The 64,086-nt window shown below is 23.2% G+C and overlaps 2 protein-coding genes across 2 annotated transcripts; one reads left to right on the top strand and one right to left on the bottom strand.

Annotated features, from left to right (window-relative positions):
* Positions 1 to 4,445: 4,445 nt before the first annotated feature.
* Positions 4,446 to 7,086, bottom strand: LOC124912089 (ferredoxin--NADP reductase, root-type isozyme, chloroplastic-like). Its single transcript, XM_047452648.1, has 5 exons — positions 6,930 to 7,086; positions 6,797 to 6,856; positions 5,881 to 6,216; positions 5,315 to 5,534; positions 4,446 to 5,099 (listed from the first exon to the last, which is right to left on the bottom strand). Exons 1-5 carry the CDS (start codon positions 6,951 to 6,953, stop codon positions 4,600 to 4,602), a joined length of 1,140 nt encoding a protein of 379 aa, XP_047308604.1. The 5' UTR covers positions 6,954 to 7,086; the 3' UTR covers positions 4,446 to 4,599.
* Positions 7,087 to 11,140: 4,054 nt separating this feature from the next.
* Positions 11,141 to 11,987, top strand: LOC124912939 (protein BZR1 homolog 4-like). Its single transcript, XM_047453572.1, has 2 exons — positions 11,141 to 11,548; positions 11,613 to 11,987. Exons 1-2 carry the CDS (start codon positions 11,141 to 11,143, stop codon positions 11,985 to 11,987), a joined length of 783 nt encoding a protein of 260 aa, XP_047309528.1.
* Positions 11,988 to 64,086: the final 52,099 nt, after the last annotated feature.

Raw genomic sequence — 64,086 nt, 5'->3', positions numbered from 1 at the left:
AAAAAATATATATTTTAATTTAATGATATAATACAATTTAATACTGAAAAACTTGAATAAAAAATTAAAAATATATAAAAGTATTTCTCATTTAAAAAAAAAATACTTATTCAACTACATCAAAACTCAAGTGACTTTAACATATAAAATAATAATTATATTAAATAAATAAACACATTAACGATTCTTTGACATATGAGATAATGATCATTATTATTATATATATTTAATCTAAATAATGACTCCAAAAGAGATCTCGATAATATCTAAACTAAGAAATAAAGTATAATAATTACCTAAATATCTATATATATATATATATATATATATATATATATATATATATATATATATATATATATATATATATATATATATATATATAGCAACTCCTTTAATAAAATAGAAAATATTTATCCATAGTGGTGACTTTTCAAGAAAATTATCATTACTAGAATTTGGTTGAGATTAAATATGTTATTATAATTATTATTATATTTATATTTTATATTTAGAAATTAAAAGAGAACTAGCATCCCACTACATAATCATGATTTCGCTTAAACTCAAAACACTTTCAAATAAAATTAAACCATGATATTTTGGTTTCTTAAATATTTATATTTAATATGTAATTATGGAACTAAATGAAAAGTTTTGTAAGTAAAGGTAGTAGATGAATGAAAAAATGTGTTTTTGTAAGATTTGTGTATAATATTACATGATTTACATGAAAAAAAAAAGTTGTTTTAAAAAAGTTTTTACCTAATTGAAGTTTTTATAAATTTCTTACCATATTTGAAAAAAAACTAAATATATATTTAGCCTCCCCATTTACCATTCTTCCATTGTAGTCTCATTTTATTAGGCAATGTTGAAATCAGATTCCATATTGGTGTTGTTTTTACTACTATCTGCTATTTTCATCTCCAATTGGTCAGCTTCATGTATGCAATAAAATTTCTCATATTAATTCTACTAGAATTAGTTCATAATCTTGAATATGTTTGGATATTTTAATGATTGATTAAAATCGAAAATTTAATTTTATAGGTAAGGAAGAAGAAAAGGTGGTAAAAAATTCCACATGTCAACTTTCCGATATAAGAATCATTCAATTTCAATCGGGGTATGCAGGAGGTATACACATTCCGAAATACAACGTTGAAATAATTAATATGGCATATAATGCTCCCTATGGTGTACACGGGGTTCACATTTCCTGCGGTCAATTCGCTTCCGTTACTCTTGTGAATCCAAATAAGTTTAAGCGAGTTAAATTGGGAGATTGTATAGTAAATAATGGTAAACGAATTCGTTTTGGGGAAATCATTTCATTTTATTATTCTCAAATTCTTCCATATAATTTTTCGGTCTCTAGGGTTCATTGTTAGCTTTCTTTTAGAATTTGTAACATTCTTGTTGGAAATTGTGATTAATAAATAAAACTTTGATTTGAATCTTATAATTACTTTTGTTTATATGTATTTTCTTTATTAAAAATGAAATGATAATTATCAATTAGTGAGCATGACCCTATTAAGATTTGGATGAAGAAATTTAAATGGAGAAATTTATCTAGGTGCGAGTATTTAAAGATTAATTCGAAATTTAATTCGATTCGAATTCGTAATATTAATTTAACTAGTATGTATCTCGTGCATTTACACGGGTAATAATATAAAAAATCGTGAAAAAATATTACGGTAAAATTTTTATGGGCGGGTCAACCCACAATCCGACCCAAATATCCATTTACTCTCACATATATCCAAATTAACCACAACTCTCGACCCGGCAATCCGGACACTTTAAAAATTAACCATCATTATATATATATATATATATATATATAGATTAGTTAGTTAAAAAGTTGAACTTATATGGTTAAAATGTCACGCGTTTATCAAATTTTGGGTTGAATTTAAAATATAAGATGTTATTAACCTAGTTGGTTAAAAGGTTGTACTTGTTTTTGTTAGGTTGCAAGTTTGAACCATACCTATAGCATTTTTAATTTTATTGTTAACCGTTTTAAGTTTATGGGCGGGTCAACCCACAATTCGACCCAAGTATCCATTTACTCTCATATATATCCAAATTAACCACAGCTCTCGACCCGGCAATCCGGACACTTTATAAATTAAGCATCATTATATATATATATATATATATATATATATATATATATATATATATATATATATATATATATATATATATATATATATATATATATATATATATATATATATATATATATATTAGTTAGTTAAAATGTTGAACTTAAATTGTTAAAATGTCACGCGTTTATCAAATTTTGGGTTGAATTTAAAATATAAAGTGTTATTAGCCTAGTTGGTTAAAAGGTTGTACTTGTTTTGTTAGGTTATAAATTCGAACCATACTTATAGCATTTTAAATTTTATTTTTAATCGTTTTAAGTTTATGGGCGGGTCAACCCACAATCCCACCCAAGTATCCATTTACTCTCACATATATCCAAATTAACCACAGCTCTCGACCCGGCAATCAGGACACTTTAAAAATTAAGCATCATTATATATATATATATATATATATATATAGATTAGTTAGTTAAAATGTTGAACTTATATTGTTAAAATGTCACGCGTTTATCAAATTTTGGGTTGAATTTAAAATATAAAGTGTTATTAGCCTAGTTGGTTAAAAGGTTGTATTTATTTTGTTAGGTTGCAAATTCGAACCATACCTATAGCATTTTAAATTTTATTTTTAACCGTTTTAAGTTTATGGACGGGTCAACCCACAATCTGACCTAAGTATCCATTTATTCTCACATATATCCAAATTAACCACAGCTCTCGACCCGGCAATCCGGACACTTTAAAAATTAAGCATCATTATATATATATATATATAGATTAGTTAGTTAAAAGGTTAACTTATATTGTTAAAATGTCACGCGTTTATCAAATTTTGGGTTGAATTTAAAATATAAAGTGTTATTAGCCTAGTTGGTTAAAAGGTTGTACTTGTTTTGTTATGTTGTAAATTCGAACCATACTTATAGCATTTTAAATTTTATTTTTAACCGTTTTAAGTTTATGGGCGGGTCAACCCACAATCCGACCTAAGTATTCATTTACTCTCACATATATCCAAATTAACCACAGCTCTCGACCCGGCAATCCGGACACTTTAAAAATTAAGTATCATTATATATATATAGATTAGTTAGTTAAAAAGTTGAACTTATATTGTTAAAATGTCACGCGTTTATCAAATTTTGGGTTGAATTTAAAATATAAAGTGTTATTAGCCTAGTTGGTTAAAAGGTTGTACTTGTTTTGTTAGGTTGCAAATTCGAACCATACCTATAGCATTTTAAATTTTATTTTTAACCGTTTTAAGTTTATGGACGAGTCAACCCACAATCCGACCTAAGTATCCATTTACTCTCACATATATCCAAATTAACCACAGCTCTCGACCCGGCAATCTGGACACTTTAAAAATTAAGTATCATTATATATATATATAGATTAGTTAGTTAAAAAGTTGAACTTATATTGTTAAAATGTCACGCGTTTATCAAATTTTGGGTTGAATTTAAAATATAAAGTGTTATTAGCTTAGTTGGTTAAAAGATTGTACTTGTTTTGTTAGGTTGCAAGTTCGAACCATACCTATAGCATTTTTAATTTTATTTTTAACCGTTTTAAGTTTATGGACGGGTCAATCCACAATCCGACCCAAGTATCCATTTTACTCTCACATATATCCAAATTAACCACAACACTTCACTCGGCAATCCGGACACTTTAAAAAACCAAGAATCATTATATATATATATATATATATATATATATATATATATATTAGTTATTTCGGATGGATTTAATTCGGATTGAATTAAGTTCAAATTTTGAATTTGATTAAAATTATTCAAAATTTTCAAATAAAAATATATTATTTGAAAATATATTTTTCAATTATATTATTTTTTCCCGCATCATTTGAACAATAATTTATATATTTAATTTTTTTAATCATTAACTAAAATATTAGAGGCTTAGCAAAAAGAAAAATAAATAAAATATTATTATAAATAAACAAAATTAATTATAATTTAATGATAATTTATTTTTAATGATTTATAAAAAAAGATGTGAATTAAATTATTTAATAAAATAAATAAATTTATTAAATAAGTAGATAAAAAAATATTAAATTGAAAATATCCAAATTATATCAAATTAATCGTTTTAATTAAATATGAAGAAACTAAATAAATGATAAAAAGTAATAGATAAACATAAATGAAATTTTATTGAAAAGAGTGAATCACAAAATTCAACCCTTTGTTAGAAAATTGAAATATGTGCTTTGAAATAAGTCTATAGATATTTCCACAATTATTAAACAGAATTAATCTACTAATAACAAAATTATTTATCATGTCAAGAACACAATCCTCATCTTCATAACAACATTATTTGAAAATCAAAATCAAATCAAACTACAACAATCTTACCCTTGTCAAGTTTTCTCAACCCATTTGAGAAATCATAAAAAACAAGCTGATCATAATACAATAAGTAATCTTACAATAACTTAGTAAACTTCAACATGCCACTGTTTGTTCTTCTTCAACTGAGACAGTTTCGCCTCCCAGCTTTCTCCCCTTTCCTCGGCCACCTTCTTCAACGTATCTTGAATCCCAGGCATCATCCCTTTCAGCCCGCAAAAGTATATGTGTGCTCCCCCATCCAACAGTTTGAAAATCTCGTCGCTGTATTCCTCGATCTTGTCCTGGACATACATCTTTCCCCCGTTCTTGTTCTTTTGTTCTCGACTCAGAGCACGGTCAAACCTGAAGTTGTCTGGATAGTCTTGACGATATTTTTCGAATTCTTCGTCGTAAAGAAGACTGTCATTATTCGCTACCCCGAGAAACAGCCAAGCCAGACCTCCGAACTTGAAGTTGGGGACTGATTCCATGAACATACGTCTCAGATAGCCTCTGAATGGAGCCACACCCGTACCAGTAGCGATCATGATATGGGTCGCATTTGGGTCATCTTCGGGTAAAAGCATTATCTTACCAGAAGGACCTGTAAAATTGAATTTCATTTGTTATGAGAAAAACTTGGATGATAGGTCTAAGGGTTGGATGTGTATAGTTGCAAAATTCTTATTGAGTGGATCAAGTTTTCGTGTGATTCATCATTTTACGAGTTTGATCCAGATAAGAAGCTAATAATAGTTGTTATGTTTATGCAGTTTGAAGCAAATTTCCAGGGTAACCTATAGAGTTAAAAGGGCTCACCAGTTAGTTGAATTTTGTCGCCAGGCTTTGAATCACAAAGGAAATTGCTGCATATTCCTTTCTTTGAGGGGTCTTCCTTCCCGGTCTCAGGATCATAGTAAACAGCTCTTCTCACACACAAACTTGCTGTCTTTCCATCAAAGAAATCCCCGTACCTAGTCGATGCGATTGAGTAAAGCCTGACAGCATTGGGAGCTCCCGGTTTTTTGGGGTTTTCGCCCTGTAAACACGAGGGAATAAGTAATATGTCAAACCTCCAAGCTCAAGAACACATTTTTTTATATACACAAAAGTTTGAATCAAATAGAATTTGTCTATATCAAGTCTTAGGAGTCACATGACGTGGGTTACAATCCAATCAACAATCAACTCACCAATCATCGATATATCATTCAAATCGTCATCATCCAAAATATCATGGTGTTAAATAAGGTTATATGGAAATTGCAATTGGTTTTCAAATAACCCAGGCCTAAAATACGTGAGTTGTTAATTGAACAACTACAAACCATTCAATTAGCAGAAAAATTGTTATGCAATCCCACTTAAAGTCAATAATAACTTACAGGAGGAATAACACCATAGCTCTGTCCTTCCCAGTATGGGGCATTGCCACCATGATCAATGATAACATGGCAAGTTTCACCAGGAGCGTTTTGGCCTACAACTCTCTCAACAGAGACAATGGTTGCTGTGTATGGTTCCTTTGGCTTATGTGTGTTCAATGGAGGCTCATTTGCATCTTCTAGTGATAAAGGTGAGACTGCAACCTTTGGTTTGCTGGCTTGTTGCACAGACATGCAAACTACTGAAGGATTCCTTGACCTGAATGTATATATGGAATTGGAATCCAATGATAATGCAGATCTCCTTGATCCATTGTTGAAGCTTATACTTTGTGTCTACAAAAGAAACAATCATATCTTAGGCGATAAATTTACTATAAAACAGACAGATGATGATGCAGTTCATCAAATGTACCATTTTTTCAATAAAACTCTACAATTAACACAAGAATCGTGCTATCCTAAAGTTAAAACAAGTAAATTGATCACACAAAACCGATGATTGAGTTCATCAACTCAAATGTACCATTGATATAAACAAAAATTTGTGTATAACCTAATTACAATTAGAGACTTTATGCATTCTGATAACTTTGGAAATGAACCTTAACATTATTAGCAGAGTTTAACATGGTGAGATTAAAGCATAAGTTTGACAATTCTTCAAGATTCAATCAAGAGTTTTAATCTAATGACCATGCATTCTGAATTACTTTCATGTCTAGCGCTAAACAACAAGTTAATTGATGGAAAACCACATGTTTCCAAAAAAATCATTGTTATTAGCTAAATTTCACATCGGAGCCTTAAAATCTCCGCCAGCTTCTAGATTCACAAACAGAAAACACGAAACATCACGAAACATCAATTCGAAATGAATAATAGATATAACGGAGAGATATAATCGATTAAGAACCTTAAACACGGATCTCCTGAGGAAAGAAGAATCTCCGTTGATAGGAACAGCTACGCCGATCTGAAGAAAATGAAATTCGAATCATATCAGCAAGAAACAATAAGAAATCTAGGAAGAATCGTGCGAAAATAACCTGAGAAACAGCTGATTGAGCCATGATCGATGAATCTAAACAATGTTCTACTGATTGATTGACTTCAAAACACAAACTATATATCTATGATCTCTCGCTTCCCTCTATTATATCGCAGTATTGAATTTGATTTCGTCTATTGCATGTAGTGAGAGAGAAAGATCTGCTTAGGGGTCTGAAAGGGTTTTTCATCCCTTCGAGTGATGCAAGGGACAAATTAGTAATCATCCCTTATTCCTCGTTTGGCTTTCACTTTCCAAATATGAATTGACATGTGACATCTTAAGCCTAGTTTGAAAGAGATTGTTTTGATGTATGAGTTATTTCAAATTATATTCAAAATTAAATTTATTTAAATTGTTTACTAAATATTTTTAAAAAAATACTTTCTTTTTTTTATAATATTTTAAGAAAAATAAGAATATTTTGATACTTTCTTTATTAAAACTAACATTTTAAATTAATTAAAAATAACTCAAGGTCAAACTAATTTAAGGCTTCTTTAATATTTGATTATTTTGAGGGTGGAAATAATATTATAATATGATTTTTATGAATTATATAAATAGAATCATTAAAATATTTTAGTATTTAATATTTTTATAATATTATAATATTATAAAAACATTTTAGTGTGTTTTTTTATGAAATTAAATAATTGATGGTTGATAGGATTAGGGCTGATTTGGTTTGATTTAAAATGTATTTTTTTCAAAACAAATGGTATCAAATGATTTTATTTAATTTAAAATTAAATTTATCTAATTAAGTTACCTAAATTATTGTTGACAACATTGGTCAAAACTAATTTGACCTAACACAATTAGTTAAAGATTATAGGTATTACACTATTACGAGTAACAACTAAACATATCGTCATCATTTAATCAAAACTATATAATCAAAATTAGAGATTATCTAGATTTGATTTTAACAATTTCTTTCATTTTTAGACTTTTTAATGAAATAACGTTAAGTTGTTTTCCAAAAAATAATTGAACATGCATATTTATCAAAACCGATTCACGAATACCTATATTAAAATAAAATAAATATACAAAATTTACAAACTAATGGGAATACCGATTTAAATAGTAAATTTATATACTTAAAATTTTATCTTGTATTATTAAAAATGTAAGAATAAGACAAATTTTTTTATATAAACTTTTACATATTATTTAAGTTGTAATTTTATTCTTTCTAGAATAAAATTAATATATTATAAAATCTAAAATAATATCTTTAACTAGCTCTCATTCAATATAAATCATTATAGTATCGATTAAAAAAAATCTTCTATCTTATTTTGTTAAACAATTTTTACACGTTTCATAACTGTAAATAATTTTTCTATAGTGGCTTTATATAGTGGCGGTAGAAACTTATAAAATCAAAACAAGTCGAATCAATATATTAACTTATTTATTTCAATTAATAAGCGACACAATTCATTAGTGACATATTTTGAAATTCTGATTACAAGAAACATTAATTTTATAATGTCGAAATCGTGATCTCAAATAATATATTTCTTATTCACTAAAGTCTTTTTGGATAACATTTTTCAGCCAATTATAAATATTTTTTAACTTCAAATGATTTAAAATTAATTTTAAAGTCTAAATCTGAACTTAAGTATAAATAGCTCTAATATTTTATCACTAAATTTGAGATTCTAACTCTAATATTTTATCACTAAATTTGAGATTCAACTCTATTACTTAAAAATCTATCACTAAAAAAATTATCCATTAATAAAAAAACATATTTATTTTAATATATATATATATATATAACTTTTAAAAATCTATTTTATAAATATATATATATATATAATTTATATGTATAAACATTAATATATAATATAATATTATATATAATACAATATTAAATTTATACATATAATACTTTTAGAAGGTCTCAAATTTATTAACTGATGAAAATATGTTATTTGTATCTCTAACTTAATTGATGTTTCATTTGATATAAATTATGGTATACACAAACACCAATTAACTTTTCAACCGGGTTGATTAGTTATGTGCTTTTTCTCTTAAGACCAACCTGATCTCATGAAACCAACCATTTCGCTTTTCAAAATATATTTTAGTGATAAAACAATGAATGACAAACTTTAAATGTTGTAAAAATAACCATTTTTTATGTCTATAAATCAATTATTAAGACAGTATAATAAAAAGAAAGATGAATGTTCTCACAAAACTTAATATGAATGTTATTATTATTCTTAATTAAGAATAACTAATATGATACTTTATAACTATAGTTCTATTTCAATTCGAATTGTTTTCAGTTGGAATCGAAGTTGGAATCGAATCCGTGACACTTTAATATTTTAAGTCGATTTTTATTACTAGACTAACTAGTTAATGTATTGAAAATTATATATAAACTTTATTCTTTTAAACATAAATCATTAATTTAAAAGAGTGAAAATATTAACTTAAATTAAATTATTTAAAATTAATTTTAAATAATTTAATATGTAAATCCATATATTATTTTTTCTATATTTATCTTCTATATTTTTATCCTTCGTATCAAATATTCTTAAATAAAAATTCATTTTATAATAATCCATAGTTGAATAGTTAAGATTATTTAAAATAACCCCAAAACAACCTGTCCTAAAGGTGTAAAAGTTGGGCAATTTATATGAATTGTTTTTGGTATTGAAAAACAATATAATGATAGTGACTAAACCATCTCCCAAGGGTCAAATGATACTTAGATTGAATTGTTTTTTGTCCTACTATACCTATTGCCTATAAAACAATAATAGTTAAGTCCAATGTAACTTTATCCTTATTTTATTGAATAAAATACTATAAGCTGAATAAAAAATATATATATTCTTTTAATTATATAATATAATAGAACAAATTTTATTTTTTATAAATAAAATTATGTCTAGTTTATGATTCTATATTGTAATTATGTTGTTCTTCCCCTCCTCTTCATTATCGTGTGTTCTTTTATTTGATATTTTAAAAAATATTATTGAACAAAAAATAAGTTAATTGGATTTTTAATTGGTTGTTTTATAATTTAATTTTATATAGTTTATATAGTTTAAGAGTTTTAATTAATTAATTAAATAGTTTTTGATGATGAAAAATAAATAAAATATGATCATGAGCTTTTGTTTAAAAAAACTTATTGAATTTTAGATTTTAAATTTTGTATTTATTAAAATTCATTTATCACATTTTATTTGTTTATTTATGCAATTATTTAATGATAAAAATATCATTTTTTTTAAAATCCATGTATCTTAAAAATAAAAATAAAAAAGTTTAAACACACAATTAATAAATCATGATATGAAAAGAAAAAATAAAGAGAAAAATAAGAAAAAAAATGTACTATATAAATTATCGAGTTCATAAATTTTTGAAAAAAACGATTAACTCTCTCACGGACTTTACTAGTTTTCCAAAAAAACGTCATAATAATAGTATTATGAATAATATGAATCGACTACAATTATTGAAAGTTCAAAGTTCAACGATTCTCTCTAACCAGATAATTCAATAAAAAATAATTGGAATAATAACCCAAATATTTAGGTCTTTTTAGATTCGGTCCCCAGTTTTGGGCTGCCCAATCATAATAGAAAAAAGTCTATATTTTTGTTGCCTACGAACTAATTTAAAAAATTGATAAAAAAAAAATAATTTTGAAGAAATTTGAACCTTTAACCCTATACAATTTTAAATCTTTGTGACATACTACTAATCTAAAACCTAAATTTATAATAAATTTAACTAAATAACTTATTAATTTTAATAAATGGGTTTGTCATCTGGGCATCACGAATCAATGAATCATAATAATACTCCAAAAAAAACATACGTTAATCTACAATATTAATCCTAATACAACATTTTAGTATTAAATTTCATCATAAGAATGGTTCATCAAACTAAGGAGATGTTAGATAATAATATAGATGAAAATTATAATTAGTCTTTGAGATTTTGTTATAAAATTAAAATATATATATATATTATAATAATTCAAATAATTTTAAGCAAATTTCAAATAAACCAAAATCAAAGAACAATGTAGAAATGAATATAACAATTTTTCATTTTTCTTTGTCTTTCCCAGTTCCCACACTGAGGGCGTGATCTCTTAGCCTGCAGGCAAAAACACGCATAACTGACTCCTATACCTTCTCTGTCATGCAAAACCAAAACCTTCCTCATCTTTCTCTCTCTCAGATTACTCCTCCTACAAAACCATCTCTACCTGCACTCCAATTCATCCTTCTCTCCAGCCAAATTCAATTCAATTCAATGAAGGAATCTCATGATCATCATCACCAATCACACTCCGATTCCACAAATTCCGTCGGAGTAATCAAGAGAACCGCAATCGAGAAAGAGAAAACCAAAATGAGAGAAAGACAAAGAAGATCCATCACTACTCGCATCTTCCATGGCCTCCGTAAACACGGTGGTTACACTCTCCCTCCTCGAGCCGATATCAATGTCGTCCTCCGTGAACTCGCTAAAGAAGCCGGATGGATAGTCGAACCAGACGGCACCACTTACCGCACCACCGCCACAACCACCACAACCGCCTCAAAAGTAATTTCTCCTGTTTGTTTTCCCTAACTTAACCCTAACTTAACAATCAATCTTACAATCTTAGGGATCTGGTTGTTCCATCTGTCCTCTCTGCGGCAACGCCGGAAAAGGAAGCGCGGCATCGACTCCAAGCAGCAGCGTTATAATCGGCGGTGGCGGTGGCGATTGTTCTACAACCGCTTCGCCTCGGCGAGGGATAACAACCGGAGATCCAGTAACTGCTGCTATGGCTTTCGCTGGCCCTGCTTATCTATCATTCTACAACTCAATCGGTTTCGAGACGAGCAATAATATGAATCCACTAGCTCCGTGCATGTACAGGAGGCTGATCGGCGGCAATGGCGTCACGCCGGCGACATTTGCGGTGGCAAACGATCTGGCGGCGGCGGCGGCATCGAATCATACAAGTCCGGCGACTTCGCCGCCGCGGGGAAGTTAGTTTATTATATAACAATATTATTAAATCAAAAACTGGTTAATTATATAATTTAGATCAGTTTTATGGATGGTAACTGCTAATTAATATATTATATACCATATACATAGATAGAAATATATATTATATTTATCTGACTCATGTATTAATTCATATATATTATTAATTTTATATTATTATTATGGGATTCCATGCAATTTTGCAATTATTATATATAGATATAATTTTTCTATTATATTACATAAAAATAAATTTTATATGATTATTTATTGTTTAATTTTCTTTAACACAATAATGTAATTTTTATCATTATACTTTTAGAAAAATATTAATTTGGGATGTCATTACAATACAACCAACTCACTCATTGAGTATAAACAAATCTCCAATTATTATTTGACTTGTGGTTTTAACTAAGAATATAAAAATACTATAATAAAAGTAAGAATCGGTTTATAGGTGATAATTGAAATATCATATTCGAATTATATATAATATAAAAAACAACACAAATTCAAAGCTAAAAAAACAATTGAGCATATAAACAACATCTTAGTTAATTAGTTGATTATTAAGATAAAATGATTTTGCAACTTCAAAATAGGGAAGAATTGAAGATTCCATATAAATATTTTTTTTTTTTATTTCATATATATATATATAGTAGCATTTAATCATCATCTATATCCATATTCTTTCTTTTTTGAATTCATGTGCGAAGGAATGAAGAAATTAAAAAAATATATATATTATACAAAAAAAAAAAAAAAAAAAAAAAATCTTAAACTAATCATTCATATTAGTTTAAAAAAATTATATAAGTATTTACTTTAGTTGTATTATAAAATATTTTTAAATTATTAATGTTATCCAGAATATATATATATATATATATATATATATATATATATATATATATATAATACAATCTACTACTAAATTTTTAGCCAAAAATTATTATATTAAGTAAATATTAAATATATAAGTATTTTTGAGCGATGTTACCATTTAATTATTTGAAAATTTTAAATAATTTATTGATATTTTAGAGAATAAAAGTTTATAGACTTGTTAATTAAGAACACAAATAGTCTTTAAATTAAAATAATGAGTTAGGGTCAAACATAAAATTATATTTAAACAAAGCCCAACAAGTAGTTGGGCTTTAATGAATTAAGGTTTTAAACATTTATCTAATAAGTTGTCGTAGTAATTTCTCTCTTTATTTTTAATTAATAAATTACTTAATATTTTAATTAAAAATACAAACTTTAAACATTTATTCTCTTTATTCAAATTTTTTATTATTAAAATATTAATAACAAGAATAAGGGTATCAAAATTCAATAGTAGAAAACATTTATTGTTATAAAATTAATTATTTTTTCAAAAAATATAAAAACAATAATAATGTAAATATAATACCTCTATTTAAATTAATTTGTTAAATAATATAATTAACATATTTACAAACACATTAAAAATGTTATTAAATTATTAATATATATATATATATATATATATATATATATATAATTAAGGTATCAATAAGGTACTTTATTAAAAAAAAAACTCTCTAAATTACATTTGATTGATATGGTTATAGTTAATATTAATATATCTCTTTGATTTGTTTCAATCTTTTACAAATAAAATCTAGGAAGTTTAAAATGGAATGTAACAGAGACGAAGCTAATAGGGCAAAAAAAATTGCCTAAAAAAAAAATTGAAACTATATTAATATAATTGGTGCAAAAAAAATTACTGCGAAAATAAATTCACTTTTCCCAGATCTAAAGGAAGGAATTCAAAAAATGATATATATTTAAAACCTAACTCCATATAGGTATAGTTCTGAAATGTCTTTTTTAACCTAAATATTGAAACCCAAAATGTCCAACCTCTTTTGACAAATAGATTGAGACACATATTATTCAAAACAGTCAATCTATTTGACAAATGACAAAAGGGAAATGAACATGTAGGTTTAAACATTTAGGTTAAAAGAAATGAAATTTTAGAACTATATTGAAGTTGGATTTTAAATATACCAGTTTCTGAATTGCTTAAATACCCGGACAAGAAAATTTGCTTGCATCAATTATATAGTATCAAACTTTTTTTCGGCAAATTAATTTGTCCTACTTGATTCATCTCTATTACATTTCATTTTGAAATTTCTAGATTCATCAAAAGGAAACAAATTAAAAAAAGAGATATATCAAAATTAACAATTACCGCATCAATGAAATGAAATATTTAGGGTTTCCACCCTTATGAAGATAAAAGAGAGACAACCGCTTTGATGTTGTGCTGCATACTTCTATCAATAGCACTATGTGGTATGAGAGTTGAAGTGAGAGAGAAAACTAAACCTAAACCTAACTTATATAGTATTAATTTTAAATAAGGACTTTTATCCATGGCGGCGGCTTTGTGTTGATTAAGGGTTGAAGAGAGAAAACTAAACCTAAACCTAACTTATATAATATTAATTTAATTAATTTTAAATAAGGTAATTGATTTTAATTTTTTTAATAATTAAGATATACTTTAACTTTTAAATTTTATAGTAAATTGAAATCATATTTTATTTTAATTTATTTTTTTCAATATTATTTGTAATTCTCATTATTATTTTATTATTATTTTAACTCTCTATATTTTAAAAATAATTATTATATCTTTTTTTTATTAAGAATTAATTATGATTCTAAGTTATATAATTTTAAAAGTTTTTTTTATTTTAAATATAAAACATTTAAATAATTTTTAAAAGGATAAAAAGTATAATATAAAAGGTAAACTTATAAATTAAATTATTAATTATATAAAAAAAAGGAATTACAAAGAATCTAAAATAATAATTTTGAGGCTTATTAAAACACGAGTATGAATCGGGTATCATTAGGGTTAGAACCTGTCAAATAATAATACTCTACCATCTAATCAACATAAAAAATATAGTATATAAAAAAAAATCCTTAAACTAATAATTCATATTAGTTAATTTTTTTATAAGTATTTACTTTAATTGTATTATAAAATATTTTTAAATTATTAATGTTATCCATAATATAATATATATATATATACTAAAATATATTACTAAATTTTTAGTCAAAAAATATTATATTAAGTAATATTAATTATATTAAAATTTTTTGAGCGATAATTTGTAGGACAATTTGAAATAATTTAAGTTTATATAGTAGTGTTTAAATTGAAATATTGAGTTAAGTTTTTATAGTAGTGTTTAAATTTAAATATTGAGTTAGGTTAAAAACAGTATTTAAATAATTTTCAAAAGAAGCCCAACAAGTAGTTGGGCCTTAATGAACTAAGGTCTTAAATACTTATCTTAATTTTTTTTCCAGTTTTTTATTATTAAAATATTTTATTATATATTTAATTAAATTTAAAATGTATATTTTTTTTAAATTATAAAAATATTTTATATATAAAAAACTTAAATATATTTAATATAATTAAATAAAAATATATTATTTAAAAAAATAAAATAAATTATCTTCTTTTATTAAGGATGTATTTTTTTTATTGAAGATTTAGTACACCATAATAAAAATAATTAATATTTTTTGTAAATATTTTCTCACACATATATATATATATAATTGTAAATATTTTTAAAAATAAAAAATTATATTTAAATATATATATATATATATATATATATAATTTTAACATATATTTAAGTTTGTTATATATATTATTTTTTTAATTTTAAAGGGTTATATATATTTTTAAATTTAATTATGTTTATGCAATTAAAATATTTTAAAAATAAAAAATTGAAAAATAAAATAAAATAATGGTTTATAGTTTAAAGTTAGTATTTTTTTAATTAAAATATTAAATAACTTAATTTTAATAAAAAGTGATTTTAGAATTATAAAGGTGATTTCGTTATAAACATTATACTATAATTACTCTTAAATTCATTATTAAAAGAAATTAATTTTCAAAACTAATATTTTTTTTTTCTCTATTTCTTCACTCTCTAAATATATAGCAAACAAAAACATATTAAGTATTCATCAACTCTCATCCAAGAGCTAGTTTTATAGTTTTTTTTAAATGGTTATTTAAGTATATATTACTTAAATACTATTAATTTGTTTAATAATAAATTTATAAAAACATTTAAATAAGGAATAATTTAATATTTTCTTCAATAAATAATTATTTGATTGATAAAAAAAAAATATTATAATTGATTTTTTTTTTTTTTTATAAAATTCCCAAATAAACCATTAGAAGAAGTCCAAATTAATTGCAATATTTTAATTTAATCCCTATTTGATTGCATATTTTCATTTTTTTTATTCTTTAATTAAAATATGTGTATTATATTGAAAATGTATTTATCTTTTTAAATTTTTGTAATTTTAGTACCGCACATTATAATCACCGGGTTTTTAAAAATCTAACGAATGACATCGACAATTAAAATTTTGGGGATTAAAAATGATAAGCACGCTCATACTTAATACATATATTTTTTCAATAAAAAACATAAAAAAACTAAAATATTACAAGGTAAGTGGATTTAGAAATGCTCCTTCCCGAGTTTTTAAGTGTTGACAGTCTTTTAAATCCATTTTTATTAGACTTAATGGATTGGGGCAACCTTAACTTGACCCTACATCATAATTATTCAATAATTTTAACGATATATTTAAGTTTGTTATATATATTATTTTTATAATTTTAAAGGGTTATATATATTTTTAAATTTAATTATGTTTATGCAATTAAAATATTTTAATAATAAAAAATTGAAAAATAAAATAAAATAATGGTTTATAGTTTAAAGTTAGTATTTTTTAATTAAAATATTAAATAACTTAATTTTAATAAAAAGTGATTTTAGAATTATAAAGGTGATTTCGTTATAAACATTATACTATAATTACTCTTAAATCCATTATTAAAAGAAATTAATTTTCAAAACTAATATATTTTTTTTCCTCTATTTCTTCACTCTCTAAATATATAGCAAACAAAAACATATTAAGTATTCATCAACTCTCATCCAAGAGCTAGTTTTATAGTTTTTTTAAATGGTTATTTAAGTATATATTACTTAAATACTATTAATTTGTTTAATAATAAATTTATAAAAACATTTAAATAAGGAATAATTTAATATTTTCTTCACTAAATAATTATTTGATTGATAAAAAAAAAATATTATAATTGATTTTTTTTTTTTTTTTATAAAATTCCCAAATAAACCATTAGAAGAAGTCCAAATTAATTGCAATATTTTAATTTAATCCCTATTTGATTGCATATTTTCATTTTTTTATTCTTTAATTAAAATATGTGTATTATATTGAAAATGTATTTATCTTTTTAAATTTTTGTAATTTTAGTACCGCACATTATAATCACCGGGTTTTTAAAAATCTAACGATTAAAAATCTAACGAATGACATCGACAATTAAAATTTTGGGGATTAAAAATGATAAGCACGCTCATACTTAATACATATATTTTTTCAATAAAAAACATAAAAAAACTAAAATATTACAAGTTAAGTGGATTTAGAAATGCTCCTTCCCGAGTTTTTAGGTGTTGACAGGATTTTAAATCCATCTTTATTAGACTTAATGGATTGGGGGCAACCTTAACTTGACCCTACATCATAATCATTCAATAATTTTAACGATATATTTAAGTTTGTTATATATATTATTTTTATAATTTTAAAGGGTTATATATATTTTTAAATTTTATTATGTTTATGCAATTAAAATATTTTAATAATAAAAAATTGAAAAATAAAATAAAATAATGGTTTATAGTTTAAAGTTAGTATTTTTTAATTAAAATATTAAATAACTTAATTTTAATAAAAAGTGATTTTAGAATTATAAAGGTGATTTCGTTATAAACATTATACTATAATTACTCTTAAATCCATTCTTAAAAGAAATTAATTTTCAAAACTTATATATTTTTTTTTCTCTATTTCTTCACTCTCTAAATATATAGCAAACAAAAACATATTAACTCTCATCCAAGAGCTAGGTTTATAGTTTTTTTTAAATGGTTATTTAAGTATATATTACTTAAATACTATTAATTTGTTTAATAATAAATTTATAAAAACATTTAAATAAGGAATAATTTAATATTTTCTTCAATAAATAATTATTTGATTGATAAAAAAAAGAGATATTATAATTGATTTTATTTTTATAAAATCCCAAATAAACCATTAGAAGAAGTCCAAATTAATTGCAATATTTTAATTTAATCCCTATTTGATTGCATATTTTCATTTTTTTATTCTTTAATAAAAATATGTGTATTAAATATTGAAAATGTATTTATCTTTTTAAATTTTTGTAATTTTAGTACAGCACATTATAATCACCGGGTTTTTAAAAATCTAACGAATGACATCGACATTTAAAATTTTGGGAATTAAAAATGATAAGCACGCTCATACTTAATACATATATTTTTTCAATAAAAAACATATAAAAACTAAAATATTACAAGGTAAGTGGATTTAGAAATGCTCCTTCCCGAGTTTTTAGGTGTTGACAGGCTTTTAGATCCATCTTTATTAGACTTAATGGATTGGGGCAACCTTAACTTGACCCTACATCATAATCATTCAATAATTTTAACGATATAAAAAATATTAATTAAAGTTACGCGAGTTAAATCAGTTCAAATACGCAGTATGATCATGTTTATAGAAAAATTATTCGTTCAAATGATTTGATTTAATTTTAATTTTAAAAAATCGTGAATATTGGTTAATTTGTATCAAAATCTTATTTCTATGAGAATTTTAAACATAAAAAGTGATTAAGGATCAAAACTGCAAAACTGTATAACTTATTGTAGTAAAAAAAATTGAGTCAAATTTCTTAAAACAAAGAATCAAAATTAATGTTTAGAGGGAAATGATAAAGTTTACCTCTTAGGAAATTTTGAAATTTCCCATAAATAGTTTAATAACACATATTTATTAATATTACAAGAAAAGTGATTAGAGATCAATTAGAATGTAGAATGTTGTTAAAAACTTGTATAGGTCTAGTAAAATTATTACCCGAGTTGATCTTTGTGTTGATAGAGTTTAAGATGACCATATTTTGGACTAAGGATCCATATATATATTAAGTAGGTCTCGTTTATAAATAATTATAATCTCGTTTTGACCATAATTTTTTTTATTTCAACTTCGATCATTACCTTTATTAAATTGTTGCGTTTGTAATTCAGAAAACTATTCAATAGTATTTTACAAAAAGAAAAATCTATCAAACTTTTTAATAATTAAATTGTAATTATTGCTCTTAAAATTTTTATTAATAAAATTAAGAATCAACCAAAATTAGATTAAAAACATTTGGAGTGAAATTGAATGTATACCATATAATAATAATAATTGTTAATATTTTTAATTATATTTTATTTTATAATGTGTATCATATTTATTACTATCATAATTGTTCATAGAAATGGGTTAGTTAGTTAGAATTCATATTTATTTATTTACATTTCCTTTTCATTTTGTATATTATCTAATAGAAAAGTATTGGCCAAGGAGATAGGTAGTAGGCTCTTATGGTTTGGCCAATAGATGTTTGGCCACCAGATCATAATGAAACTAAATACATAAATATAAAAATAAAGAGAAATGACAAATATAATTTAAAGCATTTAAAGTTGATATAGATATAATTTAAAAATGACAAATATAAGAAGAGAAATGTGTTGACAATGATTTTGCATTTTTACAAATTTTATGAGTTATTGAAGGATTATTTATATGAATGTAAGTTTATTTTAATTTAAAAATGACAGGTATAAGAAAATTATTTATTTATTTATTATTTTTTTTTTCATGTTCATCCTTTGTGGTAAACTATTATTATTGATTTTGGATTTTAATTTACTTTAATTTAAGAATAATCGTTTAATTTAAGAATAATGGTGCGTAGAAGTAGAAGAGAGAAAAGGGAAAACATGTAAGAAAATATTAATTATGTATTTTCTACCCATTTTATGCCATTCTATGGACTGTTGATGTAGTAGAAATGCATGTGAATTATTTTGTGTATCAAAATTTAATTGTAGAAAATATTTATTGTTATAAAATTGACTTTTTTATAGGAAAAAATGTAAAAGCAATAAGAATTTAAATATAATACCTCAATATAAATTATTTAGTTAAATAATATAATGAACATATTTATAAACACATAAACTAGAGTATTAGTTAATTAGTTGATTATTAAGATAAAATGATTTTGCAACTTGAAAATAATGAAGAATTAAAGATTCCATATAAATATTTTTTTTATAATATATATATATATAGCATTTAATCATCATCTATCATCCATATTCTTTCTTTTTTGAATTCATGCGAAAAGGAATGAAGAAATTAAGAAAATATATATATTATACCAAAAAAAATCTTAAACTAATCATTCATATTAGTTTAAAAAATTTATATTAGTATTTACTTTATTTGTATTATAAAATAATTTTAAATTATTAATGTTATCCAGAATATATATATATATATATAATACAATATACTACTAAATTTTTAGCCAAAAAATACTAATATTAAGTAAGTATTAATTATATAAGTATTTTTGAATTATATTACCATTTAATTATTTGAAAATTTTAAATAATTTATTGATATTTTAAAGAATAAAAGTTTATAAATTTATAAATTAAGAACACAAATAGTCTTTAAATTAAAATAATGAGTTAGGATCAAACACAAAATTATATTTAAACAAAACCCAACAAGTAGTTGGGCTTTAATGAATTAAGGTTTTAAACATTTATCTTAAAAATAAGTTGTCATAGTAATTTCTCTCTTTTATTTTTAATTAATAAATGACTTAATATTTTAATTAAAAATACAAAATAAAAACTTTAAACATTTATTCTCTTTATTAAGTTTTTTATTATTAAAATATTAATAACAAGAATAAGTGTATCAAAATTCAATAGTAGAAAACATTTATTGTTATAAAATTAATTATATTTTTCAAAAAAAATATAAAAACAATATGAATGTAAATATAATACCTCTATTTAAATTAATTTGTTAAATAATATAATGAACATATTTACAAACACATTAAAAATGTTATTAAATTATTAATATATATATATATATATATAATTAAGGTATCAATAAGGTACTTTATAAAAAGAAAATACTCTCTTAAATTAAATTTGATTGATATGGTTATAGTTAATATTGATATATCTCTTTCATTTGTTTCAATCTTTTACAAATAAAATCTAGTAAGTTTAAAATGGAATGCAATAAAGACGAAGCTAATAAGCTAATAGGGCAAAAAAAAAATTGTCTACAAAAATAATTTGAAACTATATGAATATAATTGGTGCAAAACAAATTACTGTGAAAATAAATTCACTTTTCCCATATCAAAAGGAAGGAATTCAAAAATATGATATATATTTAAAACCTAACTCCAAATATAGGTATAGTTCTGAAATGTCTTTTTTAACCTAAATATTGAAACCCAAAATGTCCAACCTCTTTTGGCAAATAGATTAAGACATATACTGTTCAAAACAGTCAAAATATTTGACAAAAGGGAAATGAACATGTAGGTTTAAACATTTAGGTTAAAAGAAATGAAATTTTAGAACTATTGAAGTTGAGTTTTAAATATACCAGTTTCTGAATTGCTTCAATACATGGACAAGAAAATTTGCTTGCATCAATTATATGCATATATAACATCAAACTTCTTTCCGACAAATTAATTTGTCCTACTTGATTCATCTCTATTACATTTCATTTTGAAACTTCTAGATTCATCAAAAGAAAACAAATTAAAAAAAGAGATATCAAAATTAACAATTACCGCATCAATGAAATGAAATATTTAGGGTTTCCACCCTTATGAAGATGAAAGAGAGACAACCGTTGTGCTATTGTGCTCTGCAGACTTCTATCAATAGCACTATGTGGTATGAGAGTTGAAGTGAGAGAGAAAACTAACCTAAACCTAACTTATATAGTATTAATTTTAAATAAGGACTTTTATCCATGGCGGCAGCTTTGTGTTGATTGAGAGAAAACTAAACCTAAACCTAACTTATATAGTATTAATTTTAAATAAGGACTTTTATCCATGGCGGCGGCTTTGTGTTGATTAAGGGTTGAAGGAGAGAAAACTAAACCTAAACCTAACTTATATAATATTAATTTAATTAATTTTAAATAAGGTAATTGATTTTATTTTTTTTTAATAATTAATATATACTTAAATTTTAAATTTTATAATAAATTGAAATCATATTTTATTTTAATTTATTTTTTTCAATATTATTTGTAATTCTCGTTATTATTTTTTTATTATTTTAACTCTCTATATTTTAAAAATAATTATTATATCTATTTTATCAAGAATTAATTATGATTCTAAGTTATATAATTTTAAAAGTTTATTTATTTTAAATATAAAAATATACATTTAAATAATTTTTAAAAGGATAAAAAGTATATTATAAAAAGGTAAACTTATAAATTAAATTATTAATTATATAAAAAAAAGGAATTACAAAGAATCTAAAAATAATAATTTTGAGGCTTATTAAAACACGGGTATGAATCCGGTACCATTAGGGTTAGAACCTGTCAAATAATAATACTCAAGCATCATAAAAAAAAGTTAGTATATAAAAAAAAATCCTTAATTAGTTAATTTTTTTATAAGTATTTACTTTAATTGTATTATAAAATATTTTCAAATTATTAATATTATCCATAATATATATATATATACTAAAATCTATTACTAAATTTTTAGCGAAAAATATTATATTAAGTAATGTTAATTATATAAGTATTTTTTGAGCGATGATTACCCGGACAATTTGAAATAATTTAGGTTTATATAGCAGTGTTTAAATTGAAATATTGAATTATGTTTATATAGTAGTGTTTAAATTTAAATATTGAGTTAGGTTAAAAACAATATTCAAATAATTTTCAAAAGAATCCCAACAAGTAGACTTAATGAACGAAGGTATTAAACATTTATCTTAATTTTGTTTTCCATTTTTTTATTATTATATATTTAATTATATTTAAAATGTATATCTTTTTTAAATTATAAAAATATTATATATATAACAAACTTAAATAAAAATACATTATTTTAAAAAATAAAATAAATTATCTTCTTATATTAAGGATGTATTTTTTTTTATTGAAGATTTAGTACACCATAATAAAAATAATTAATATTTTTTTGTAAATATTTTCTCATATATATATATATATATATATATATATATATATATATATATATATATATATAATTTTAAATATTTTTTAAAATAAAAAATTTATATTTAAGTATATATATATATATATAATTTTAACATATATTTAAGTTTGTTATATATATTATTTTTACAATTTTAAAGGGTTATATATATTTTATAATTTAATTATGTTTATATAATTAAAATATTTTAATAATAAAAAATTGAAAAATAAAATAAAATAATGGTTTATAGTTAAAAGTTGGTATTTTTTAATTAAAATATTAAATAATTTAATTATAATAAAAAGTGATTTTAGAATTATAAAGGTGATTTCATTATAAATATTATACTATAATTAGTCTTAAATCCATTATTAAAATAAATTAATTTTCAAAACTAATATCACTTTAAAAAAGAAATTAATTTTCTCCATTTTTCCCTTTCTAAATCTAGCAAACAAAAACATATTAAGTATTCATCAACTCTCATTCTAAGTGCTAGTTTATAGTTTTTTTTATATTAGAAATGGTTATTTAAGTAATATTATTAATTTGTTTAATAATAAAATTATAAAAATATTTAAATAAGGAATAATTTATTATTTTCTTTAATAAATAATTATTTGATTGATAAAAAAAAGAGATATTATAATTGATTTTTTTTTTTTAAATCCCCAAATAAACCATTAGAAGAAGTCCTAATTAATTGCAATATTTTAATTTAATCCCTATATTTTCATTTTTTTATTCTTTAATAAAAATATGTGTATTAAATATTGAAAATGTATTTATCTTTTTAATTTTTTTTAATTTTAGTAATGCACATTATAATCACTTAGTCTTTAAAAATCTAACAATTAAAAATTTAAGAATGACATCGATAACAATTCTTAATGGATTTTTAAACACATGATGTATTATAACATAATATATTAAAATTTCGTGGATTAAAAATGATAAGCACGCTCATAGTTAATACATATATTTTCATTAGAAAAACATAAGAAAACTAAAATATTACAAGGTAAGTGAATTTAAAAATGCTCCTTCACTTCACGAAGTTTTTAGGTGTTGACAGGCTTTTAGATCCATCTTTATTAGTCATTTATTAGACTTAATGTATTGGGGCAACCTTAACTTGACCCTACATTATAATTATTCAATAATTTTAATGAGAGACATCGTATCAATATAAAAAATATTAAGTAAAGTTACTTGATTGAATCATGAACGCGAATATATTCAGTTAAATCAGTTCAAATACGTCGTATGATCATGTTTATAGAAAAATATCTCGTTCAAATGATTTGATTTAATTTTAATTTCAAAAAATCGTGAATATTGATTCATTTGTATCAAAATCTTATTTCTATGAGCATTTTAAACATAAAAAGTGATTAAGGATCAAAACTGCATAAGGAGGGACTTATTGTAGTAAAAAAAATTGAGAGTCAAATTTCTTAAAACAAAGTATCAAAATTAACGTTTTACCTCGTTTACCTCTTTGGAAATTTTGAAATTTCTCGCAAATAGTTTAATAACACATACATATTTATTAATATTGCAAGAAAAGTGATTAGAAATCAATTAGAATGTAGAATGTTGTTGAAAACTTGTATGGGTGTTGATCTTTGTGTTGATAGAGTTTAAGATGACTATATTTATTTGACTAATTAAGTCATAAGACTAAGGATACATATATATGTTAAATAGGTCTCGTTTATAAATAATTATAATCTCGTTTTGACCATAATATTTTTATTTCAACTTTTCGATACCTTTATTAAATTGTTGCATTTGTAATTCAGAAATCTACTCAATAGTATTTTAAAAAAAAAAAATCTATCAAATTTTTCCATAATTAAATTGTAATGATTGCTCTTAAAATTTTTATTAATAAAATTAAGAATCAACCAAAATTAGATTAAAAACTTTTGAAGTGAGATTGAATGAATACCATATAATAATAATAATTGTTATTATTTTTAATTATATTTTATTTTATAATGTGTCATATTTATTACTATCATAATTGTTCATAGAAATGTATAGAAATGGGTTATTTAGCTGGAACTCATATTTATTTATTTACATTTCTTTTTCATTTTGTTTATTATCTAATAGAAAAGTTTTGGCCAAGGAGATAGGTAGTAGGTTCTCATGGTTTTGCCAATATATGTTTAGCCACCAGCTCATAATGAAACTAAATACATAAAATAAAAATAAAAATAAAAATAAAAATAAAAATAAAAATAAAAATAAAAATAAAAATAAAGAGAAATTTATTTACATTACTGTCATTTGTGAAGTCAATATAATATCTAGCTTTGGAAAGCATTTAAAGTTGATATCAAATATAATTTTAAAATGACAAATATAAGAGAAACGTGTTGAAATTGATTTTGCATTTTTACAAATTTTATGAGTTATATAAGGATTATTTTTGTGAATGTAAGTTTATTTTAATTTTAAAATGACAGGTATAAGAAAATTATTTATTTAGTTATTATTTTTTTTTTTTATGTTCATCATTTGTGGTGAACTATTGATAATGATTTTGGATTTGAGTTTATTTTAGTTTAAGAATAACATGTGTAGAAGAGAAAAAAGAGAAAACATGTAAGTAGATATTAATTATGTAGTTTCTATTCATTTTATGGACGATTGATGTAGTGAGAAATGCATGAGTTATTTTGTTTTATTCATAATTAATAAAAAGAATAAGTGTATCAAAATTTAATCGTAGAAAATATTTATTGTTATAAAATTGACTTTTTTTATAGAGAAAAATCTAAAAGCAATAAGAATTTAAATCTAATACCTCTATTTAAATTATTTAGTTAAATAATATAATGAACATATTAATTTATTAACATAAACTAGAGTATAATACAAGTCTGAATTTGAATTAAAAATTATTAATATATATATAATTAAAGTATATTCTATAATATTATATAATCTAAATCAATATTAAAAAAGTTAAATTTTTAAATAAAATAAAAAAAAATTGGTTCAAAAATTTGAAGTCATGAAGAATGAAACTAACCCTCTCAAACGGGTACTCCATTATTCACTCCATTATTCGATTAAAAAACTTAAAAAATTATAAATATTGAAAATAAAAACACAACTTTTATAAATAATTTTAAAATAGTAATATCGAGAAATAATTTTTTTAAATCTTGAAGATAAATTAGTGTGAAAAAAATAGAATGATAATTAAAAAAATAGAGATTAAATATGAAAGAATATAATATTTTGTTATTAGATAAAAGTTTGGAGTTTAAGATTTATGGAGAGAAATAATTTTTAGAAATATAAAATATTTAAAGTTGGAGTGTAGAGTATTTATGACAATGCTTAGAGTGAAGTGTGAATAAAATTAAATTAAATGTTGTATTTGTAATGATGAAACATTTGAAAAGTCACACATTGAACTTTAATAAAATAAATATTAATATAATCGAATATCGGGTTTGTGTTTCACACCCTCTTCATCATCGACCCGTACCTGACCAGGTACCTTCTTCGGAAGTTCTTCCCCTCTCCATGCCCAACCTCGAACCCGATTTAAAATACTCGAATTTGAATATCGGATATACGGGTACCTATAGTATAATATCTATAGACGTGGTTACTTATCTCTCTATCTATATCCGTTTTGTACTAAAATCTGTTTTGCACTTGATTTTAAAAGTATTTTTTTTTAAAATACTTTCTTAAATTAAATTTTATTTATGTGGTTATAGTTAATCTTGATATATCTTTTGCTTTTTAAAATGGAATGCAATAGAACTGAGACAAGTAGGGCAAAATAAATTGCTAAAAATAATTAACTAAGGATATAATTGGTGCAAAAAAAATTGTTTTTGAAAGAAAATTCATTTTTCTCGGATTCTCAGGGCATTTCAGAAAATAATATGCTTAAAATTAAGCTAAATCCAAATATGGGTATAGTTCTGAAATCTATTTTTATTTTATCAAAATGTGAAAACTAAATGTACCTTCTCTTCTCCTTTTACTTATTTTTGGCAAATAGACAGAGACACTATCTAGAACAATTTTAATCTCCTATACAGTTCAAAACAAATAAGAAGATATACTGTCAAAAATAGTCAATCTAATTGTCAAATGACAAAAGGAGAAGATGTTGAATGAACATTTAGGGTTTAAACATTTAGGTTTAAAAAAATGAAATTTCATAAATATATTGGAGTTAGGTTTTAAATATACAATTTTTTGAATACCTTCAATATCCAGAATAAATGAATTTCTTTGCGTAATAAATTTTCATGCATCAATTGTATTTATAAATTCAAACTTCTTTTCAGTATTTTTTTTGCCATACTTGCTTAAAAAGAAACAAATTTAAAAAGAGATATAAAAAGATATATCAAGATTAATCGATTACCACGTCAACGTCAACGTCAACGTCAACAGAATGAAACATTTAGGCTTTAAACTCTGAAGAGAGGTAACACAACACTTCTAGAAATGGTGGCAACATCTATGTATTATCAATTTAGGGTTAGGGTTGAAGTAAGAATGAAGTGAGGGAGAAAACTAAAACTAAACCTAACTTATATAGTATTAAATTAATTAATTTTAAATGTTGGACTTCTATTTATGTGTTATCAATTAGGGTTGAAACGATAGAGAAAACTAAAACTAAACCTAGCTTATATTAGTATTAAACTAATTAATTTTAATATTTTATATAAGTTGTTTTATTTAAGTATAATAATTAAGATATATTTTCACTTTAAAATTTTATAATGAACTGAAATCATATTTTTTATTATTATTTATAATTCTAGTAATTATTTTTTATTATTTTAGCTCTATATTTTAAAAATAATTATTATATCTATTTTATCAAGAATTAATTTTGATTATAATTTATATAATTTTAAAAGTTTACTTATTTTAAAATTATTAATGTTATTCATAATATATATAATACAATCTGTTACTAAATTTTAGTCAAAAATATTATATTAAGTAAATATTAATTATATATGTATTTTTGATAAATGGTTACCATTTAATTATAATATATTTGAAATAAGAGAAATGATTGTGAGAGAGAATTTGATGGAAGGAATAAGGAAGAAATGATGTGACGTAATTTGATTAGCCAATAAAATAATAAAATTTCTCTCTTTCCTCACTTTTTATTATTTTTTTCTAACCAGTGATGTAATGACACATCATTTCCTCCCCATTCCCTTACTCAAATTCCCTCCTCTATTACTTCTGAAATAATTTAAGTTTATATCGTAAAGTTTAAATTGAAATAATGAGTTAGAGTAAAAAAATATTTTAATTATTTTAAAAAGAAGCCCAACAACTAATTGGGCATTAATGAACTAAGGTTTTAAACATTACCATTATATCTAACCTAAAATTACACCCATATATAGTAATTTTTATCTTTTATTTTTTTATTATAAAATAACTTAATGTTTTAATTAAAAATAACAACTTCAAATTATTATTTTTTCTTCAGTTTTTTTATTATTAAAACATTTTAATTATATATTTAATTAAATTGAAAATGTATACCTTTTTAAAATTATAAAAATATTATATATATATATATATATATATATATATATATATATATATATATATATATATATATATAACGAACTTAAATATATTTAATATATATATTAATATAATTAAATAAAAAATATTATTTAAAAAATTAAATTAAATTATATATATTAATATATTTTTAAAGTTTAATTTGTATTTTTCTATAATTTGGTACCAAATTCTCGAATTTATTGGTAATTTCTATATATATTATGGATGTATTTTTTTTGTATTCAAAAATTCTTTTACCGTGGAAGATTTAGTAGATCATAATAAAATTAATAATTTATTTATTTATTTTCTCTTATATAAATAATTTTAAATATTTTTAAAAATAATAAATTTATATTTAAGTATATTAATATATATATATATATATATATATATATATTTAACGTGTATTTAAGTTTGTTATATATATATATATATTATTTTTATAATTTTTAAAGGTTATATATATTTTAAATTAAATTATACTTATATAATTAAAATTTTATATTTATAAATAAATGAAAAAAATAAAATAATGATTTTTAGTTTAAAGTTGATATTTTTTAATTTAAATATAAAATAATTTAATAGTAATAAAAAGTGATTTTAGAATTATGAAGATAATTTTGTTATGAACGGGTGGAATCATTTAATAAGATATTTTACTATAAACATGATCATTAACTTATTTAAATCAATTTAATTGAGATTATTCATGTTTAAATGTTTAAGATTAGTTTCAAATAAAGTCAAGTCAATTGAAACTAAGAAAGTTAATTAGGTTAATTGATCGCTTTTTAATTATTATCAAGACTTGGGTCAAGAAGTCAAGCAAGGGTTGGCCTAATATGGCCATTGGATCCAATAAATAGATAATAAAGAAGTAAAAGTCAATTGAAAATGTAAAGAAAATAAATAAATAACCACTAGTACAAGAAGAAAATGTCATGTGGGTTAAATTTGACAACTATGTTTATTTATTTTTTTTTTTTAAATCTTCGCTATTATTTTAGTACCGCATATTATAATAATGGATTCGGGTGTTTAAAAATCTAGTGAAAATTTCTCGTTACGATAAATATTGTTGGACAATTAGTGTTTACCTCGCCAACAACATAGATCTAACGAATGACATTGTGAGAAATCCTTATAAGATTTTTAAACATCTAAATCGATGTATTATAAAATGCAATATTAAAAGATAAGCACGTTGTTACCTTTATTACACATATTTTCATAAAACATAAGAACACGAATTGATATATTAAATGTTTTCTTAAATTACATTTTATTGATGTGGTTATCTTTAATTTTGATATATCTCTAAATAGACAAATAGGGTTAAGAAAATTGCTGAAAAAAAGTTTGACAGGTGCAAAAAAAATTTGTTACGAAACCAAAACAAATTCATTCTTCCCGATCTTGAAAATATTTAGAAAATAATAGGTTTAAAACTTAAGTCCAATTTTTAACCTAAATGTTGAAAGTTGAAACCATAAATGTTCAGACTCATCTACCTTTACTTCTTTTGACAAATAGATTGAGACACTATCCAAAACAATCTTCATCTTGCATATAGTCCAAAACAAAAAGTACTTTATTGATATGGTTATCTTTAATCTTGATATATCTCTAAAGAGTACTGTTTTGATTTGTTTCTTTTTATAAATTTAGAGATTTCATAATGGAATGCAATAGAGATGAGGCAAATAGGGTTAAAGAAATGGTTGAAAGAAAGTTTGCAGCTAATGATTTCACTCGTGCAAGAAAATTTGTTATGAAAATAAATTTATTCTTCATAGATCTTGAAAGTATTCAAAAAGATTGGTAGGTTTAAAACTTAACTCCAATTATGGATATAGTTATGAAATATTATTTTTTTAACCTAAATATTGAAAGTTGAAACCATAAATGTCTCTCGACTCATCTTCCTTTACTTCTTTTGGCAAATAGATTGAATAGATTGAGACTATCCAAAACAATCTTCATCTTGCATATAGTCCAAAACAAAGGAGAAGATACAATGTCCAAAACACTCAATATATTTGCCAAATGCCAAGAATGAGAAGATGTTGAATGAACATTTAAGATTTAAACATTTAGGTTTAAAAAAAATGAAATTTCAGAACTATATATTGAAGTTAGGTTTTAAAAATGCCATTTTATGAATTCTTTCAAGATCTTGGAAAAATGATTTGTTTTCATAGAATTTTTTTTTGCATCAGCTAAATCCTTAGCTGCAAACTTGTTTCACCAATTTCTTTAACCTTACTTGACTCATCTTTATTGCATTACATTTTGAAATCTCTAGATTGATAAAAGGAAACAAATTAAAAAAAGATATATCAAGATTAACTATTACCGCATCAATCCGAAGATGAAGAAGAAAGAGAGGAAAGCGTTGGACTCCTCTATCATAGCGGACTTCCAGCAACTATGTGTTATCAATTGAGGGTTGAAGTGTGAGAGAAAACTAAAACTAAACCTAACTTATATAGTACTAAACTTCTATTGATGGCGGCGGCAATTTAGGGTTTGAGTGAGAGAAAAAACTAAAACTTAACCTAACCTATATAATATTAAATTAATTAATTTTAATTTTTTTAGTTTATTGCTTTATCTAAATATAATAATTAAGATATACTTTAAATTTTAAATTTTATAATAAATTGAAAAATATTTATTTTTATTTTATTTTTTAAAATATTATTTATAATTCTAATAATTATTTTTTATCACTTTAACTCTCTATATTTTTAAAATAATAATTATATTTATTTTATTAAGAATTTATTCTGATTCTAAGTTATATAATTTTAGAAATTTACTTATTTTAAATATAAAAAATAGAATAAAAGGTATATTTTAAAAGGTAAGTTTAGATATTAAATTATAAATTAGATAAAAAAAAAATTACTAAGAATCTAACAAATTAATTGTTGGGCTTATTAAAAAACGGTCCAAATAGTCGGATACCCATTGAAACCTGTTAAATAATGATGCTTAAATCATACAAAAAAAACTTTTAAACTAATAATTCATATTAGTTAATTTTTTATTTAAGTATTTATTTTAATTGTATTATAATTTTTTTAAAATTATTAATGTTATCCATAATATATATAATACAATCAATTATTAAATTTTTAGCCAAAAAAATACTATATATATATTTTAATTATATAAGTACCTGTTGAGCTAATTTAGATTTATATCTTGTGTTTAAATTGAAATAATGAGTTAGGATAAAAACAATATTTAAATTGCTTTTAAAAAAAGCCCAATAAGTAGTTGGGCCTTAATTCACTCAAAATAGTTTGGATTTATTTTTCGGTCTCTTCCATATGATTTTCTCACTACTTATACTTTTACTCTTATCCATTTATCTCATTCTCTCTCTATTATTTTTTTTCTTACATAAAATTTTATATAAGATTTAATAAAAATTATAACTTTAGATCAAATTATTATATTCGGATAATTTTTTTTATTTGAGTGGATATATATAAATTGTTTTGTGTGATTAAATAGTGGTGGTCCATCTTCTAAATATACTCATTTATATCTATTTATTAGTTTTCATGGTTTTATTTATCATGTGATTTAAATTATTTTTTAATTAATTTTAGTATAAGATAATAATTTTTAAATATCAAAATATATTGATATAAATTATTAATTATCAAAATTAGCTTTATTTAAATAAATACTTTAAAATTTATAATATAAAATATTCTATAATAATTAATAAATATATATAAAGAGAATAAAAAATAAATATAAAACTTATTAATATTTTTTTTACTTTCACTAATTATTTCTTTTAATTTTTATTTATTTATATATATATTAGACTAATTAATTTATTTATATGTTTTTTAATTGAGTAATAATAGGAGGAGAATAAAAAAATTAATAAAATTTATAAATATATTAAATTATAAATATATAAAAATTATTAATTATTGTACAAATAAAATATTATCCATAATCATTCCTCAATCCAAACTAAACATTATCAATTGGTAATGATAATTACTAAAGTGTTTAAACCAAACACTACCATTTATCAAAATTAAAAACATAAGCAAACATATTTATTGCAAGAAAATACTACCCTTTTACACTAGTTTATACACATAATTTTATAAAAACATAAGAAAACCAAAATATTGCAAGGAAAGTGAATTTAGAAATGTTCCCTCATGAGTTTTTAGGTGTTGATAGGATTTTAGATCCATCATTGTTAGTTATTTATTGGACTTGATGGATTGGGTCAATTTTAACTGACTCAAAATTTCCATTGTAATCCTTCAATAATTTCAAATAACGAGATATAATTTCAGAGATTGTATGTCTACCATAATAATAATAATAATTGTTATTATTTTTAATTTAATTTTAGAATGTGTATCATATTTATTAATATAATAATTGTTCATAGAAGGGGATAGTTAGAACTCATATTTATTTTTTTACATTTCCTTTTCATTTTGTTTATTATCAGGAAAAGTATTGGCCAAGGATATAGATAGATTTTCAGGGTTTGGCCACCAGCTCACAATATGAAACTAATAAAAAAGAAAAAGAAAGTATCTCCCGACATGTCATTAATGTACTTTTCCTGTGTCAAGTCAATATAATATAGCTGGAAAGCATTTAAAGTTGATCTGATATAATAATCACAAGTATTAAGAGCGTCTGAGTAAAGAGTTTTTTTTAATTGAGTTTTATCTCAAAAACTTTTGTTTCATAAAAATTAGAAAAAAATTGATTTTAAAATTTTGAAAACTAATTTACCTTTTGACTCTAAAGGATAGAGTGTAGGTGAGAGAATGGTGATTTAGAAAGAGAGGATAAAATTAAAATGTAATTTTAGTATTTAAATAATAAAATTATTTGATTTAATGGTTCATATAATGTTTGAGTTTTAAGATAAAAATTGAGTTTATCCCAAAACCTTTTTCATCAAAAGAGGCTTATGAGAAACGTGTTGACATTGATTCTATATTTTCCACAATTTGAAGGATTATTTATGTAAATGTAAGTTTATTTAAATTAAAAAATGATAGGTATAAGACAATCAATTATGTAAGTCCATTTTTTTTGTCCATGATGTAATGAGGAGGGGATGATTTATGTGGATTTGATTATGTCTGTTCATCAATTTTTTGAGCCATGATCATGATGTATTGAGAGATGATTTATGTGGATTTGAGTTATTTTAATTTGTAATAGAGAAAACATGTAAGCCCATATTAATTATGTATTTTTTACTATTTTTTTAATAATTTATGTGAATGTAAATTATTTTGTTTTATTCATAATTAATAACAAGAATATGATGTTTGGTTGGTGGTTTTATTCCAGAATATTGATTTGATTTCCGAATACTCAGGAATCATCCAATTCTCTCTAAATTGGGAGAAATGAATCTCATTCCCATAAACTTTCTCTCCCATTATTTCTACTCTCCTATTTTCTCTCTCATAATTATAATTATAATATCATATATATTTTATAATTATATTATACGTTATTTTATAATTAACATAATAATAAATTTTTATTTATTTATGAATTAATAATTTCAATTATTTAAATAATATTAAGAAATTATTTTAAATAAAATTTTAGTAATAATTAAAATAACTAATAATAATATAATTAATTTTATATAATTAATTTTAAATATTATGTATTAATAATAAAATTAAAATAAATAAATTAAATTATAAAAATATAAAACTAAAAATAAAATAAAATTTTATATAAAAAGTATTAAAAAATTAAATATGAAATATTTTAATAAAAATTATTATTAAAAAAATTATACCATGTTATAATATATTATTAAATAAAATATTATATTTAATTTAAAATATATAATATATAATATTTGTAAGACTTTTTCTTATATTATTTATATTTAATAGATAATTATTTATTTATAATTAGTAAAAATTAAAACATTCAACATTTTTTTGTTATAAGTATTTTTATTTTTATTTTGAAAAAATATAATTAATATGAAAAAATATTAAATATTTATATTTTATTAAATTATTTCACTTAAATATTTTATATATTTTAAACAATTATGTTATAAAAATAATAATATTTTATATTTTTAATTTAATAAAATAAAATTAAAATTAATCATAATTTTAATAACAAAATTATATTTATAACTTTTTTTTTTATAAATCCAAACATTATTAATGAGAATGAGAATGAGAATGATTAAAACTCTTAATCAAACACTACAAGTGTATCAAAATTTAATTGTAAAAAATATTTATTGTTATAAAATTGACTTTTTTATAGGAAAAAATGTAAAAGCAATAAGAATTTAAATATAATACCTCAATATAAATTATTTAGTTAAATAATATAATGAACATATTTATAAACACATAAACTAGAGTATTAGTTAATTAGTTGATTATTAAGATAAAATGATTTTGCAACTTGAAAATAATGAAGAATTAAAGATTCCATATAAATATTTTTTTTTTTATAATATATATATATATATATATATATATATATAGCATTTAATCATCATCTATCATCCATATTCTTTCTTTTTTGAATTCATGCGAAAAGGAATGAAGAAATTAAAAAAATATATATATTATACCAAAAAAAAATCTTAAACTAATCATTCATATTAGTTAAAAAAAATTATATAAGTATTTGCTTTATTTGTATTATAAAATATTTTTAAATTATTAATGTTATACAGAATATATATATATATATAATACAATATACTACTAAATTTTTAGCCAAAAAATACTAATATTAAGTATTAATTATATAAGTATTTTTGAACTATATTACCATTTAATTATTTGAAAATTTTAAATAATTTATTGATATTTTAAAGAATAAAAGTTTATAAATTTATAAATTAAGAACTCAAATAGTCTTTAAATTAAAATAATGAGTTAAGATCAAACAGAAAATTATATTTAAACAAAACCCAACAAGTAGTTGGGCTTTAATGAATTAAGGTTTTAAACATTTATCTTAAAAATAAGTTGCCATAGTAATTTCTCTCTTTTATTTTTAATTAATAAATGACTTAATATTTTAATTAAAAATACAAAATACAAACTTTAAACATTTATTCTCTTTATTCAAGTTTTTATTATTAAAATATTAATAGAATAAGTGTATCAAAATTCAATAGTAGAAAACATTTATTGTTATAAAATTAATTATTTTTTTCAAAAAAATATAAAAACAATATGAATGTAAATATAATACCTCTATTTAAATTAATTTGTTAAATAATATAATGAACATATTTACAAACACATTAAAAATGTTATTAAATTATTAAATTATTAATATATATATATATATAATTAAGGTATCAATAAGGTACTTTATAAAAGAAAATACTCTCTTAAATTAAATTTGATTGATATGGTTATAGTTAATATTGATATATCTCTTTCATTTGTTTCAATCTTTTACAAATAAAATCTAGTAAGTTTAAAATGGAATGCAATAAAGACGAAGCTAATAGGGCAAAAAAAATTGTCTAAAAAAATAATTTGAAACTATATGAATATAATTGGTGCAAAAAAAATTACTGTGAAAATAAATTCACTTTTCCCATATCTAAAGGAAGGAATTCAAAAATATGATATATATTTAAAACCTAACTCCAAATATAGGTATAGTTCTGAAATGTCTTTTATAACCTAAATATTGAAACCCAAAATGTCCAACCTCTTTTGGCAAATAGATCAAGACATATACTGTTCAAAACAGTCAATCTATTTGACAAAAGGGAAATGAACATGTAGGTTTAAACATTTAGGTTAAAAGAAATGAAATTTTAGAACTATTGAAGTTGAGTTTTAAATATACCACTTTCTGAATTGCTTCAATACACGGACAAGAAAATTTGCTTGCATCAATTATATGCATATATAACATCAAACTTCTTTCCGACAAATTAATTTGTCCTACTTGATTCATCTCTATTACATTTCATTTTGAAATTTCTAGATTCATCAAAAGGAAACAAATTAAAAAAAGAGATATCAAAATTAACAATTATCGCATCAATGAGATGAAATATTTAGGGTTTCCACCCTTATGAAGATGAAAGAGAGACAACCGTTGTGCTATTGTGCTGCAGACTTCTATCAATAGCACTATGTGGTATGAGAGTTGAAGTGAGAGAGAAAACTAAACCTAAACCTAACTTATATAGTATTAATTTTAAATAAAGACTTTTATCCATGGCGGCGGCTTTGTGTTGATTGAGAGAAAACTAAACCTAAACCTAAACCTAAACCTAACTTATATAGTATTAATTTTAAATAAGGACTTTATCCATGGCAGCAGCTTTGTGTTGATTAAGGGTTGAAGGAGAGAAAACTAAACCTAAACCTAACTTATATAATATTAATTTAATTAATTTTAAATAAGGTAATTGATTTTAAATTTTTTTAATAATTAATATATACTTAAATTTTAAATTTTATAATAAATTGAAATCATATTTTATTTTAATTTATTTTTTTCAATATTATTTGTAATTCTCGTTATTATTTTTTTATTATTTTAACTCTCTATATTTTAAAAATAAATATTATATCTATTTTATCAAGAATTAATTATGATTCTAAGTTATATAATTTTAAAAGTTTATTTATTTTAAATATAAAAATATACATTTAAATAATTTTTAAAAGGATAAAAAGTATAATATAAAAGGTAAACTTATAAATTAAATTATTAATTATATAAAAAAAAGAATTACAAAGAATCTAAAAATAATAATTTTGAGGCTTATTAAAACACGGGTATGAATCCGGTACCATTAGGGTTAGAACCTGTCAAATAATAATACTCAACAATCTAAGCATCATAAAAAAAAATTAGTATATAAAAAAAAATCCTTAATTAGTTAATTTTTTTATAAGTATTTACTTTAATTGTATTATAAAATATTTTCAAATTATTAATGTTATCCATAATATATATATACTAAAATCTATTACTAAATTTTTAGAAAAAAATATTATATTAAGTAATGTTAATTATATAAGTATTTTTTGAGCGATGATTACCCGGACAATTTGAAATAATTTAGGTTTATATAGGAGTGTTTAAATTGAAATATTGAATTAGGTTTATATAGTAGTGTTTAAATTTAAATATTGAGTTAGGTTAAAAACAATATTCAAATAATTTTCAAAAGAATCCCAACAAGTAGCCTTAATGAACGAAGGTCTTAAACATTTATCTTAATTTTGTTTTCTAGTTTTTTTATTATTATATATTTAATTATATTTAAAATGTATATCTTTTTTAAATTATAAAAATATTATATATATAACAAACTTAAATATATTTAATATACTTAAATAAAAATACATTATTTTAAAAAATAAAATAAATTATCTTCTTATATTAAAAGGATGTATTTTTTTTTATTGAAGATTTAGTACACCATAATAAAAATAATTAATATTTTTTGTAAATATTTTCTCATATATATATATATAATTTTAAATATTTTTTAAAATAAAAAATTTATATTTAAGTATATATATATATATATATATATATATATATATAATTTTAACATATATTTAAGTTTGTTATATATATTATTTTTATAATTTTAAAGGGTTATATATATTTTATAATTTAATTATGTTTATATAATTAAAATATTTTAATAATAAAAAATTGAAAAATAAAATAAAATAATGGTTTATAGTTTAAAGTTGGTATTTTTTAATTAAAATATTAAATAATTTAATTATAATAAAAAGTGATTTTAGAATTATAAAGGTGATTTCATTATAAATATTATACTATAATTACTCTTAAATCCATTATTAAAATAAATTAATTTTCAAAACTAATATCACTTTTAAAAAGAAAATAATTTTCTCCATTTTTCCCTTTCTAAATCTAGCAAACAAAAACATATTAAGTATTCATCCACTCTCATTCTAAGTGCTAGTTTTATAGTTTTTTTTTATATATAGAAATGGTTATTTAAGTATATATTACTTAAAAACTATTAATTTGTTTAATAATAAAATTATAAAATATTTAAATAAGGAATAATTTATTATTTTCTTTAATAAATAATTATTTGATTGATAAAAAAAAGAGATATTATAATTGATTTTTTTTTTTTAAATCCCCAAATAAACCATTAGAAGAAGTCCTAATTAATTGTAATATTTTAATTTAATCCATATTTGATTGCATATTTTCATTTTTTTATTCTTTAATAAAAATATGTGTATTAAATATTGAAAATGTATTTATCTTTTTAATTTTTTTTTAATTTTAGTAATGCACATTATAATCACTTAGTCTTTAAAAATCTAACAATTAAAAATTTAAGAATGACATCGATAACAATTCTTAATGGATTTTTAAACACATGATGTATTATAACATAATATATTAAAATTTCGGGGATTAAAAATGATAAGCACGCTCATAATTAATACATATATTTTCATTAAAAAAACATAAGAAAACTAAAATATTACAAGGTAAGTGGATTTATAAATGCTCCTTCACTTCACGAAGTTTTTAGGTGTTAACTGGTTTTAGATCCATCTTTATTAGTCATTTATTAGACTTAATGGATTGGGGCAACCTTAACTTGACCCTACATTATAATTATTCAATAATTTTAATGAGAGACATCGTATCAATATAAAAAATATTAAGTAAAGTTACTTGATTGAATCATGAACGCGAATATATTCAGTTAAATCAGTTCAAATGCGTCGTATGATCATGTTTATAGAAAAATATCTTGTTCAAATGATTTGATTTAATTTTAGTTTCAAAAAATTGTGAATATTGATTCATTTGTATCAAAATCTTATTTCTATGAGCATTTTAAACATAAAAAGTGATTAAGGATCAAAACTGCATAAGGAGGGACTTATTGTAGTAAAAAAAATTGAGAGTCAAATTTCTTAAAACAAAGTATCAAAATTAACGTTTTACCTCGTTTACCTCTTTGGAAATTTTGAAATTTCCCGCAAATAGTTTAATAACACATACATATTTATTAATATTGCAAGAAAAGTCATTAGAAATCAATTAGAATGTAGAATGTTATTGAAAACTTGTATGGGTGTTGATCTTTGTGTTGATAGAGTTTAAGATAACTATATTTATTTGACTAATTAAGTCATAAGACTAAGGATACATATATATGTTAAATAGGTCTCGTTTATAAATAATTATAATCTCGTTTTGACCATAATATTTTTATTTCAACTTTTCGATACCTTTATTAAATTGTTGCATTTGTAATTCAGAAATCTACTCAATAGTATTTTACAAAAAAAAAAAAATCTATCAAATTTTTCCATAATTAAATTGTAATGATTGCTCTTAAAATTTTTATTAATAAAATTAAGAATCAACCAAAATTAAATTAAAAACTTTTAAAGTGAGATTGAATGAATACCATATAATAATAATAATTGTTATTATTTTTAATTATATTTTATTTTATAATGTGTCATATTTATTACTATCATAATTGTTCATAGAAATGTATAGAAATGGGTTATTTAGCTGAAACTCATATTTATTTATTTACATTTCTTTTTCATTTTGTTTATTATCTAATAGAAAAGTTTTGGCCAAGGAGATAGGTAGTAGGTTCTCATGGTTTTGCCAATAGATGTTTAGCCACCAGCTCATAATGAAACTAAATACATAAAAATAAAAATAAAAATAAAGAGAAATTTATTTACATTACTGTCATTTGTGAAGTCAATATAATATCTAGCTTTGGAAAGAATTTAAAGTTGATATCAAATATAATTTTAAAATGACAAATATAAGAGAATCGTGTTGAAATTGATTTTGCATTTTTACAAATTTTACGAGTTATTTAAGGATTATTTATGTGAATGTAAGTTTATTTTAATTTTAAAATGACAGATATAGGAAAATCATTTATTTAGTTATTATTATTTTTTTTATGTTCATCATTTGTGGTGAACTATTGATAATGATTTTGGATTTGAGTTTATTTTAGTTTAAGAATAACATGTGTAGAAGAGAAAAAAGAGAAAACATGTAAGTAGATATGTAAGTAGATATTAATTATGTATTTTCTATCTATTTTATGGACGGTTGATGTAGTGAGAAATGCATGTGAGTTATTTTGTTTTATTCATAATTAATAAAAAGAATAAGTGTATCAAAATTTAATCATAGAAAATATTTATTGTTATAAAATTGACTTTTTTTTTATAGAGAAAAATCTAAAAGCAATAAGAATTTAAATCTAATACCTCTGTTTAAATTATTTTTTAAATAATATAATGAACATATTTATTAACATAAACTAGAGTATAATACAAGTCTGAATTTGAATTTTTGAATTAAAAATTATTATTAAAATTATTAATATATATATAATTAAGTTATATTCTATAATATTCTATAATCTAAATCAATATTAAAAAAAAGTTAAGATTTTAAATAAAAATAAAAAAAATTGGTTCAAAAATTTCAAGTCATGAAGAATGAAACTAACCCTCCCAAACGGGTACTCCATTATTCACTCCATTATTCGATTAAAAAACTTAAAAAATTATAAATATTGAAAATAAAAACACAACTTTTATAAATAATTTTAAAATAGTAATATCGAGAAATAATTTTTGTAAATCTTGAAGATAAATTAGTGTGAAAAAAATAGAATGATAATTAAAAAAATAGAGATTAAATATGAAAGAATATAATATTTTGTTATTAAATAAAAGTTTGGAGTTAAAGATTTATGGAGAGAAATAATTTTTAGGAAATATAAAATATTTAAAGTTGGAGTGTAGAGTATTTATGACAATGCTTAGAGTGAAGTGTGAATAAAATCAAATTAAATGTTGTATTTGTAACGATGAAACATTTGAAAAGTCACACATTGAACTTTAATAAAATAAATATTAATATAATCGAATATCGGGTTTGTGTTTCACACCCTCTTCATCATCGACCCGTACCTGACCAGGTACCTTCTTCGGAAGTTCTTCCCCTCTCCATGCCCAACCTCGAACCCGATTTAAAATACTCGAATTTGAATATCGGATATACGGGTACCTATAGTATAATATCTATAGATGTGGTTACTTATCTCTCTATCTATATCCGTTTTGTACTAAAATCTGTTTTGCACTTGATTTTAAAAATATTTTTTTTAAAATACTTTTTAAATTACATTTTATTTATGTGGTTATAGTTAATCTTGATATATCTTTTGCTTTTTAAAATGGAATGCAATAGAACGAGACAAGTAGGGCAAAATAAATTGCTATAAAAAATTAACTAAGGATATAATTGGTGCAAAAAAAAATTTGTTTTTGAAAGAAAATTCATTTTTCTCGGATCCTGAGGTCATTTCAGAAAATAATATGCTTAAAATTAAGCTAAATCCAAATATGGGTATAGTTCTGAAATCTAATTTTATTTTATCAAAATGTGAAAACTAAATGTACCTTCTCTTCTCCTTTTACTTATTTTTGACAAATAGACGGACACTATCTAGAACAATTTTAATCTCCTATACAGTTCAAAACAAATAAGAAGATATACTGTCAAAAATAGTCAATCTAATTGTCAAATGACAAAAGGAGAAGATGTTGAATGAACATTTAGGGTTTAAACATTTAGGTTAAAAAAAATGAAATTTCATAAATATATTGGAATTAGGTTTTAAATATACAATTTTTTGAACACCTTCAAAATCCAGAATAAATGAATTTCTTTACGTAATAAATTTTCATGCATAAATTGTATTTATAAATTCAAACTTCTTTTCAGTATTTTTTTTTGCCATACTTGCTTAAAAAGAAACAAATTTAAAAAGAGATATAAAGAGATATATCAAGATTAATCGATTACCACTTCAACATCAACGGAATGAAACATTTAGGCTTTAAACTCTGAAAGAGAGGATCAATGGTGGCAACAACTATCTATTATCAATTTAGGGTTGAAGTAAGAATGAAGTGAGGGAGAAAACTAAAACTAAACCTAACTTATATAGTATTAAATTAATTAATTTTAAATGTTGGACTTCTATTTATGTGTTATCAATTAGGGTTGAAAAGACAGAGAAAACTAAAACTAAACCTAGCTTATATTAGTATTAAATTAATTAATTTTAATATTTTATATAAGTTGTTTTATTTAAGTATAATAATTAAGATATATTTTCACTTTAAAATTTTATAATGAACTGAAATCATATTTTTTATTATTATTTATAATTCTAGTAATTATTTTTTATTATTTTAGCTCTATATTTTTAAAATAATTATTATATCTATTTTATCAATAATTAATTTTGATTATAATTTATATAATTTTAAAAATTTACTTATTTTAAAATTATTAATGTTATCCATAATATATACATAATATATAGAGGAGTGATAGAGAAAGGGAATTTGGTGAGGGAATGACTTGACATCAGGTTGGAAAATATAAAAGTGGGAGGAAAGAAAGAAAAAAGAGAGAAATAATTTGACTTTTTCAGTGAATAAGATTATGACAAGTCATTCACTCACTAAATTCCCCGATCATTTCTCTAATATATAATACAATCTGTTACTAAATTTTTAGTTAAAAATATTATATTAAGTAAATATTAATTATATATGTATTTTTGATAAATGGTTATCATTTAATTATAAGATATTTGAAATAAGAGAAATGATTGTGAGAGGGATTGTGAGAGGGAATTTGATGGAGGAAATAGGGAGGAAATGATGTGACGCAATTTGATTAGTCAATAAAATAATAAAATTTCTCTTTTTTCTCATATTTTATCATTTTTTTCTAACCAGTGATGTAGTGACACATCATTCCCTCCTCATTCCCTTACTCAAATTCTCTCCCCTATCACTCCTCTTGAAATAATTTAAGTTTATATAGTAAAGTTTAAATTGAAATAATGAGTTAGAGTAAAAAATATTTAAATTATTTTAAAAAGAAGCCCAACAACTAATTGGGCCTTAATGAACTAAGGTTTTAAACATCACCATTATATCTAACCTAAAATTACACCCATATATAGTAATTTCTATCTTTTATTTTTTTATTATAAAATAACTTAATGTTTTAATTAAAAATAACAACTTCAAATTATTATTTTTTCTTCAGTTTTTTTATTATTAAAACATTTTAATTATATATTTAATTAAATTGAAAATGTATATCTTTTTAAAATTATAAAAATATTATATATATATATATAACGAAATTAAATATATTTAATATATATTAATATAATTAAATAAAAAATAATATTTTAAAAAATAAATTAAATTATATATATTAATATATTTTTAAAGTTTAATTTGTATTTTTCCATAATTTGGTACCAAATTCTCAAATTTATTGGTAACTTCTATATATATTATGGATGTATTTTTTTTGGTATTTAAAAATTTCTTTTACAGTGGAAGATTTAGTAGACCATAATAAAATTAATAATTTATTTATTTATTTTCTCTTATATAAATAATTTTAAATGTTTTTAAAAATAATAAATTTATATTTAAGTATATTAATATATATATATATTATTTTTATAATTTTTAAAGGTTATATATATTTTAAATTAAATTATACTTATATAATTAAAATATTATATTTATAAATAAATGAAAAAAATAAAATAATGATTTTTAGTTTAAAGTTGATATTTTTTAATTTAAATTATAAATAATTTAATAGTAATAAAAAAGTAATTTTAGAATTACTAAGATAATTAACTTATTTAAATCAATTTAATAAGATATTTTTCTATAAACATGATCATTAACTTATTTAAATCAATTTAATAAGATATTTTTCTATAAACATGATCATTAACTTATTTAAATCAATTTAATTGAGATTATTCATGTTTAAGATTAGTTTCAAATAAAGTCAAGTCAATTGAAACTAAGAAAGTTAATTAGGTTAATTGATAGCTTTTTAATTATCTGATTTTAAAATTATTGCTTGATTATTATCAAGACTTGGGTCAAGAAGTCAAGCAAGGGTTGGCCTAATATGGCCATTTGGATCCAATAAATAGATAATAAAGAAGTAAAAGTCAATTGAAAATGTAAAGAAAATAAATAAATAACCACTAGTGCAAGAAGAAAATGTCGTGGGTTAAATTTGACAACTATGTTTATTTATTTTTTATGTTTATTTATTTTTTTATTTTTTTAAATCTTCGCTATTTTAATATCGCATATTATAATAATGAATTTAGTGTTTACCTGGCCAACAACATAGATCTAACAAATGACATTGCGAAAAATCCTTATAAGATTTTTAAACATCTAAATCGATGTATTATAAAATGCAATATTAAAAGATAAGCACTTTGTTACCTTTATTACACATATTTTCATGAAACATAAGAACATGAATTGATATATTAAATGTTTTCTTAAATTACATTTTATTGATGTGATTATCTTTAATCTTGATATATCTCTAAATAGACAAATAGGGTTAAGAAAATTGCTGAAAGAAAGTTTGACAGGTGCAAAAAAATTTGTTACGAAAAAGAAAACAATTGTTACGAAAACGAAAACAAATTCATTCTTCCCGATCTTGAAAATATTTAGAAAATAGTAGGTTTAAAACTTAACTCCAATTATGGATATAGTTCTGAAATGTCCTCTTTTTTAACCTAAATGTTGAAAGTTGAAACCATAAATGTCCAGACTCATCTCCCTTTACTTCTTTTGACAAGTAGATTGAGACACTATCCAAAACAATCTTCATCTTGCATATAATCCAAAACAAATAGTACTTTATTGATATGGTTATCTTTAATCTTGATATATCTCTAAAGAGTACTGTTTTGATTTGTTTCTTTTTATAAATTTAGAGATTTCATAATGGAATGCAATAGAGATGAGGCAAATAGGGTTAAAGAAATGGTTGAAAGAAAGTTTGCAGCTAATGATTTCACTGAAGCAAGAAAATTTGTTATGAAAATAAATTTATTCTTCACAGATCTTGAAAGTATTCAAAAAGATGGTAGGTTTAAAACTTAACTCCAATTATGGATATAGTTATGAAATATTATTTTTTTAACCTAAATATTGAAAGTTGAAACCATAAATGTCTCTCAACTCATCTTCCTTTACTTCTTTTGGCAAATAGATTGAAAAGATTGAGACTATCCAAAACAATCTTCATCTTGCATATAGTCCAAAACAAAGGAGAAGATACAATGTCCAAAACACTCAATCTATTTGCCAAATGCCAAGAAGGAGAAGATGTTGAATGAACATTTAAGATTTAAACATTTAGGTTTAAAAAAAATGAAATTTCAGAACTATATATTGAAGTTAGGTTTTAAACATGCCATTTTATGAATTCTTTCAAGATCTTGGAAAAATGATTTGTTTTCATAGAATTTTTTTTGCATCAGCTAAATCCTTAGCTGCAAACTTGTTTCACCAATTTCTTTAACTTTACTTGACTCATCTTTATTGCATTACATTTTGAAATCTCTAGATTGATAAAAGGAAACAAATTAAAAAAAGATATATCAAGATTAACTATTACCACATCAATGAAACATTTAGGGTTCCGAAGATGAAAGAGAGGAAAGCGTTGGGCTCCTCTATCATGGCGGACTTCCCAGCAACTATGTATTATCAATTGAGGGTTGAAGTGTGAGAGAAAACTAAAACTAAACCTAACTTATGTAACTTATATAGTACTAAATTAATTAATTTTAGCTGGAGGACTTCTATGGATGGCGGCGGCAATTTAGGGTTTGAGTGAGAGAGAAAACTAAAACTTAACCTAACTTATATAATATTAAATTAATTCATTTTAATTTTTTTTAGTTTATTGTTTTATCTAAATATAATAATTAAGATATACTTTAAATTTTATAATAAATTGAAAAATATTTATTTTTATTTTATTTTTTAAAATATTATTTATAATTCTAATAATTTTTTTTTTATCACTTTAACTCTCTATATTTTTAAAATAATAATTATATTTATTTTATTAAGAATTTATTCTGATTCTAAGTTATATAATTTTAGAAATTTACTTATTTTAAATATAAAAAATAGAATAAAAGGTATATTTTAAAAGGTAAATTTAGATATTAAATTATAAATTAGATAAAAAAAAATTACTAAGAATCTAACAAATTAATTGTTGGGCTTATTAGAAAACGGTCCAAATAGTCGGATACCCATTGAAACCTGTTAAATAATGATGCTTAAATCATACAAAAAAAACTTTTAAACTAATAATTCATATTAGTTAATTTTTTATTTAAGTATTTATTTTAATTGTATTATAATTTTTTTTAAATTATTAATGTTATCCATAATATATATAATACAATCAATTATTAAATTTTTAACCAAAAAAATACTATATATATAGTTTAATTAGATAAGTACCTGTTGAGCTAATTTAGATTTATATGGTTGTGTTTAAATTGAAATAATGAGTTAGGATAAAAATAATATTTAAATTGTTTTAAAAAAAAGCCCAATAAGTAGTTGGGCCTTAATTCACTCAAAATAGTTTGGATTAATTTTTCGGTCTCTTCCATATGATTTTCTCACTACTTATACTTTTACTCTTATCCATTTATCTCATTCTCTCTCTATTATTTTTTTTTCTTACATAAAATTTTATATAAGATTTAATAAAAATTATAACTTTAGATCAAATTATTATATTCGGATAATTTTTTTTATTTGAGTGGATATATATAAATTGTTTTGTGTGATTAAATAGTGGTGGTCCATCTTCTAAATATACTCATTTATATCTATTTATTAGTTTTCATAGTTTTATTTATCATGTGATTTAAATTATTTTTTAATTAATTTTAGTATAAGATAATAATTTTTAAATATCAAAATATATTGATATAAATTATTAATTATCAAAATTAGCTTTATTTAAATAAATACTTTAAAATTTATAATATAAAATATTCTATAATAATTAATAAATATATATAAAGAGAATAAAAAATAAATATAAAGCTTATTAATATTTTTTTTACTTTCACTAATTATTTTTTTTAATTTTTATTTATTTATATATATATTGGACTAATTAATTTATTTATATATTTTTTAGTTGAGTAATAATAGGAGGAGAATAAAAAAATTAATAAAGTTTATAAATATATTAAATTATAAATATATAAAAATTAAATATAAAAATTATTAATTATTGTACAAATAAAATATTATTCTTAATCATTCCTCAATCCAAACTAAACATTATCAATTGGTAATGATAATTATTAAAGTGTTTTAACCAAACACTACCATTTATCAAAATAAAAAACATAAGAAAACATATTTATTGCAAGAAAATACTACCATTTTACACTAGTTTATACACATAATTTTATAAAAACATAAGAAAACCAAAATATTGCAAGGAAAGTGAATTTAGAAATGTTCCCTCATAGTTTTTAGGTGTTGATAGGATTTTAGATCTACCTTTGTTAGTTATTTATTGGATTTGATGGATTGAGTCAATTTTAGCTTGACTCAAAATTTCAATATAAAAAATGATTCGATTGAAAAGCTTTTGGAGTGAGATTGTATGTCTACAATAATAATAATAATTGTTATTATTTTTAATTTAATTTTAGAATGTGTATCATATTTATTAATATAATAATTGTTCATAGAAGGGGATAGTTAGAACTCATATTTCCTTTTCATTTTGTTTATTATCAGGAAAAGTATTGGCCAAGGATATAGATAGATTTTCAGGGTTTGGCCACCAGCTCACAATATGAAACTAAATACATAAAAAAAGAAAAAGAAAGTATCTCCCGACATGTCATTAATGTACTTTTCCTCTGTCAAGTCAATATAATATAGCTGGAAAGCATTTAAAGTTGATATCTGATATAATAATCATAAGTATAAAGCGTCTGAGGAAAGATTTTTTTTCTTTTTAATTGAGTTTTATTTTAAAAATTTTTGTTTTTGATAAAAATTAGAAAAAAATTAATTTTAAAATTTTGAAAACTAATTTACCTTTTGACTTTAGAGTATATAGTGTAGGTAAGAGAATGGTGATTTAGAAAGAGAATAAAATTAAAAGATAGTTTTAGTATTTAAATAATAAAATTATTTGATTTAATAGTTCATACAATGTTTGAATTTTAAGATAAAAATTGAGTTTATCCCAAAACCCTTCTCATCAAAAGAGGCCTATGAGAAACGTGTTGACATTGATTCTATATTTTCCACAATTTGAAGGATTATTTATGTAAATGTAAGTTTATTTAAATTAAAAAATGATAGGTATAAGACAATCAATCATGTAAGTCCATTTTTTTTTTTGTCCAGAATCGTTGATGTACTAAGGAGGGGATGATTTGTGTGGATTTGATTATGTCTGTTCATCAATTTTTTTAGCCATAATGTATTGAGAAATGATTTATGTGGATTTGAGTTATTTTAATTTGTAATCAAGAAAACATGTAAGTCCATATTAATTATGTATTTTTTACTATTTTTTGAATAATTTATGTGAATGTAAATTATTTTGTTTTATTCATAATTAATAACAAGAATAAGTGTATCAAAATTTAAATTATTTTATTAAATAATATAATAAACATATTTACAATCACATGAAATTGTAGTATTTCTAAACATGAATTAAAAAATATTATTAAAATTATTAATATATATATAATTATGGTATATATTATAATATAATTTAATCTAAATTAATATTATAATAAGATATTTAAAAAAAAAAGAGATTTTAAACGAATTAAAAAAAATATATATTTGAACAAGAATAATCTATTCAATTACAGCTTTTTTTTATTATAAACATTCACTTACTTCATTAGATTTATATATTTGAACATCTCCTAATACTCTCTCGAATCTAGGGTATAATCAATTTATTATCATCTAATGCATGCTATTTTACACTTTATAAATTTGTTGTCTTTCTTGCAGATTCATTTGCTTTTGCATTTAATCTTAAATGTAATTTACTTTCTTAAATTACATTTCATTGATGTAGTCTACCTTTAATTTTGATATATCTCTAACAGTACTCTTTAATCTTAACAATTAAAAATAATTCATTGTTCTTATGTCTTTGGTATAATAAGATTGCATTTACAGTAGATCTGATGTGGTTATCGTTAATCTTGATATATTTCTTTGATTTGTTTCCTTCTTGTATGAATCTAAAGATGCAATATAAATGAGGCAAATAAGGCAAAAGAAACTACGAAAAAGAAATTTGAATTTATTAATATAATTTGTGCAAAAAGATTTGCTGAATTCATTTTTTCGAAGGAATTCATAAATTGATAAGTTTAAAAACTAACTCGAAATATGGGTATTCTAAAATGTCATTTTTTTAACTTAAATGTTGAAACTCTAAAATGTTCAGCAACTTCTTTTTTTTCTAATATTTTTTTTCAAATAGACTGAGACACTATCCAATGTCCAAGACACTTCATCTATTTGCCAAATGCCAAAAGAGAAATGCAAAATCAACATTTAAGGTTTAAACATTTAGGGTTTAAAAAAAATGAAATTTCATGACTATATTAAAGTTAGGTTTTAAACAAACATTTTTTGAATTTCTTCATGATCTGGAAAAGTGAATTTAATTCGTAACAAATTTTCTTACATCACTTAAATCCTTAGCTGGAAACATATTTTCAACAATTTGTTTGACTCACTTGTCTCATCCATAATTACATTACATTTTGAAATGTCTAGATTCATAAAAGGAAACAAATTGAAAAAAGAGATATATTAATATTAACAATTATCATATTATTAAAATAAAACATTTAAGGTTTAAACTCTATGTTCATAAGATGAAAAAGAGGTAACCTTTGTGCTCTATCTATGAACTTTTAACGGTGGCCTATGAAATGTGGGTTCAAGTGAGAGAAAACTAAACTTAAACTTAACTTATATAGTATTAAATTAATTTATTTTAAATGGAGAACTTTTATCGATTGAGCGTTATCAACTAGGGTTAGAGCGCGTTACAAACCTAAACCTAGCTTATAATAATATTAAATTAATTAATTTTTATTTATAAGTGTATTGCTTTATCTAAATATAATAATTAAAATATACTTTTAACTTTTAAATTTTATAATAAATTGAAATCATATTTCATTTTTTTAATATTATTTATAATTTTAGTAATTATTTTTTATTACTTTAACTCTATATTTTTAAAATAATTATTATATTTATTTTATCAATTATTAAATTATTAATTAGATAAAAATGAATTACAAATAATCTAAAAATAATAATTTTGAGGCTTATTAGAAACCGGGTCAATGAGTCAGATACGGGATACGGAAACTGTAAAAAAAAATATTGTACTTTAAATTATTAATTTATACATAATATATAATATAATACAATCTATTACTAAATTTTTAGCCAAAAATATTATATTAATTAAATATTAATTATATAAGTATTTTTTGAGTGATGATTAACATTTAATTATAAGAAAATAATTTAGATTTATATGTAGTGTTTAAATCGAATTATTGAATTAGGGTAAAACTATATTTTAAATTATTTTCAAAAGAAGCCCACCAACTGAAACTAGTTGGGCCTTAATGAACTAAGATTTTAAACATTTATCTTATGAATAAATTATCATTATATCTAACCTTAAAATTACACTCATATATATAGCAATTTCTCTTTTATTTTTTATTATTAAATAACTTAATATTTTGAGAAAAATTACTTTGTCAATTTTATTTATTGAAAAAATCTCTCAATTTTATTTATTAAAAAAAATTCTCATCATTTTTTGTAGTGATGTGACACATTATCCTTTCTCACTTCTCCTTTTTTAAATTCTCTCTGTATTATCATACCTCAAAAATATATTATTTTAATAAATAAAATAAATTATATACATTGATATATTTTTAAAAGTTTAATTTGTATTATTCTATAATTTTGGCATCAAATTCTCTAATTTATTGGTAACCTCTATATTAAGTATGTATTTTTTTTATTGGTATTTAAAAATCTCTTTTATTATGGAAGATTTAGTATACCATAATAAAATTAATAATTTTTTTAATTCATTTTTTCTTTTATATATATATATATAATTTTAAAACTAACAAATTTAGATTTAAGTATATTAATATATATATATATATATATATATATATAAATTTTTAATATGTATTTAAGTTTGTTATATATATATATATATATTATTTTAAAAGGTTATATATATTTGTAAATTTAATTATATTTATATAATTAAAATATTTTAATAATAAAAAATTGAAAAAATAAAATAATGGTTTATAGTTTAAAGTTAGTATTTTCTAATTGAAATATTAAATAATTTAATAGTAATAAAAAGTTATTTTAAGATTAGGAAGATGATTTTGTTATAAACATTCTACTATAATTATTCTTAAATCCATTATTACAATAAATTATTTTCAAAACTAATATCATTTTCAAAAGAATTTAATTTTCTTCATATATTCTCTCTAAATCAAACAAACACAAATTTATTGAAGTACTCTCGTTTGATGTTTTTGTAAATTATTTAATTTATATTACTCAAATCCTTTAAAATTATAAAAATATTTAAATAGGGTAATATAAAATATAATAATTTGATTGATAAATAATTATGGTTTATTTAAATAAACTTGATTTATTTTTAAAAAAAAAGTTGTTAAATTTTAATTGCTATGAGGTAAAACTTTTTTACTTAAAATGTATTAATATTAATTATATAAGTATTTTTTGAACGATGATTACCATTTAAGGATAATTTGAAATAATTTAGGTTTATATAGTAGTGTTTAAATTTAAATATTGAGTTAGGTTAAAAACAGTATTTAAATAATTTTCAAAAGAAGCCCAACAAGTAGTTGGGCCTTAATGAACTAAGGTCTTAAACATTTATCTTAATTTTTTTTCCAGTTTTTTTTATTATTAAAATATTTTATTATATATTTAATTAAATTTAAAATGTATATCTTTTTTAAATTATAAAAATATTATATATATATAACTTAAATATTTAATATATTAAATAAAAATACATTATTTTAAAAAATAAAATAAATTATCTTCTTTTATTAAGGATGTATTTTTTTATTGAAGATTTAGTATACCGTAATAAAAATAATCAATATTTTTTTAAAATATTTTCTCTTATATTTATATATATATATATAATTTTAAATATTTTTAAAAATAACAAATTTATATTTATATATATATATATATAATTTTAACATATATTTAAGTTTGTTATATATATTATATTTATAATTTTAAAGGGTTATATATATTTTTAAATTTAATTATATTTATATAATTAAATATCTTAATTATAAAAGATTGAAAAATAAAATAAAATAATGGTTTATAGATTAAAGTTGGTATTTTTTAATTAAAATATTAAATAATTTAATTATAATAAAAAGTGCTTTTAGAATTATAAAGGTGATTTCCTTATAAACATTATACCATAATTATTCTTAAATCCATTATTAAAATAAATTAATTTTCAAAACTAATATCATTTGATTAAAGAAATTGATTTTCTTCATTTCTTCACTCTCTAAATCTAGAAAACAAAAACATATTGAAGTATTCATCAACTCTCATTCTAAAAAGCTAGTTTTATAGTTTTTTTTTATATAAATAGAAATGGTTATTTAAGTATATATTACTTAAATACTATTAATTTGTTTAATAATAAAATTTTAAAAGTATTTAAATAATTAAATAAGGAATAATTTAATATTTTCTTTAATAAATAATTATTTGATTGATAAAAAAAGAAATATTATAATTAATTTTTTTTTATAAAATCCCCAAATAAACCATTAGAATAAGTCCTAATTAATTGCAATATTTTAATTTAATCCCTATTTGATTGCATATTCTCATTTTTTTTATTCTTTAATAAAAATATGTGTATTAAATATGACAATGTATTTATCTTTTTAAATTTTTGTAATTTTAGTACAGCACATTATATTCACAGTGTCTTTGAAAATCTAACAAATGACATCGACAATAATTCTCACCTTATAACATAATATATTAAAATTTAGGGGATTAAAAATGATAAGCACGCTCATAGTTAATACATATGTTCATTAAAAAAAACATAAGAAAACTAAAATATTAGAAGGTAAGTGGATTTAGAAATGCCATTGACAGAGTTTTTAGGTGTTGGACTTAATGGATGGGGGCAAGCTTAACTTGACCCTACATCATAATCATTTAATAATTTTAATAAGAGACATCATCTCAATATAAAAAATATTAAGTAAAGTTACTTAATTGAATCATGGACGTGAATATAATCAGTTAAATCAGTTCAATTATGTCGTATGATTATGTTTATAGAAAAATATCTCGTTTAAATAATTTGATTTAATTTTAATATAAAAAAATCGTGAATATTGGTTCATTTGTATCAAAATCTTATTTCAATGAGCATTTTAAACATAAAAAGTGATTAAGGATCAAAACTACATAAGGAGGGGACTTATTGTAATAAAAAAGATTGAGAGTCAAATTTCTTAAACAAAGTATCAAAATTAACGTTTACCTCTTTGCACTAGTAGAATATGGGTCTTCTGTAACGACCCCTTGTAACGGCGCTCGAACGCCCTTACTAATGTATTTTATCAGTAACGGCTTTCGAAGACCGTTACTGATATAAGTCCATCTGTAACGGCGATATAAACCGTTACAGATACGACATCATCTTAACGTTTCAGTAAGGATATCAGTAACGGCTTTATACGTAAACCGTTACTAATAATGTATTTGTAACGGTTGGGGAGAACCGTTACAGATGCTGCGCCGTCTCGTTTCGTTGTCATCATCACTATCTGTAACGGTTTTACTAATAACCGTTACAGATAAGCCATAAGTTACCGTTTGAGGAACGTATCATCAGTAACGGCTTTACTAATAACCGTTACAGACTAGCTTATTAGTAACGGCTTTACTAATAACCGTTACAAATAGTGAACTGCCTTTTCGTTTTCTCATCTAGTATCTGTAACGGTTTTCTTAATAACCGTTACAGAAAGTGAACCGTTTTTTATTTTTTATCTTTGGTATCTGTAACGGTTTTGCAATAACCGTTACAGATATTGTGTAATAAACCCGCGAACAACTTCCCTCTTTCTTTCCTTTCTTTTCTTTCTTTTCTTTTCTTCCTCCGCGCTTTCTCCTCTTCTTTCCGATATTCTGTTTGAAGCCATTCAAATCGTCGCCCGTCTTCTCAAGTCGCCAACGCCGCCCGTCTTCTCAAGTCGCCGTCGCCGACAGGTAAGTTTTCTTTTTATCTCTTTTCTTCCTCCGCCGATCGTCCCCTCTCCCTGCCACACGTCTTCAAGAATCGTCCTCTCTTTTCTTCGATTGAAGTCGCTGTCGTCCCCTCTTCCAGCCAGGTAAACTCTCTTCTCCCTCTGCCCTTTTTATTTTGGTTGTATTTTGATTGAAGTAATCTAGGTTAGGACTGTTTTTGATTGGTTTATGCTATAGTCAATATTTGATTTATGTTTTGATAGCTAATCTGCCATATCTTCTGATATTATGTTAAGGTTTATATTTTTAACTGTTATGTGAAGTCTGATTGTGAAGTCTGATTGTGAAGTCTGCAGATTGTGAACATTGTTTGTATAATTACTGTAATCGAAGCTGATTTTGGATATTACGTTTGAGGTGTTGTGTTGTTGTAGTTTAATTAGTAATTGTATGAGTTATATGCCCTTTTAGATTGAATATGAGAGTATGTTAATTATGACATATGTAGGACTTTTAAGAATATTTGTGACTGTTTTTATTCAAAGTAAACAAGAAAGTACAGAGAGTATGGTATTTCTAAGAAAGTAAACAATAATGTGCAGAATTCTAATAATGGTTGTGACTGTTTTGTTGTTCTGTTTTTAAGAAAGTAATTAGTAAACAATAATGGTATTTCTAATAAACAGCAATTAGTAAAAACAGAGAGTATGTTTATGACATAGTAAACAGAAAGTACTAACTCTCACTTTCTAGCCTTAATTGAGTTGAATATCTGTTTTGCATGTCTAAATTATGTTCAGAATTCTTGATTGGCATGGTATATATACAAATGATGCTTTAGATGCTAACATCACTTAGATGATTTTGATTTTGGTTTAGATTTTGGGCTATGTATTTTCTGTCAACATAATCAACACTATTGTTTGCAGAATTCTGAATTTCCCCGTTTAAACTGATCAATTCGTTATTCACTGCCGTTTGAACGGTATAATCAGGTATTCAATCATGTTACTTCTTATATATGTTGAACTGTTGAATCAGGTTTTCATTTTCACTTTTTGCGTTTGAACTGTTGAATCAGGTTGCATTAATTTCAATTCGATCGGGGTTTGAATTTGCCATTGTCTTTGTTGCCGCGGATTGTAGTTTACACTTCAAAATTCAGGTTAGTTCTTATTTACAATCAATGTTAGATTGTTAGATTGTTAGTAGATTATTAATGTTAGGTTAATGAATAAAACTATGTTAGGTTTACTTAATATTGAATGCTAAGTTAAATTATTTTATGTTAGATTTAGGTAAATTATTTGAATGTTAGATTATTGGATTGGTAGATTAAGTTATATTATTTGTATGTTAGATTATTGCATGCATGTTTGGATTATTAGATTAATTGTATGTTAGATTATTGGATTGGTAGATTAAGTTACATTATTTGTATGTTAGATTATTGCATGTTTGAATTATAGATTAATTGTATGTTAGATTTATTGGATTGGTAGATTAAGTTAGATATTTTGTATGTTAGATTATTGCATGTTTGGATTAGTAGATGAATAAATGATTTGTATGTTTAATTATTGATGTTAGATTGTTGGATTATTAATTTGTATGTTAGGTTAGATGGAAATCCCAGACAAAACATGGATGACTATACTTCGTACCGATCCTAAATATAGTGAGGGGGTTGACAAATTCATAGAATTTGCTGAAAGGTCTACGGGTAGGTCATCGATTGCATGTCCTTGTGTAAGGTGTGCAAATCGAGTATATGATAATAAGAGTGTGGTTAGATCCCATCTGATTGTATACGGCATAAGACAAAATTATGGTTTTTGGTATTTTCACGGTGAAAAGAGATCAATTAGACGTCAACTTGTAAATGATGTTACCGAGAATGTGGAGGAAGATGAATCAGATGATGAAATTGAAGACGAACCGATCAATGAACCACCAAATAACGAGACTAATATAATGGAAGACGAACCTGTTGAAGTTTGTGAGGATCAATTAATGGAAGATATTATTGCTGAGGATCGTCTAATGGAAGATATTATTGCTGATTTGTACCCTAATGTCAACATTGATAATGAACGACCGAGTGAAAATGAGCCTCCCGTTGATGATGTTAATACGTTTTACAAATTGTTGGACGATTCGAAACTACCTTTGTATGAAGGTTCTCGCATTTCCAAAGCCTCAACTCTTCTTAAACTTCTTCACATCAAGAATGTAGGTCAGTGGACAAACACGTCATTTGATTTATTGTTGAGTTTATTGAAGGAGGAAATACTACCAATTCATAATCAACTACCGAATTCGTATTATGAGTGCAAGAAATTCATTAAAGACATGGGCCTATCGTACGAAACAATTGACGCGTGTAAGAATGATTGCATGCTTTTTCGTAAAGAGGATAAGGATTTGCAGCAATGTAAAGTTTGTGGGCTTTCTAGGTGGAATGTCAATAAATCTAATGGTGCAATTCGAACGAAGGTGAATGGTAAGTATATAGCCAACAAGTCGCTGCGCTATTTTCCATTAAAACCGAGGTTGCAAAGATTATACATGTGTTCTAAAACTGCTCCACACATGACTTGGCATAAAGATAACAATCCCGAAGATGATGCGTTGAGGCATACCGCTAATTCAATGACATGGAAGACCTTTTATAAATTGTACCCAAATTTCTCAACAGAACCTCGAAATGTGCGACTTGGTTTGGCTAGTGATGGTTTTCAACCTTTTGCTAGCGGAAAAACATCGTACAACATTTGGCCAGTTATTCTAATCCCTTACAACGTCTCTCCTACCACATGTATGGATAAAAACAATTTTCTTCTTTCAATGCTCATTCCAGGACCAAAAAGTCCCGGTGATTGTATTGACGTATTTCTAGAGCCACTTATTGAAGAGTTGACGGAATTGTAGAATACTGGTGTGAAGACATACGATGCAAGCAGAAAACAATATTTTAATTTACGGGCAGCTCTTATGTGTACTATTAATGATTTTCCGGCTTATGCAAATTTGTCTGGATGGAGTACAAATGGTAAATTGGCATGTCCGTCTTGTAATCAGAACACCGCGTCTTTGAGGTTAACAAATTGCCAGAAGGAGTGTTACATGAATCATCGACGATTCCTCCCGTCTAATCATCGATGGCGCAAAGAGACCGATACGTTTGACGGGCATACGGAGCATAGAGATCCTCCTGTACTATTATCGAGTTCCGAAATTCAATTGCAAGCGCGAGATCTAAAGGAAATTTGTTTGACAAAGTACCTGCCTAAGAAAACGAAAGTTATACATGAATCCCGAGGTGATAATTGGAACAAATTCAGTATATTCTTTCAATTGCCTTACTGGAAATCTTTGATGTTGAGACATAATTTGGATGTAATGCATATTGAGAAGAATATATGTGATAGTTTGTTGGGAACTTTAATGAATTTCAAAGAAAAGACCAATGATGGAATTAAAGCAAGGAAAGATTTGGTCATAATGAACATAAAACATTCCTTACATCCGGTTGAAGTTGATGGTGTTCTTCGGTGTCCGCCGGCCCCCTATGCATTGTCCTCAGAACATAAGAAACGTTTATGTCAGTTTTTGAAAGATATTAAAATGCCCGACGGTTTTTGTTCAAATATTGGGGCGTGTGTAAACATGGAGGAGAAAAAAATATCAGGATTGAAGAGTCACGATTGTCACATTCTATTACAATATCTCCTTCCACTAGCTACACGTGGCCTACTTCCCGATGATGTGTACGATGCCGTGGTGAATTTAGCAAGGTTCTTTCGATTGCTTTGTCAAAAAAATTTACAACGCGGGCAATTGGAAACATTACATGACGACATTGTCTTGACACTTTGCAAATTGGAGAAGATCTTTCAACCTTCTTTTTTTGATATAATGGTGCATTTGCCAGTTCATTTAGCTTTTGAAGCTTGTCTTAGAGGGCCCGTTCAGTATCGATGGATATATCCAGTTGAACAATATATGAGCACACTCAAGAAATACCTTAGGAACAGGAACTTTCCAGAAGGTTCAATCAGCGAGAGTTACCTTTTGAATGAGAGTATGAGCATGTGTGCCCGATATTTGGACGATCAAGAGTCAAATGATGAATCCATAAATACAAGTACAACATTCTCCATTTTCATCACTATGGAAGACTTATCTAATGGCACATCCTACACATATGAACCGGGTGATCGTGAGCGTGCTCATTGGTACATTTTAAAAAATTGTCGCGAAGCTGAAGAATATTATAAGTAAGTCCATTAATGTCATTATGAGGTATGATTTAGGTAATAATTTAATCTGTCATTTGCGCAACGATTTCGTTCAATCATGCCCTCCTAATATTTCTAATGAGGCTCGGGATAAACAATACGTTAGATATTTCCAAGAAAGAGTAAGTAATCGTCTCAACAATTTTCTTTTTTAGTATATGACAATTAGTTTAACAATAATTTCTAATGAATATATAGATGGAGCAACTAACCGATCAATCCGATAGGACAACGAATCTTAAGATTTTAGGACGTGGGCCTACATTGTATGCAAAGAAATATAACTCGTGCAAAATAAATAAGTACAAGTTTAACACTGAAAAACATGACGAGAGCTTGACTACCCAAAATAGCGGGGTTTTGGTTGTTGGTAATAATGGGACTGAGACTATTAACTACTATGGAGTGATCAATGAAATCATAGAAGTGATATTCTTTTGTGGAAGACGAGTGATTCTCTTCAAATGCAAATGGTTTGATGTTTATCACAAAGATCGGGGCATTAAAGTTGATAAGTATGGTTATGTTAGTATAAATATCAACAGGATTCTAAAGACTCAATTAAATGAACCATTCATAATGGCAAGCCAAGCACAACAAGTCTTTTACTCTACAGATATGGCATCAAGGCTTGAATGGAAAATTGTGACACCAATAAATCCCCGTTATTCTAATTAAGGTTGAATTATTTTCTATGAAGGGTTACTTGTAAATTTGTCTTATAAACATTACATTCAATATTTGCAGCTATCATGGCACCTAAAAGAATGCCAGGTAAGAGTTTAAACAGCGCGCTACACGACCTTATACAAAGGACCGAGGAGCATTCTGAAGATCCCGTGCAATTGTGTAACTCTGTCGAGGAAATTGATTTGGACCTTGATGATGTCATGAATGTTGATAGTGTACCAAACACTATCCCCGGTGATGATGATGATGATGAGACACAGCCCCCGTCTGAGGAGCAAGATGGAGGTACTTATGTTTTTGCTTAAGTTAGTTGTTGTGATCCTATATAATTTTTTGTTTAATTTTAGGATCTATTTCGAGAAGGAGACGGGGCAAGAATAAGAATAAAGTTGTTGGTAGATTGCAAGCGGGGCAAAAGATGACTCTTCAATTTAACCCTGTTGATGGTAAACCAATGTGCGAGAATAGGACAGCTTGGTCGAGGCATATTGGGAGTGTCATTCGAGACTCCAATGCACTACCTCATAGGACTTTGCGTTGGTCGGAACCTGAGCTCCACACAGCTAGATCACATATGGATGGCTATCACGGTAACTTTTTATATTATTAAGTCCATTATGTATTCAACACAATCTATAATCGTATTTTAATGTTCACTATTTAGGATCCTTTCGTGGCTGTGGGGGATGACATCAACAACTATCGAAGACAAAGTTTATTTCAAGCCAACAAATTATGGGATAGATGGAGATGTCATTGGAACACCATGTACATTAAATCCCGTGAAGGTAACGAGCAAGCGATTAGGGCAAATCCCCCTCCCGAGATCGAAATTAGTGATTGGAATTATCTACTTGATCGCCGCTTTCTCACGCCGGAATTCAAGGTAAATTAATGTGTTTATAAATAGCTCTTACATTAAGCATTCATTAAACACAAATGTTTTCTTATTTGCAGAAAACAAGTGCTGTGAATGCGCAAAATAGGTCGCATGTTGTGTACAAGAATCATGCGGGCAGCATCTCATTTTCGCAAGTAGAGAAGCAAATGGTTCGTTTTATCATTGAATAACAAAGTTTATAATGTTATTACGTTTTTATTAATAATTAAATTTGTACAGGAGAAGACTACCGGTACGTCGCCTAATTTTGCGGAATTATTTTTGCACACTCATACAAAGAAACCGACTCTGCAAGATCCAAATCCGGAGGTTCCCCCTATTATTCAAGAAAAAGTGGTAAGTCGTGTTTATTAGTTATATTTCTTTTATTTATCATATGTATGTATGTAATCAAATATAATTTGTGTTTGTAGACTGCCTTGCGAACTGCTATAGAAGAAGACCCGAATAGAAATGAATTGCAGTTGGCTGAGTGCGCATTCGGGTCTCAGGGACATGGGCGAGTTGTGGGTTTGGGCTCCGGTGTCACACCTAGATCTTTTAGACCTGATGCTCGTGGTGGTACTAGCACACAGCGCAGTGACACGCAAAACGCCCTTTTACTTGAGGAGATACAGAGGATGCGAGAGGAGCGTGAAGCTGAGAAACTTCAGTCACGGAGAGAGCGCGAAGAAGCCTTAATGGAGCGTCAATTGGAGCGTGAGGAAGTACAAAGGCAGCGTGAAATGGAACGCGAAGAGTTATTGATGCAGCGTGAGGATGAACGTGAAGAAGCTCAAAGGGAGCGTGAGAGAATGCGGGATGAGATGCTTGAGCTGAGATCGACGATGAACTTCTTATTATCCAGGATTCCCCGTGATCAACTTCCACCTGCCCCTCCCACTCGAGATGATGCCCCTCCTACTTAGAGATGATCCTCTTCCTCGTGATCGTTGCTTTCCCACTTCAATTCCGGTTAGTTGAAATATAATTTGAATTACGTTAATTAATGGTTTTTGTGAATTTGTGATATGATTGTAGTTTTTGGATGAATTATAGTTTTTGGATGGATTGTAGTTTGTGGATGATTATTGTTTTAAATTAATGATTGTAGTTTTGGGTTTTTGGTTATTGATGATTGTGTGCTTTTTGGTTTTTGGTTATTGGTTATTGATTGAGGTTTTAAATAGGTAAAAATTTGTAAAAAAAAAAAATTATTAGGGTTTAGTAACGGTTAAATAATTTCAAATACCGTTACTATAAATCTAACTATAACGGTTTAAGAAATAAAAAACCGTCATAGAAACAATACGAGCATCTGTAACGGTTTTCGAAAACCGTTACAAATAAAAACAGTCTTTCAGTAACGGTTTTTATCCGGCTAAAACCGTTACTGTTATCCAATTACTATCTGTAACGGTTTTCGAAAACCGTTACAGATGCTCGTGTTGTTTCTGTGACGGTTTTTTAGACGGCTAGAACCGTTACTGTTATTCCATGACTATCAGTAACGGTTTTCGAACGCCGTTACTTATACCTGTGAAGTTTCTGTAACGTAATTTTTTGTAACGATTGGTAACGGTTTTATTTGTCGTTACAAATAAGTTTCAGTAACGGCGTTCGATGCTTTCAGTAACGGTTTTAACCCTTACTAATACCCTTTTTTCTACTAGTGTTGGAAATTTTGAAAATTTCGGCAAAAAGTTTAATAACACATATTTATTAATATTGTAATAAAAGTGATTAGAGATCAATTAAAATGTAGAATATTGTTGAAAACTTGTATGGGTCTGGTAAGATTATGTTCTGAGTTCATCATTGTGTTGATAGAGTTTAAGATGACTATATTTATTTAACTAATTAAATCATAAGGACTAAGGATCCATATATATGTTAAATAGGTCTAGTTTATAAATAATGATAATCTCATTTTAACCATAATTTTTTTATTTCAACTTCGATCGTTACCTTTATTAAATTGTTGCATTTGTAATTCAGAAATCTACTCAATAGTATTTAAAAAAAAATCTATCAAATTTTCCCATAATTAAATAGTAATTATTGCTCTTAAAAATTTTATTAATAAAATTAAGAATCAACCAAAATTAGATTAAAAACTTTTGGAGTGAGATTGAATATATACCGTATAATATAATAATTGTTATTATTTTTAATTATATTTTATTTTATAATGTGTATGATATTTATTAATATCATAATTGTTCATAGAAATGGGTTAGTTAGCTAGAACTCATATTTATTTATTTACATTTCCTTTTCATTTTGTTTATTATCTAATAGAAAAGTATTGGCCAAGGAGATAGGTAGTAGGTTCTCATGATTTTGCCAATAGATGTTAGGCCACCAGCTCATAATGAAACTAAATACATAAAAATAAAAATAAAGGGAAATTTATTTACATTATTGTCATTTGTGAAGTCAATATAATATCCAGCTCTGTAAAGCATTTAAAGTAGTTGATATCAAATATAATTTTAAAATGACAAATATAAGAGAAACTTGTTGACATTGATTTTGCATTTTTACAAATTTTGAGTTATTGAAAGATTATTTATATGCATGTAAGTTTATTTTAATTTTAAAATGACTGGTATAAGAAAATCATTTATTTATTTATTATTATTTTCATGTTTATCATTTTGTGGTGAACTATTGATAATGATTTTGAATTTGAGTTTTACTTTAATTTAAGAATAATCGTGTGTAGAAGAGAGAAAAGGGAAAACATGTAAGTAGAAGATATTAAATATGTATTTTCTACCCATTTTATGGACTCGTTGATGTAGTGAGAAATACATGTGAGTTATTTTGTTTTATTCTTAATTAATAAAAAAATAAGGGTATTAAAATTTAATCGTAGAAAATATTTATTGTTATAAAATTGACTTTTTTATAGGGAA

This window comes from Impatiens glandulifera, chromosome 8, assembly GCF_907164915.1.
Source record: "Impatiens glandulifera chromosome 8, dImpGla2.1, whole genome shotgun sequence".
Taxonomy (NCBI): domain Eukaryota; kingdom Viridiplantae; phylum Streptophyta; class Magnoliopsida; order Ericales; family Balsaminaceae; genus Impatiens; species Impatiens glandulifera.
The sequence above is the reverse complement of the archived record's forward strand: the minus strand, read 5'-3'. Positions and strand labels throughout refer to the sequence as shown.

Bases quoted from the DNA above. Each gene is read 5' to 3' on its own strand.
- LOC124912089 (XM_047452648.1), bottom strand. From the start codon at position 6,953: ATGGCTCAATCAGCTGTTTCTCAG. The intron at 6,217-6,796 runs GTTCTTAATCGA...TTTCTTTTGTAG, and splicing joins TCAGGAGATCCGTGTTTAAG to ACACAAAGTATAAGCTTCAA. The intron at 5,100-5,314 runs GTGAGCCCTTTT...TCAATTTTACAG, and splicing joins CGACAAAATTCAACTAACTG to GTCCTTCTGGTAAGATAATG.
- LOC124912939 (XM_047453572.1), top strand. From the start codon at position 11,141: ATGCAAAACCAAAACCTTCCTCATCTTTCTCTCTCTCAGATTACTCCT. The intron at 11,549-11,612 runs GTAATTTCTCCT...TTACAATCTTAG, and splicing joins CCACCACAACCGCCTCAAAA to GGATCTGGTTGTTCCATCTG.